The sequence below is a fragment of the Mastigoproctus giganteus genome, chromosome 12, assembly GCF_048544385.1.
Source record: "Mastigoproctus giganteus isolate SK-2022 chromosome 12, ASM4854438v1, whole genome shotgun sequence".
NCBI classification, from domain to species: Eukaryota; Metazoa; Arthropoda; class Arachnida; order Uropygi; family Thelyphonidae; genus Mastigoproctus; species Mastigoproctus giganteus.
Genome location: NC_143586.1, coordinates 4,567,839 through 4,639,927, shown reverse-complemented (window position 1 = coordinate 4,639,927; position 72,089 = coordinate 4,567,839). Strand labels below are relative to the sequence as shown.

The window sequence follows — 72,089 nt, the reverse complement described above, 5'->3', positions numbered from 1 at the left end:
CAAAATTGCGTTTAAACTTAATTTTGAGGCATCTTTGAATAAACGCCATTCATCTGACTTATGCACAACACCTTTTTCAGAAGTCCAATGATGTCTTTGCAAAAACACATACTGTCCTCCGTAGCAAAATATTTCGAAAACTTTTCATGTCTTTTTCGAAACACTGAAATCCTTATTCCTGCTGCGAGTATATTCCACTGCTGTAACCTAGAACCTACTTGGAAAACCTTGGCTTCGCACAGCCTACAAAAATCCTCACAAAAAACGTTGCGTGCTCTCTTCAAATTGTAAATTGTTCCCTCAGAATTTGAACCTAAGAACAACAGGTAGAAGTCTGATTATGTTTATCGCAAGAAAACAGAGGCCACAATCGATTTCTAAAATTAAGAGAATTAGCTGATATCTGTTAAAATAAATCAGATGTCATCAGATTACTGGCTGGATTATGCGCATATTTTGGTAAAACTAACGCTCTCACTATTTAATAACTGTGACGTGATGTGAGACTATTTTATAAATCTACGCATACAAATAGGTTACAATCAGCAGTCTCGATAATGCCCATAAATGCCTAGAAAGAACAGTACCATATTTTCTTTTTGATGTGAAAAACATCTTTGGTGGCACCTACTAAATTTTTTCGGACTGAAGTAAAACCAATTGGTAGCGAAAATGCGAGACGGAAATAACGTCACTTCTTAAATTACGCTAACTCAGTCACTAACGTTGATTCGGTAGAGTGAATAGCGCGCGTGAGCATAAAACGTTACATCATTCATACTAAATATTTCGGTTTTTTTTTTTTTTTTTTTATGTAAACCCCAAACACGAGAGGTATTAGAACCTGTAGTACTTAGTGCCGTTCTTGGGTTGGAGGTTGAGAAGACGAAAGAAGATATTTGTTGACATTGGACTTGAACTTCTGTAGACTGTAATTCTCAGGAAATACGTATGAAGGTTGTTCCAAATGAATGAATAAAAGAGGAAGATGAAAAGTTGGCTCTGTGGGTTTGAAGTTGGACAGTAAATGGATGTTGGCTGGTGGCGGCACGTGTTCGTACTGTTTTGAAAGAGAGAGCGGGAATTATAGAAGCCAATTCAGAAGAACAGTGCCCATGGAAGTATCTGTAGAAGAGGCATGCAGCAGAAACAGTGCGTCTATGAGAAAGCGAATGGAGAGACTCTGTTAGTGATGAATCATTAATTAACCTAACTACCCTTTTCTAAATGGCATCAAGAAGCCTGAGAGAGGTTTTGGGGGCACCACCCCAGATGTGGGAACAATATTCCATGGCAGGGCGGATTTGCGATTTATACAGAGTGAGCAGCTGTTTGGGAGAAAAGTAACGCCGAGAGCGAAAGAGAAAACCAAGTTTTTTAGATGCAGAGGAAGAAATATTTGTAATGTGCTTGTGCCAAGAGAGAGAGAGAGAGAGAGAGAGAGAGAGAGAGAGAGAGAGAGAGAGAGAGAGAGAGAGAGAGATTAGAAGTCAGGGTAACCCCCAAAAGAGATATATCATTTTGCCTAGAAATCGGAGTGTCACCAAAGATAAACATAGGAGCAGAAGAACCCTTTTTGCGAGATATAAAGACAGGACTGAGTTTTAGAAGGATTGAAATCAACTAAGTTGTCTTTGCACCACTGGAGAATTACATGGAGATCGGCATTTAAGGAATTGGTAGCGGACACTCGAGAAGTTGAAACTCATTGAGCAGGACAAGGTTACTCAAAATGGAAATAGGAATGCAATGTGCTATCATCGGCAAAACTATGGATAGGATTTCCAGTCAATGGGAGAAGGTCACTGATATACAAGAGGAAAAGAGTGGGGGAAAGAACTGAACCTTGGGGGGACACCGGCATTAGTGGAGAGGTTAGAAGACAGAGAGCCATCTACCATCACCCTCAGTGAGCGATCAGAGAGAAAACTGGATAACCAAGTACAAAAAACAGTTGGCAAACCATAAGATGGACTGAAGTAAAACCAATTGATAACGAAAATGAGAGACGGAAATGACGCTAACTTAGTAACTAACTTTGATTCAGTAGAGTAAGTATCGGGCGTGACCATAAAAAGTTACATCGTTCATAACTTTGGTTCTAGCTGTTCGATATTAAAAATTTAAACTGTTTTGATGTTTTCACACAAAATAAAACATCTTTCGTGACTATAGGGTATATACGCCGGTATTTTGTAATCAATGGCAAGACAGAAGGCTGGGAAATTAATTATGTTAACTATACCCGGTATGTACAGTAATCTTTAACAATAATTTATTTCACAATGGACGTAAACATGACTTTTTTTTAGCATGTATCTAATAGAGATCGAATTTTTTGTGCATACTCCGATATTTCGCCTTTGCATAAAATTTAAATGAACGCTTCATGGCTACGGTAGTTGGTGCTGATTTCCCACCGGGTGGAAAAGGCCCAGGTTCGAATCCCGTCTATGACGCGAGGAATCTATTATTTTGTCTTTTTCTGATTTCAATAACTTAAAGTATATATGCGCATAGCCCCATGCTTTCGGAGATATCTGGGACAAATTATTTCTTGTATTCCTACGCTTTTCTAAGAAACAGTCACAATCCGAATGAATCAGAAATACGCATTTCGTCTGCTTTCTATTCTTCTGTTCATGGATATGTCGTCTGCTACAGCGATAATGTCAAATTGTAAAAAGACCACGTATCAGAAATATATCTCCTTATCAAAGTCCAATGTCATTTTTCGCGCTCAGACGATTTTGTTTATACTTGTGTTTTAAAATATTGTCGAACTCGGCTTATCATAAAACTCATCTTTAATGCGTTATATTTAATGGCAAAGATTTCTTAGTTTTATCGAATATCGATGTTCGCTGCAGAACATCGACCTTTATATCCTGAGACTTTCTCTTCCCTCAGTTCTCTCAAGTACGAGCTGCAAAAGGCAGAAAATTCCAATAATTCTTAGACACTGACGAGAGAATATGGGCTTCACGCATTAATGCGGATAGTTGGATGAGACGCTAAGCGTTCCATGGGCTAATGGTGCCGAACATTAGATGACACCACCAGCCACATAATTATAGCGCTGAGTCATCACAATTGATCGCACAACCAAAGAATTTAGTTGCGTGGTCCTCTATTCTTTCTGGTGAGTTTTGATCATAAAGTCATCATAAGTGGAATGGGATTTTCGAAATTTCTATAATGGGTTTGAAAATTACGATACCATCTCGCACCTTTTAGACATCCATATTAACTGGAACGGTCCAATATTCTGATTGTCTATAAATGGGCAGCTTAGTGGTACTGTTAATAGAATTATTAAAATGTTACTTCGATACCGACAGAGTTATATATACACTGAGTGATCATTAAATTACGACCACCTACCTAACACCGTGTTAGGCTACCATTCTCACAAACAAACAGGCACTCACTCGGACTGTTGTATACGTGCTGTTCTGGAGACAGAGCAGCGATTGTTCCAGGATGATTGGGTTCAGGTGTTTCGGGAATATATAACATCTAAGATGTTAATGGAATCTTGCCATGTTTTGGTGTATTCCCATTGTGGCGTCCTGGTTGCAGGGATGACTTCACCTCTTGGGAATTTGTTCGTAGTCATCCAATAGACCACTATGATCCAATAGAGAAGTCATCCAATAGAGCACGTGAAAATACAGTTATGCATCATATACCTCCCACCTGAGCACACAAAGGAGACAAGAAACGAACTCTATGCTTGGCTTGCTGCAAATCTAAAGCCATCAGTCGACACAATAATAGCGGGAGATTTTAATTTGCCTTTTCCGAAACACAGGGAGGCCAAGAAAGAGCTGGATGCGACATTGGGTGCATTGCACTTAACGCAGCTCCCAACACCAGTGACAAGGGGAATCCAGCAACTTGACCTGTTGTATCATAGTTCCTTAGACATAAGGCTAGCGCAAAACTGCATAAAATTTAAGTCGGACCACAATCCCATTGAAATAGAAGCAGCACTAAAGATACACAAATGCATGCAGGGTAACCACACGAACTGGGAAAAGCAAAGTAAGTATCTTTTCTCCGTGAAGTATATTAATGCAGAGGTCATTCTCAGTCACCTGACTAGTTACAACTGGAATGACCTGCAAGAAAAGCCAGTAGATGAAGCTTTAGAAATGATCACTAAAAAGCTATACCAAACAGCATTGGAAGGAGCAGCAAAAGAAATCAAAATATCTGAGAGAACAAAAGAATGGTTAAACCCACAACTGAAAGAAAGTTTCCTCAGGAAGCAAAAACTGTATAGAAAATGGCAAAGAACGGGTCATCCTGCCGATCACATTCGTTATAAGAAAGAAAGAGCACACTTCATCAAAGCAAAACGACAGGCACACTGCAGTGTTGTTCATAATAAACTAAAAAGAGCAAAAAGAATTACTAGCAATAGAAATAGCACAGAGAATATGACCGAATGCATTTTCAAGGAATGGGCTAATAACACTTTTAGTAACCTGCATGGACTGAATCAAATTGAGAACACTGATAATGGTAACAAAATTTTTGAATTCCTGAAAGATTTAAACAAGCGAAACTATTCGGCAATAGAGGAACCAACAAGACCTCCTTTGAGTGAAATACAAATCACCAAAGAGAGCGTAATGAAAGCAATCAACGATCTGCCCAATAAGGCCACTGTTGGACCAGACAAATTTCCAATGTTCATCCTTAAGATAAGTAGCCCATTTATAATAGATCTATTACTGCACATCTATCAGGAAATCATTAGGTCAGGAGCTTTCCCGCAAGCCTGGAAAAATTACATTGTAACCCCAATACCAAAGATTAAACACCCAAAATTGGCTAAGGATTACAGACCAATTTCTGTTAGTTGCACCCTACAGAAGGTATTCGAAAAAGCACTGCTTCCCACCATCAATCAACACTGCTTCAGCCATAGACCACCACATTTGCACTCAGTTATTTCGGGTAGATCAACAATAACAAACTTACTGGAAACCCTTTTTCGCGTGCAGAAAGCACTAAATGAGAAAAAGCAAATTGATATTATTTTTTTGGATATCTCCGCAGCCTACGACAACGTCTCAATTCCAGCGCTCATTGCGATTTTAAGGAATTGTTTTAATGTAAGAGGAAATTTGTTAACTATAATAACCAGCCTGCTAGAACATAGAAAACTTACTGTTAAGCACCAAAAGCTACAATCTTGCTTTACCATCTCGCGAGGAGTGCCACAAGGGGGAGTTCTTTCGGCTACTCTCTTCGCGGCCGCCCTGGAGCCGTTTCTTGCACGGTACTACAATTTTATAACATATGCTGACGATGTAAAATTCTTCATCACTTCCAAAGACCATGAATCAGCAGAAGGTATTTGTCAGATGGCAAATAGCACAATCCGAGAATTTGAGAGCTACCTGGATTGCATCGGGCTCCGTATTAATGCGCAGAAGTCTGCCCAAATGACCATAACTTGCAAGCAGAATAAAAATGACATCTCGATCTCTGTGAACGGGTCTAATGTGGTAAAAGTGCACTCTCACCTGGACCTGGGTCTTAAGTGGGATGACAGACTCAACTTTGCTCAACACTTCGCCCATATGAAGACAAAAATATTCGCCGCTTTATGGGCTACCAGACAGGAACTGGTAGGAATTAGGGATCCTCAGCTAGCGACCAAGTACATTTTAATGTGTGTCCTGCCAATTACAATGTATGCCTCGCAAATCTGGTCTTCAGCTCCAGATTCACATTATAAGTCCGTCCTTGGGATCGAGTACTGGTTCTTGCGATGGCTTAACAGAGTTGCTGGCCACCCTTTTACTATCTCAAGGGCCATTCTCTACTCAAACCTTAACATCACACCCTGGATGCAGCGAACAATTAACAGGAACATACACACTCTCGCACAAATGCTCACAGGCAGAGTGGATGCTCCAGTCCTGGATAATATTCTAGTCAAACCGCGTGCCACTGCTAGACGTTGCGGAGAAGTAAATAATCCACTGTGTTCAGTCCTGAACAATCTTAGTAGCCTGCAAAGATTCTTCCCATCAAATGCAGCTAAAATATTTAACTCACTACACATAGATGCCGAAAAACTGTGTGAGGATGCAACATACCGGAAAGAGATCTTCCAGGATTCGTACAGACTTACCAAAATATGAATCGGCTGCAAAGTACCAAAGAATTTAGAGTAAAAGAGAAACTTTCTGCTTTAAGAACAATAATAATTTGTTGACTGTAAAAATATACCTTCTGTAACAGTTATGTTAATTTGTAATTTATAGATGGAATTATTAGTGAATTGTAAATATATCAGTTGTAGAATGTATGTACAGAATCATTAATGTGTAAATACTGTATATATTAAACATAAAATGTGTATATAATATTTCGGGACGAGACTACGTGTTCAGTATATGTAACCCACTGCACGTAGTATCTCGTACCCTGATATGTACTTAACACCCTCCTGGCACTTTGCCGTCCCGGGGTGGTTCCTTATGGAAATAAACGGATAATAATAATAATAATAATAATAATAATAATGATCACCCGATAGATCATAATAATAAATAAATAAATTTTCTGTTTATACTCCGGCACGACAACCAAGTCAGTAGAGTTTACAATAAATCGTCAATACAAATATTTATTTATCGTATTTAGTAGTCACGGGCTTGAACCCCGGTCTACTCAAGGAACGCGTGCTATGCACTCTCGCTCCTGACAACTGGGCTACGTCAGGCCTAATTTTCGGCCATAGAGACCAAATGCTCTCAGGATCGTTGTTTCCGTTCGCGAATCCTAGCCGTTTATTGGTTTCTGGCCACATGGTATTGTCTGTCTAGCTGCGTCTGGCGAGCTGGAAATTTTTCCGGCAGGTGTTTGCTTCCCGTCTGAGTTGCTACAGCTCCGGACACCACCAGGGTACAACTACTTGACACGGTTTTTAATTCCTGATAGATTTGTTAGCCGCTTCTGTAATGAGCTTTACTATTTCAGCTTGATGCCGATCTGGGTTTAGTCCCTCCTTGTCGAGTGTATAGGCGGTCGCACTCAGTGTCTCCTGGAAGAGAGGCAAGTCAGCCTTTTCAACAGCCTATCTGGGCTGTATTTGTCTGGATATTATTTGCCTGGTTATGGATCGGTTGAGTTGAAAGGTGATCGTTCGGTGGTCAGATGTGGTCCAGTTTTCAGTGACAGTCCTGGATGTGATAAGGTCCGCGAGAGATATGGTGGCCAGTATGATATCTATCGTGGCCTCCCACATCGTGCTGGAGAATGTCAGCAAGTTATTTCGCAGGTTTACAATTGTGTAACAGCACATTGCTGCCACCTAGGCATATGGCGATCTGGGCTGGTAACCTTGACCAGCCTGCTTTCACTTCTATTCCTTGGTAGAGGGGGGGGGAGATGGCTCGCTGTCTTCTCCTCCTCCTCCTGCCATCCCCCTTTCCCTCTGGTGGGACATGGGCATGCCCCACTGACTGCAGGGGCCATCTACCCTATCGGCCCCTTACTTCTCTTTCTTCCCCCCAGCCTTCAGTCTCCCTACCCTTCTCTTTGACTACACACCGCGAAAGCCCCAAATTTAAATTAGCACCAAAATTATTGCCCGCCCCATTAGGCCTCTAGAACTTGTCATTTTAGCGTACAATCCCATGGTAATTTCGGGGAACAAACCCCACAGACTATCTCGTAATAGCGATTTTGCAATTATGCCACCGCGATTATCTTTTTTTTTTTTTTTTTTTATAGGGCCCAGCCGCTGAAATCCCAGGAAATTAGGCGGCGGGACCTGCCAGAGTATAATAAATTTCAAGGTACACCTGGCCAGCCTCCTCGTTGACATAGTACGGACAACGCCGGGTCCCATCAGGGGCTCGACGGCCAATAGGCCAGAAGAACAATGGGCACAACATACTACACAACACATGATCCACACACTATTGCTCCGGGGATATGCGGTGGTCATTCCCTGACTTTTCCGCATCCTTCGTATTTGGTGGCTTACGGGCTCGAACCCCGGTCTAATCAAGAAGCATGTGCTACGCACTGCTGCTCCTGCCCACCTGGCTACGGAGGCGACTCCTGGGCGTTCAGAAGGAAGCAGATTGTCCAAGATAGTGTTGATGGAGTCCTTCCAGGTAAGAGTTTCGGTGCCGTTTGCGGGTGCCGACCAATAAACAGCAGGGGAACAGGATTTGTTCCTGGTAAGGCGATAAACAACGCCCCATGGGTCCCGGTTGCTAGTAGAAGTAACCAAGTTCTGCCAACATTTTATTTTACAGGTGTTGATGGTTTTCACATATTGTCTTTTGAGAACTGATATTCTGTTTTAAGACTTTCGACATCAGGAGGTAGCCAGCTCCTGCGATGTCGTTGGTAGGTACGCCTAGCCCGATGCACTTGCTGACGAAGTAAAGTAAGTTCTCGGTTACACCATGGTGTGGGATGAGAAGACTGAATTTTCTTTTTGGCTGCTTTATAACAGGCGTAGCTGAGAGCATCATTAACATAGGAAGCTGTAAAGTGATGAATGAAGTTTATGGTTTCAATTGGGAGATCAGTGTTGATTGAGTCATTAAACCGGTTCCACATGATGCGTCGCAAAGAAAATCTTCTAAGGTCCTGCAGTGGAAGATTATATGATTGTGCAGAGCAAGTCACGGAGAAGGTGATCGCACGATGGTCACTTGAGCAAATGTTAGTATTTACTGTCCAGTCATTAATGTTTGAAGAAATGGTGTAAGAAGTAGCAGTGATGTCTATATTTGATTCGCGATTTAGAGAGCTGAAGGTATAAGGTGAGCCGGGTTTATTTAGAACCGTCAGCTCATGTGAAAGGAGGAAGTCTTCTATGAGTGAACCCTTGTTATCGTATGGTCGGAATGCCATAGACTTGATTTGGCATTAACGTCTGACATTATAATAAGTTTGGCAGTGCCTACCAAAGAAATAACTTGATCGAGGTAGGCAAGATGAAGTGTAATGTCGGATGTTGGTGGGCAGTATAGTGAAACTAGAAAGTAAGAGCCATGAGGAGTAGACACACTTATGCAGACAGCGTGTTGATTGGTAAGACTAATTATCTTGACTACGCCCAGTTGTAGGATTGACTATGACGAAGGCCGTACGTGGTTCAGCATGTTCTGGCTGAATAACCCTAAAAGAGATAGGGTATCCGGTTATTTTACTGCGGAAATGGTAGGGTTCTTGTAAGGCTATAATATCGTATTTAATTTCGTCGGTTACATTTCGAACTTCATCGCCCACGAATCGTGACCGCTGAGCATTCAGTTGAAGCAGGCTAAGTTCAGAGACTGATTCATCTGCAGATGAAGAACTGGTAAAAGACAATGTATCCAATTCAGTGCCAGTATACCTCTCCAGTAAAACGTTGGTCCATACGCACAACAGGTCCTAGTTCTTTCCAGAAAAGCATGCCCCATATTAAACTATCACCGCCACCTGCCTGGATAGTGCGCACTATGCACGTTGGGTCCATGGACTCGTGTTGCTTGTGCCATACACGAAGACGTCGTCAGCTTGTTACTCCAAGTATATGAACTCATCCGACAAGCACACTCGTTTCCAGTCTTCCAGTGTCCAACCAGCGTGTTGTTGACACCACAACATTCGCCATCGATGATGATCAGCGAGGACAGGGTGTATCTTGGGAAATCTTCTGTGGAATCCCATATGTCTGAGTATGCGGTGCATCATCATTTGAGATATTGTTCTTGCATTCCCCATATTATATTGTGATGTCAACTGTCGCACAGTGACCTGCTGTTGAGCAGGTGCAACGTACTGCACCCTTCGCCCACCACGAACATCAGAAGAGCCATCAGAAGATTGTGAGAACGCGTGCGACGCACGAGTTCTCACAATCATGCCCTTTTGAAACTCTGTGATATCTTTACTACGTCCCATAACTGCTACCTCATCACTTTGACTTGCACGACCAGATGCAAATTACCACTGCTCTTGTGTACACAGCTCTTCGGGCTTTTATGGAGCGAGCTATGGGATTAGTCCATTACGGATGAGGTGGTCATAATTCAGTGAGCACTGAGTATATATATATATATATGGAGAGAGAGAAAAAAACAAATAAGATACATACGAGTTGCAGGGCCAGCCAGTAGAGGGAAAGTAAAAATAAACCATACATAATAAAACCAAACAAAAGAGAGAAGGAGGAGAAGAAAGAGAAAGAGTATAAGAACGCTCTAAAATAATTTATAAAAGCCAAAATATACGATACCAAAATAATAAAAATAATTTAGAAAAAGCCGCTAAATATCATGTAATTGGCTTTTCCTAAAATATTTTTATTATTTGGTATCGTATATCTTGGCTTTTCTAAATTATTTCTTTCTGCAATACTCTTTCTCTTCCTCCCTCCCCCTCTCTTTTGTGTGGTTTTATTATTTATTTTCACTTTGTCTTATTTATTTTCACTTTCGCTCTAGTGGTTCGCCATGCTACTGGCAGTGGCGTAACTACCGTGTAGGCAGGCAAGGCAATTGCCTCCGCGCCCGGACCCTTTTAGGGGCCCGGCGTCTTTGGCTGTCTCCTGTTTTTGCAATTTTCATTAATTAAGTAAGGGCCCGAAATTGTTCTTTGCCTCCGGGCCCGAAAAAGGGTAGCTACTCTACTGACATGTATTTTATTTGTTTTTATCCTTGTTAGGATAAAAACAAATAATTTTTATCCTTATTAGCAGCATGCAGTGGAATATGGATGAATGCAGCCACTGGTGATTGCAATTCTAATTGGCTTTTTCTTTTTATGATAATTAGTTAAAGTTTTCATTCTCTATACAGTATATGAATTTAAGGTTAAAGTAATTAAGTGAGAATAATAGCTAACAGATGGAAGTGTAAAGAACACAAGGTCCCAAAACTAGTAATGAAAGAATAGAAAGAAAGAGAAGTGCAACAGGTGGACGATGGGGAAAGAAACCTAAATGATATATTGAATTATAAGAAATTAAAGGCTGAATTAGGAAGCCAATTTAGAAGGAATGAACAAAGGAAATATAAATGATTAAAATAATTGCAAAGAAATAGCGAGCATCAAATAGAAAGTGGAAAAATATTTTGATGCTATAAAAATCAAAATATAAGGGAAAGAAAAATAAAAATGCATATATTTGACGCATGTTATAAAAGATTGATATATAATGCAGGTACTTCATCGGGGAACTACACCTGATTATTTACCAATAAACTGTGTTTCTATGCCTAAGTATAATTATGGAAGAAAAATATTAAAAAGGAGAATCTAAATAGAGTGCGTGCAAAAAATACCCAAAAATAAACTGTTCCAGTGCGTTTCCTGGAGAGGAAACATTCAGAAGAGCTATATAATAACGGTAGAATATATATATATAACTGTAAAAAAATAATAAGTTAGGAGAAAGAATGAAAGAAGGAAAAGAAAAAAGATGACCACGAACGTAAGTGGCTGCGCAAGCAATATCCAACAACATCTCGTGTTGTTGGATATTGCTTCCATTTCTACTTCTGTCTTCGTTATTTGTTTCTTCGCTCATTTTCCGCTCATATATATATATAAAATCTTCTATATATATTCGATTTAGAGAAATTCGACTTTTATCCTATTTAAGATTGGATTTAAATAACGCAGCAATCCTTGCAATATGCCAATCGCAGAAATTCGTGTGTGTGAACAAATAAACTACATAGAAATATTCACCAGCACAGAGCTCCATAGCCGAGGGATTGTCTCCTGGGCCACTGAGTGATTCTGCCGAAGCTGCAGTGCAACAAAATCACAGGGTGGTCCAGTAGTGGCGGTTTTGTTCGTCAACGTGAGTGGTCGTTTTGAACACTTTCTGTCGCAAGTCGCAGATGGCTTTCGGAGATTCAGAATCTCCGAAAGCCAGATGTGATATTTATTTTAAATAATCCTTGTATAAGTATACGGAAGTGAAAGGAATATTTGAAACGGCAACTTTAATGTCCGAAATCCATATTGAGCCTTACAATGTGGCACCCTCAACTACTTGCCCCTGTTCGAACTGAATTTTCTTTTCTGTGTGGCATTTCTTTTGAAACTATATAAGATGCATTCTTCAGTAAAAAAAATTTTAAAAATTTCAGCCTGTACAAAATTCAATTCGGCTTGTTAACTTAAACTTGCATTACCACTGCAAATGAGCCTAAATTATTATTATTATTATTATCAGTTATTTCTCTGTTCAGGAGACAACCCTGGGACAGCCATTGGCTAGAAGCGTGTGAGTTACATTCTAAGGTGTAAAGCGGACCCATGAGCAAAAGGTCCATGGGACGTTCACCCTGAAAGGTTGAATACAGAATTTTGAAATACATGAGTAATTATGATTTTATAACAGAATATTTAAAATTTTGACATCTTAGGTTGACATCTAGAATACTGAGAATACATTATATAGTTAAATGGGGTCAAAATTAAATACCGTTTTTGAGCCGAGTGGCTATGCACTACAGTTGCACAAGACGATGACAGATGAAACAAATCGTCAATACCGGGAGCGTCTAATCTTCCTGTTAGCAGTTGAGTTAATGTGAAATGTTTCTTGTGCTAATTGCCTGTTTCCAGTGAGGAATACTGAGATTGGAAAGTAGGATGGCTTGTAGAATTACGAGGCAAGTAACTGTTGCTTGAGTAGTCAAAGAAGAAACTTAATGCGATTACTGGAAGCCATCATAATTGAGGCACGTACGGTGTTCCGATATATTTGACAGCATATAGATATATTTAGAATACAGAATATACGTTATTTTAGACGTGTAGTATAGTTCAATTCACGTGGATTTTATTTAGCTTCTAGTACTATCAGGGGATTCGAACAGCTTAATTCGTCCCTTTTTCGCGTCTAATTCAATAGTCCTAATCGAATCAATATTTATCTTTAAGCATCACTGCTTCTTGTGGTAAACCATAAAAGAATTGGAGCGGCTTGGTTGAAATGGAAGACGGAATGCAATATAGAACTTCTAGAAAACAATTCTGTTCATCTTTGACATTATCACGACCACCTTGTCTCTATGAAAAGAACTTGGCTTGATAAAGTATTCCTTGGGGAACGCTGTTGGAGTTGTGACGTCTACGAGATGCCTAGAGGGTTCGTCATGCGAGTAATGAGGTAATGGGCAAATACAATTATGCGGCGTACATGCACTAATCGACACAGTCTGCTATTAAGACCAACGCAAATGCTACCTGAAGAGTTTTGTGCAACGTACTAATTACTCGAGATGCTTGGCATTTCTTTTTTGTTTTTTCTTTCAACAATGTAAGATTTCTGAAAGTAGGTGGAGTTTTTGCCAAAGAAAACTTTCAAACATTTTTTTCTTTCTTCTTTCTAAATCCTCCTTCGTGACAAAGACAAAGAATATCGCGCGAAAGAGAGACAGAGAAAATAAATATTTAACAACTGAGCACCCTTCAACAAGTCTAAACAAAAAAGCCAGATATAAAAACTGATGCCCAGAGACGTGTCGCTAATAGCAAGTTTAAGAAGATATTCAGCGGTCCTGCATAAAATACAGTTTATTGTTATGAGCCACAGCTTTGACATTATGACATTAATACTGTACCACTAAAACTTTAAAAAACCTGCAATACAATGCAACGTTATCAAATATATCGCAAAACACTTTTCAATAATGCCATTAAAACAAAACCCAGTTTGAAAAACAACAAAAAAGTTTACTGAAAACGAATAAAAAATTTAATTAAAACTCATATAGAATGTGATGGAAGTGCCCATCCTACTTGTATAGACGTGCATTAAATCTTTTTAGAGTTTCGTGCACCATTTAATGTGTTTCGTGATATATTAATCAATAGCGCGAATGAGAAGAATGTCTTACGCCTTTGGATATTCATTACCAAATGCATTTTGGCATAAACAAAAACACAAAACATTCTCAGAAGAAACCTACACTGCTCGACAAAGTTAAGAGAACACAGAAAACGTGGTGTAACTCGTGCAGCTTGTAATGAAGTGCATAAAATTTGGTATGGTGGTGTATCGTGGAAAAACAATGAAATGAGGATAAGCCACTTTGAACAGATATAAGGGACATTTATAAGCTTCTATAAGAATTATCGAAAAGGTAACGTTACAAAAGTCCGTACAAGATGCTCTAAAATATGGTCACATGACATCAGTACAGCGTATGATCCCTTCCAATGGCTAAACAGGTCTCACAGCGGCAAACCATGCTCGATATAAGGATGCCTATAAGATTCAATGGCAACAAATCCCATTCTCCCACCAGCATAGACCTTAGCTCATGAAGTGACAGAGGCGTTGATGTCGGTGTACAACGTGACGCCCTAGACCATCCCACACGTGTTCAATCATATAAATCCAGAAGCTCACATCTGGCAAGTATGGGCTTGGCACACCCAGGATCCTGAGCTGGATATCATCATTCTTCTCTTTTTGGTGATTCCCTTCTGATTAATGGTTTTTTTCTCTCTCTCTCTCTCTCTCTCTCTCTCTTTATTTTTCAGGGCAATTCAGAAATTTTTTTTAGCTGGTGCAACATAAGCCTTAGGCTTCCTTGCACCATATGCTAATAATAATACCCATGGCAGACACTACAATGATCTCCATCAAAATCACATAGAAAAAACCGCTTCCAATGCATGGCTCACGTATGAGGTATGAGGTATGAGGTATTGAGGGTCTAGCGGCTCCTGGGATTTCTCCCATCTCCGCGAATGTTCTATGTACCGGTGACAGTACCCTGTCAAAGCCAGAGATTTAGAAATGTGTGGGTCATGAGTAGTGTTATATGTTGTGCCCATTGTTTATCCGGCTTATTGGCCGCCAGGCTCCTAATGGGACCAGACGTTGCCCACACCTCGCCACGTGGAGGCTAGCCGGGTGTTACCATTGAGTCAATTGTACTCTGGCAGGTCCTGCCACTTACTTTCCTGGGATTTTAGTGGCTAGGACCTAAAAATAAAATTGGAACGACCGCGGTTGATTTTAAATCACTTACATTAAAGTACTAATATGGGGTTTGACGCTGAAAGCCTGTTTCTAAAGTGCCTAAAAGGTTGGGCGAAATTTTTTGGTGTATTTTAAATTTGGACGTGCAGGGCTATACGCTGTGCAAGAAAAAGTGCTGGGAGGGGAGAGTGAAGGCTGGGGGGTGAAATAGGAAGAAGAGGGTCGATAGGGTAGGTGACCCCCAATTTTTCAGTGAGGCATGCCCATGCCCCACCAGAGGGAAGAAATGGTGTGGCAGGGAAGAGAGGCGACAGCAAGCCGTCACCTCTCTCCCCTGCCGGGAGTGGGAGTAAAATAATTGCACTGCACAAGAGAGTGCAGAGCATAGAGCCAATATTGCTTCGTTGAGGCAGCAACTTGGAGTTTCTCTATCTTCGTTGGTCTTCTCTGTCACGTGCGGGATGCTTCCCCTAGACTGAAGGATTCATGCTCGCCATCCAAGACCAGGTAATCAATACCAGGAACTATAGAAAATACATCGCCAAGGAGCCCGGCGTGTTCGATGACACATGTCGACGATGCGACTTGGCCTCAGAAACGACCCAACAAATCACCCCAGGATGCAAGGTGATCGCCCAGACTGAGTACACTGATTCTGATCGCACAGACTGATTCTGGTGGGGCATGGGCATGCCTCACTGCAAGCTGGAGCTACCTTCCCTATCAGCTCCTTTTTCTGACTATATCCCCCAATCTTCAGCCTCCTTCCCCCCACTCTAACTATACGCAAGCGACAGTCCCACACAATCCAAATTTAACCATCAAAATAAATTTCGCCCAAAACTCTCGGCTTCTCATTCTAGCGCCTTCACCACGGGAACTAACCTATACCAATTGATGTGTATGTATATGCATTTTTGTATGTATGTATATGTGCATTTTTTTTTTTTTAGGTCCTACCCACTGAAAGCTAAGGAAATTAGGTGGCAGGACCTGCCAGAGTAAATAATTATAATACTGGTGTACGTGGTCTGCCTCCACGGGGCGAAAGTGGGACAACGTTGGACCTCAGTAGGGGTCCAGCGGCTAAATGACCAGATGAACAACAGTACACGACACTACACATGTACAATATCCATACACTTTTAAATCTCTGGCATTTCCAGCAAACTGGCATACCCATCACAACGTAAACAACGCGGAGATGGGGGGAACCCCTGGTGCCGTATGACCCTAAATACACTTTACACTTTACTGAGTACGCTCATAGACACGACCAGGTAGCCAGGATAATACATCAGAAACTAACAAGGAAATAGCAGTTGATCGAAGAAAGTTTACCGTACTACAAGTACGAATCCCAGCCAGTACTTGAGACCCCAACCCACAAGCTGTACTGGGACCGCGCTATAATAAAGGATAAGACAATCCCGCACAACAAACCGGACATAACCCTTGTTGTTGTTGTTGTTGTTGTTATTTGGTTTTTAGGAGCATTAGCAACTAAAGCCATATTGCTCCGGGGATATGCGGTGGTCATTTCCTGACCTTTCCGCATCCTCCGTATTTAGTGGTCGCGGGTTCGATCCCGTGTCTAATCAAGAAGCGTGTGCTACTCACTGCTGCTCCTGCCCACCTGGCTACAGAGGCGCCATAACCCTTGTGGACAAAAAGGAAAAGGCTAGCTATCTGATTGACACAGCGGTACACAACACTCGCAACCTGCAGAAAACCCATGGGGAAAAATCGGGAAGTACACGAACTTAAGACAGCAGATCAAGGAGATGTGGCATATGCAACGAGTAACCACAATCCCGATCATCGTGTCAACCACAGACCCTACATAACAGCCTAGCAGCAATAGGTCTCCCAGTGAACACCTACAAGGAACTCAAGAAAGTCGCAATCTTGAACACCTATAGGATAGTCAGAGAGTTCCTCGACCAACAGTAACACCAGACATAACAACAACCACCCTGTGTACTTAATAGTAATACCCGTCACGAGGTGGAACCCCCAATCAGGAAGAAATAATATAACAGCAATAATAATAGAAGAAGAAGAAGTAAAAGTCGATCAGGAACACCCACAACTAGCGAACCCCAGGAATTGATAACATCTACAACTACTAGTACAAGAAACTCACCTGCACACACAAGCACCTGGCAGAGCAGTTCACTCGAATGATAATGAACCAGACACAATACAAAAGATTGTGACTGAAGGATCACATACCTGAAGCCTAAAGACGAAGATATAAGAAACCCGGCGAAATACTGGCCAATCACCTGCCTCCCAACGATGTACAAGATCCTGACCGCCGACCGGGTTAGCCGAGTGGGTAAAGTACCTGCCCGGCAACCCAAAGGTCGCGGGTTCGATTCCCGCCTCGGGCTTGGATCAAAGTACTGCAAAAACCTTGGGAGGTGCAATATGGCCACAGAAGCCGATGCGCCAACAACTACCAAATCAAAAAAAAAAAAAAAAAATCAGATCCTGACCAGCTGCATAACCAAGAAGAAATCAGACGACTTAGAGAGTCAGATTTGATTGATTTGATTTGGTAGTTGTTGGCGCATCGGCTTCTGTGGCCATATTGCACCTCCCAAGGTTTTTGCAGTACTTTGATCCGAGGCGGGAATAGAACCCGCGACCTTTGGGTTGCCGGGCAGGTACTTTACCCACTCGGCTAGAGAGTCAGAACATAATGACCGAACAGCAGAAAGGATGCAAGCGGAGGAGCAAAGGATGCAATGAGCAATTAACCATAGATGCCACGGTTATGGAGCAAGCTTACAAGAAGCACCGCAACCTATACACGGCCTACATCGATTACCGCAAGGCCTTTGACTCCGTACCTCATAGCTAGTTAATAGAGACCCCGAAGATCTACAAGGTCAATCCGATAGTGACAAACTTCCTAGGAGCAACAATGGCGAAACGGAGTACCGCCATTAAGGTCGAGAACATCACAACCAGACCAATCCCCATCAAAAGAGGAATCTTTCAGGGAGATGCTCTGAGTCCACTGTGGTTCTGTCTAGCACTCAACCCGCTATCCACCATGCTTAATAGCAGCAAGTATGGATATAACCCAAAAGAAGGAAGAAAGAACCTGTACACCCTCACCCACCTGATGTACATGGATGACATCTAGCTCTACGCGGCAAACGAAAAGCAACTCCAGCAACTACTCCGGATCACCGAAGAATTCAGCAAGGACATCAGGATGGAATTTGGTCTAGAAAAATGCAAGACCCACGCACTGCACCAGGGAAAATTAGTCCGCCGAAACTACCAGCTGCTGACTGGTAAAGAGATCGCAGCTATGACAGAAGGAGAGACCTACAAATACTTGGGGATGATGCAGGCTCAGCAGTTAGAGCACAAAGAAATCAACAAGTGCCTGACCGAAAAATACCATCAGAGACTTTCTGGAAATTTCTGGAGTTATAATTTTTTTTTTTTTTTTTTTGTGTGTGTTTATTATGTTGTACAATTTCTTTTATGTAAACCCCTGGCTTGTAGCCGTGAAGGGAGTTGTATACAGCAATGTGCCTTCTGTATATAATAAAGAGTTCTTATTCTTATAAGCAATTACATCCCTCCGACTCATAGTCAACAACGATACTGAACAACACGTGTATAACATATGGTCTTTCTTTCTTTCTCTGCGCAGTTAAGAGCGACTCAATTTCTAAATTCCGTGTCTTTCAAAGTACTCATCTGCCTTCCTAAATTCCGTGTCTGTCAAAGGACAGCTTTTTTATATTTCGATCTGGATTAACTGTAACTGGATTAGCGAGGTATTACTGTATATATGTACACACACACACACTGAGTAATCAGACAATTATGGCCACCCCTATGAAAACTGAATGCAACCCGTTCACCACGTGAGGTACGTGAGTGCAGAGTTAGTCGACCTACACAGCATAGATAAGGTGTCATTGGTTCAGCAGGTAGTAAAATTCAGAGAACGAGTCAAAGGAAGGAGTTATCGGACTTTGATAAAGGACAGATTGTGGGTGCTCGACAAACTGGTGCCTCGATTTACCAAACGGCTGAACTGCTGGGGTGTTCGAAAGCTGCCGTAGTTAAAGTGTGCCAGGACTGGGGTAAAAATGGTCAAACAACGACCCGAGGGCAAAACTGCAAAGGTCAGCGAAAGGTTGACGTTAGAGGTGAGCGCCGTGTCCGACGACACCAACAGGCGCAACACTCTTGAAGAGTTGACTACCCAATACATGGGCCAACCCCGAACAATATCGGGCATGACCATGCGTCGTATGCTCGCACGTATGGGATATACCAGAAGACGACCCCTACGGCATCCTTTCCTAACCAAGGTTAATCGGTGTAAAAGACTCGCATGGTCGTGTACCGATTTGGCAACAACAACACGAGGCTCTTCATTCATCATGCTTGGTATCAAAAGTGCAGGCCGGTTGAGCCGGTTGTATGATGTGGGGCACGTATCACTGGCAGGAACTTGGACCCCTGGTGCATGTGGAACAACGTATCACTGGTCTCTGCTAACATCAACTGCTTGCTGACTGTGTACACCCAGCTATGTTACACTTTTTCCGGAATGGCGATGGTATCTTCAAAGATGACAATGCGCCGATCATCGGGCATTTGTGCAGGAATGATTTGAAAAACACAGTTCTGACTTTTTAGCATTAGCATTAGTAGAGGCATACAATGCAAGAAAGCGAGCGTATGCAGCATCAGCCAAAAAAAAAAAAAACTGCTCCCATTTCACCCCTCCGTTTGTTCCAAATACCTGTCCAGCTGAGCCTTAAATTTATTTAGGCTATCAACTTCCACAACAAAAGATGGAAGTCTGTTCCAACAACCAACTACCCGCTGGCTAAAGGCAAATTTCCGCACGTCTATCCTACATCTGTCTTTCGTCAATTTGAACTTATGCCCTCTCGGGTAATTGTTCTGAGCAAGAAGAAAAATGTCATCGGCATTGAGCATGCTCAAACCATTCAAGGCTTTATACACCTCAATCAGATCACCTTGCAGGTGCCTAGTCTCCAGACACCGCAATTTGCAAAACTTAAGCCTTTCTTCGTAAGAGCAACAATTTGTTCCATTCACCAATCTTGTTGCCCTTCTCTGTACCCGTTCCAGCAGCTCTACATTCTTCCTAAAATGATGCCTCTAGACCGGTATACAATACTCAACGTGTGGATCGATCATTGCCTTATACAAGGGGATAATCACCTTCTTATTCCTGCTAGAAAAATTCCTGTATATCATTGACAAGACACCATGGGCTACTCTTGCAACTGTCTGCACTGCTCAGAAAACTTCATATCTGCCTGCACAATTACCCCGAGGTCCTTTTCACTCTCTACCTCTGTCAGTGTAGTACCACATAGTTGATACGTTGCTCTGGGGTTACTGCTTCCCATAGGTAGTACTTTGCATTTGTCAATGTTAAATTTCATTTGTTCAGTTTTTAGACTTGTTAGACTTCAGTGCTAGACTGTTAAACTTCAGGTGTTAGACTTCCAGCATATCGATTGGCCTCTCCCCCGATATCAATCCCATACATCACTTGTGGGACACTATGGAAAGGCATATCAGGATACACCAATCTGACTACACCATTCACTTACATACCTGCACTGCTGACTGCATTACACACAGTTTGGTTGGCCATACCTCCCGAACGCTTCCGACACCTTGTTGAATCAATGTCACGTCGGATAGCTGCTGTACTAAGGGCAAAAGGACCTAAGAAGTATTAGGTAGGTGGCCATAATTCAGTGATCACTCAGTGTGTGTATATATATATATATATATATATATATATATATATATATATGTTTGAATAATGACATTAAGAAAATAAAATAAAAATAAAACTATCATTAGAGGCAGCAAAAATACACATCCCCCCACATGATGCCCATTATATAACCGATAATAAATATAAAATTAAAATCAAATTTAAACATATGCCAGTAGTATGGCAAAACTGTAGAGTGAAAATTTAACAAAAATTAAATCAACAGGGAGGGGGAATTAAAGGTAACAAGACAGAAACTGTAGCTGCAATTCTCCAAATAATTTAGAAATTCAATTAAATCCCATTAATAGAAAATCCATATTAAAATTTTAAATATAAGGCCAATTATACAGAAATTTAGCGTCACACCCCTGCTAAGGTACCGGTTCCGAGAGACTGAAATATCACTAAAAAGGGACTAAACGAACCACTAAAATAAAACAAAGTAACAAAATAATAGACTGACCATTATGCCCCATATCGACGGAGGACCACGAGGTCAATAATGGTCATGTAATCGCTGCATTTCAATCGCTGGATAAGACGCTAGACGATTTGTCGAAAAGGCGAACCGATCGAAGGACTAAACCACCCCTCCATCCCTCGATCGAACCACAATTGCAGATGATTTGTATAGCGGTGGTCCTTATGCAGCGAGAAATAAAGTATAGAACAGACCAGCATTCCAGAGCAGAGCCACCCACCGAATAATGTAAGCTTAACCAGCTTGTATAGACAGAAAAAGGAAAATAAAAATATATTGATGTCGGTATATTTTGTTTTGTTTTATTTTAGAAGTTCGTTTAGTCCCTTTTTGGTGATATTTCAAGTCTCTTCGAACTGGTACTTACTAGGGGGGAGCCGCTATATTTCTATATAATTGGCCTTATATTTTAAATTTTAATATGGATTTACTATTAATGGGATTTAATTGAATTTCTAAATTATTTGGAGACTTACAGCTACAGTTTCTGTCTTGTTACCTTTCTTCCCTCTTCCTGTTGATTTAATTTTTATGTTAAATTTTCGCTCTACAGTTTTGCCATTCTACTGGCATATGTTTAAATTTGATTTTATATTTATTATCGGTTATATATACAGGGTGATTCACTACCAGTGCCACAAACTTGCAGGAGGTGTAGGGGGCACAAAGACGAATCGGAATCACATAGCATTGCAGGGTCCGAAATTTTTTATTTTTATTTTATTTTATTTTATTAATAGCAAGATACACAACAGGTAACCATGAAGAGTGTATCTGAGATCAGATCAATAAACATAATAACAATAATATGAAATCCAACAGGAAGATAAACATTGATATAGATTCAAACATTAAAAGCATATGTACAAAAGAGGATTGTATTAAGTTGTTACCGGTAAAACAAGTAATAATTAATCCGTTAGATAACAGAAAAATAATATAACAAATAATAATAAACTACAATAATTAGATGTGAGCTAGTCACTTTGCAGTTTAAGAGAAGAGGCAAACTTGTGGATGGAGTTCATCAGTGATTGGGAGTTGTCAAAGAAGTCAATGAGAGAATCATTTGCTGATTCTGTTCAGTGGACTGAACTTCATAAAGTCCGTGTTGGCAGAGTCAAGGCGAAACGGTGTAAGGTTCCTGACTTGTCTACAGGGAGCATTGAAGTTTATTTTACTCAGGATTTCAGATGCTTCATAAATTCCAGTGATTACTTTGGCTAGAAGGGCGATGTCAGCAGTAACTCTTCTGGTGCACAGAGGCCTCAGATTAAAGTAATCACACAGCGATTCATAATACACTGAGTGATAGAATAGAGGATTGCGGTACGTAAGGTAACGGACAAAATTTTTTTGGACTGCTTCAATTTTGTTAGTTAAAGTCTTTGTGTGAGGATTCCAGATGGGATCCTCACACAAAGACTTTAACGATGAACTGAATTCAAGGATTGGCAGAACAATAGTTTTATAAAGGATAACCGCATATCTGTAGTTTTTGAACTTGTATGTGTTCCGTTTGATGAATCCCAGTGTTTTGAAAGCTGTGCTGGTGATTTTAAGGACATGGGCATCGAATTTAGCACTGCTGGAAAAGAGAATCCCCAAGTCGTTAACTTGGTCACACCTTTCGATAATCACAGAGTTAACAGTGTACTCCGTATTCATTAGTTGTGGAGATCTGCAAGATGAGAAAGAGATTACTTTGCACTTCGAGGGGTTAGCAGACAAGGCATTCAGAGATAGCCACAGAGAGAATTTATTGAGAGCACACTGAAGCTGTTGAGAATCGGTAATCTCCTTCACTGCCGAGTAGATATTAAGATCATCTGCATAGAGAGCAACTTGAACATTGGAGATGCAGATGAAAAAAGGAAGATCATTTACGAAAACAATGAAGAGAAGAGGACCTAAGGGAGAGCCTTGTGGTACTCCGCTTAGTGGTATAAAACAGTCTGAGTTCACTTGATCGATGATAACTCTCAAGAAACGATGCGTAATATTAGCATTAGCATTAGTAGAGGCATTTGATGCAAGAAAGCAAGCTTATGCAGCATCAGCCAAAAAAAAAGAAAAAAAAAAAAAAAACCGCTTCCACTTCCCTCTGTTCCCTCTGTTCGTTCAAAATACCTGTCCAGCTGAGCCTTAAACTTATTTAGGCTATCAACCTCCACCACAAGGGATGGAAGTCTGTTCCACCAACCAACCACCCGCTGGCTAAAGGCAAATTTCCGCACGTCTATCCTACATCTGTCTTTCCTCAATTTGAATTTATGCCCTCTCAGGTGATTTTTCTGAGCTAGAGGAAGAATCCCATCAGCATTGAGCATGCTTAAACCATTCAAGCCTTTATACACCTCTATCAGATCACCTCGCTGGTGCCTAGTCTCCAGACACTGTAATTTGCAAAACTTAAGCCTTTCTTCGTAAGAGCACCTCTTTGTTCCATTCACTAATCTTGTTGCCCTTCTCTGTACTCGTTCCAGCAGCTCTACATCCTTCTTGAAATGGGGCCTCCAAACCTGTATACAGTACTCAAGGTGTGGACTGACCATTGCCTTATACTAGGGAATAATCACCTCCTTAACCCTGCGGGAAAAATTCCTGTATATCATTGACAATACTACATGAGCTACTCTTGCAGCCCGTCTGCACTGCTCAGAGAACTTCATATCTGCCTGCACAACCACCCCCAAGTCCCTTTCATTCTCTACCACTGTCAGTGTAGTACCACAGAGTTGATACGTTGCTCTGGGGTTGCTGCTTCCCATGTGTAGTACTTTACATTTGTCAATGTTAAACTTCATTTGCCACCTCTCAGCCCATCTGCTCAACCTTTCCAGATCCTGTTGCAGCAGCATAGTGTCAGTAGTGTCCTTGACAACCCTGCCAACCTTTGTATCGTCTGCAAACTTGGACATTAAGCTTGATATACCATCATCAATATCATTTATAAATACAGAAAACAATAATGGACCTAACACTGAGCCCTGAGGGACTCCACTAATAACATTAGTCCACGATGAGCAGTGTCCATTGATTACCACTCTCTGTCTTCTCCCCCTCAACCACCCCTTTATCCATAGCAGCAATTTGCATCCAATGTCACACTGCTCCAATTTGTGTAGCAGTCTTCCATGTGCAACAGTATCAAAAGCCTTTCTAAGATCCAAGTATATAATATCAAAGTTATTCCCTGCATCCAGTTCTTTTGTGACTGCATCATAGTATCCAATCAAGTTGGTCAGGCAAGAACTTCCCCTTAACAAAACCATGCTGTGTCTGAGCTATAACTGAAGTCTTGTCTAAATGATCCTGCAGTGCTTCTTTAACCAGTGCCTCCATTAATTTTCCTGGAACAGAAGTTAAGCTCACAGGTCTATAATTACTTGTGTCAGCCTTTGATCCTCCTTTGTGAATTGGGGTCACATTTGCACATTTCCAGTCTATGGGTACCTCCCCTGAGTCCAAGGAAGCTCTCATAATTATGGCTAAGGGTTTGCTTACTTCCTTTGCTGCCTCCTTTAATATAACTGGATAGATCCCATCCACCCCGGGTGCCTTTCTTGTGTTTATCTTCAACAGTTTCTCCTCCACTTTACTCTCAGTTATTTCAAGATTCTGTAGCTTACTGCTAGAGTTGAATACACCTCTGGCATTCCCCTTGCTGAATAACTCCTCATGTGTGAATGTCGATGCAAAATATTCATTTAGTTTGTTAGCTACCTGAGCAGGATCATCAACAGTTTACCCATCAATATGAAGTGGACCAATCTGATTCATCCCCTTCCTTCTAGAGTTTACATAAGTAAAGAACTCTTTGCTCTTTTTCTTTGCCTCCCTTGCCAAGGATTTCTCGTAATCTGCCTTCGCCTGCCTAACCTCCTTTGTAACTTGGTTGCATATCAACATTTTATATCATAGAGATAACACAGAAGCCTATATATCATAGGCTTCTGTGTCATGTGTTAATTTCTAAGTATCCCATGCATTTTTCTTCTCTGCCATATGCCTCATTAGTTCATCTGACATCCATTTTGGCCTAAACCTTGAACAATATTTCTTAGTTGGTATGTAAAGCCTAGTAGCTTCCAAGATAAGTTCTTTGAATGCTTCCCATTTTGAATTTGCTGTTGGTAACATCATCAGTTGGTCCCACTGTATAGAATTTAAATACTGTCTCAGTCCATCGTAGTCGCCTTTACGGAAGCAATAACCCTTCCCTTTACCCCTAATGGTAGTTACCTCTTTGAGTAAATCCCACTTCAGCACTGTGATCACTGCCACCTAGTGGTTCGTTTATCTGCAGATTCTTAATGCATGAAGAATCACTGCTGATAATCAAATCAAGGGTATTACTCCCTCTAGTTGCCTCCCGAACATGCTGATGTGGAAAACAATCATCCAATAAATCCTCAAAAGCCCTGCTAGTGCGTGAGTAACCAGCCCCAAACAATTCCAGTCAATATCTGGGAAATTAAAATCTCCCATTATAAGACTCTCTGATTTACTGGCCCACTCTATTTCCCTGTACAGTTCCTTATTCCTACTCTCAATTTTGATCTCCCAATGCTTATGTCACACCAAACTGACTCAACATATAGCTGAGTAGCCATGAGAGCAAAGGGTCACGGATACCATATAGCTTAAGTTTTTCCAGAAGTTGTTCGTGCGGGGCTTTATCAAATGCCTTGGATATGTCTCTGTAGACTGCATCAACTTGTAGGTGGTTATCAAGAGCTTCCGAGGTGTATTGCCAGAAAAAGGAAGTAAATTTGTGACTACTGACTTCCCACTGCAGAAACCATGTTGATTCTGATCGACGAAAGGCCTGAAGAATTCGAAGAGATGTTTGTGTACTGCTGTGTCGAAGAGTTTAGCCAGGCTGTTTTGCAAGGTTATGGGTCTGTAATCAGATACGTCATTTTTATCACCTTTTTTGAAAATAGGAACTATATTGACCTGCTTAAAGTGCTTAGGATACTTCCCCAGCCTTAGAGACAAGTTGAAGATCCGCGGTATGAGGGGGTTTTAATGTAGTGACAGTCATGCCTTCGTCAAGCGGTAGAGGACGTTCAACGGGAGGTCGCGTGAACAGCGATACCGATGGAAGTCAGCATTTGCGAACCGCTTCCCGAGGCAGTACGATGGACGAGTATTCAAACGTTGAACTGGCCGACATGCACCTCGCGTATGGAGCTGAGGACTGTAACGGGCGCGCCGCTCTGCGCTTGTACCAGAAACGTTTCCCGCACAGGCGTGCTCCTCATCATACGATTTTCGCACGTGGCACAGAAGGTTACGTGAGACTGGTTGTTTCACGAGAGGTACCATGAATCGAGAGCGAACGACGAGGACGCCAGACAATGAGGAGAATGTCCTACGTCTTGCAGAAGGCAATCCGGGTACGAGTACTCGAGCGATAGGCCAACTATTGGGTATTTCCCAATTCACTGTATGGAGGATACTGTCAACAAACCAAATGAGTTCATGCCATCTGCAATGCGTCCAATCATTGGAGCCTGCAGATTATCCACTCTGGAGTACTTTTGCTACTTGGTTTCTTCAACAGAGTGTGGCAGACAGCGTATTTGCTGCGTCCATATTGTTCACCGATGAGGCAAGTTTCACAAGAGAGGGAACCTTCAATCAACATAACGCCCATTTGTGGGCTTTGGAAAACCCCCATGGTACGCGAACACGTGCAACTCGACGCCGTTTCTCTGTCAATGTTTGGGCCAGCATTGTTGGCGACCACCTCATTGGACCGTACCTTCTGCCCCCTCGTCTGTACGGTAGGGCATACTTGATCTTTCTACAGCAAGTCCTGCCCGAACTTATTGAAGAAGACCATGTTCCTCAGTCATTGTGTTGCTCAATGTGGTTCCAGTTTGATGGGGCTCCCCCACATTACACCAATGACGTCCGCCAACACCTAAACGTTACATTTGAACAGCATTGGGTAGGTAGTGGTGCTCCGGTTCATTGGCCTGCTAGATCGCCGGACCTATAATGCCTGGATTTCTTCTGCTGGGGTCAAATGAAGACATTGGTGTACAAGACCCTCGTTGATTCAGTTGAAGACCTCGTCGCTCGCATCTCTGTAGATGCCTGGGAGATTCGAGACACGCCAGGAATATTCCAGAAAGTTAGGGATTCCATGCGGCGACACTGTGAAGCCTGTGTGATTGCTTCTGGTCGCCCTGGAAAGATTGTGCAAGGCTCAAGGGGTAGAATTTTTTTCAGCCTGGACTGTACTTTTTTAAAGGAGAGACTGCTTCTACAGGAATGGGATACACTTAAATAGAAATGGTGCAAGAATATTTGCTGATGCTATCGAGGCAGTGTTAAGTGGGTCGGAAAACTGCTAGCTTGGGGGGCAGACAAAGACAAATAGATTAACAGTAGTCACTGGCAGAGATGAAAGAGATTCCTGCACTGCTTCTATTGGAATGAACAGAAGCCTGGAAAACAAGATGCAGGATATTTCAGAGACTGCTGGAAGTCATTGGGGTACAAGTAAACACATGGGTTGTGTTAGGGTAGCTAAAAATAGAAACAGGTGCATGTATACTTGCGTGTACACCAATGCTCGGAGTTTAGTAAATAAACTTGATGAATTTGAGGTATTGCTCAAAACATCAGAGGCAGATATTGTGGGGATTTCAGAGACGTAGTGTCACACAGATATAAGGAATGCAGAACTGGAATTTGGGGAGTACAACGTCCACAGAAAGGATAGACAGAATAGTAAGGGAGGAGGGGTTATGCTATTAGTTAAGAAAGACATAAAATCCAAGGAAGTGAAGCCAGTCGACATCGCTGGACAGTGCTTTGTCGAGTCAGTTTGGTGTGACATAAGCATTGGGAGATCAAAATTGAGAGTAGGATTGTGCTATAGGCCTAATGACTCTGATGAGTATAATAAGAAACTGTACAGGGAAATAGAGTGGGCCAGTAAATCAGAGAGTCTTATAATGGGGGATATTTCCCAGATATTGACTGGAATTTTGGGGCTGGTCACTCACACACTAGCAAGGTTTTTGTGGATTTATTGGATGATTGTTTTCTACATCAGCATGTTAGGGAGGCAACTATAAGGAGTAATACTCTTGATTTGATTATCAGTAGTGATTCTTCATGCATTAAGAATCTGCAGATAAATGAACCACTAGGTGGAAGTGATCACAGTGTGCTGAAGTAGGATTTACTCAAAGAGGTAACTACCATTAAGGGTAAAGGGAAGGGTTACTGCTTTCGTAAAAGGCGACAACGATGGACTGAGAGAGTATTTAAATTCTATACGGTGGGACCAACTGATGATGTTACCAACAGCAAATTAAAAATTGGAAGCATTCAAAGAACTTATCTTGGAAGCTACTAGGCTTTACATACCAACTAAGAAATATTGTTCAAAGTTTAGGCCTAAATGGATGTCAGATGAACTAATGAGACATATGGCAGAGAAGAAAAATGCATGGGATACATACAAATTAACACGTGACACAGAAGCCTATGATAGATACAAGTTGATCTATAACCAAGTTACAAAGGAGGTTAGGCAGGCGAAAGCAGATTACGAGAAATCTTTGGCAAGGGATGCAAAGAAAAACAGCAAAGAGTTCTTTACTTATGTAAACTCTAGAAGGAAGGGGATGAATCAGATTGGTCCACTTGATATCGATGGTTCAACTGTTGATGATTCTGCTCGGCTAGCTAACAAACTAAATGAATATTTTGCATCGACATTCACACATTCAGGGAGGGGAATGCGAGAGGTGAAGTAAACTCTGGCAGTAAGCTAGAGAATCTTGCAATAACTGAGAGTAAAGTGGAGGAGAAATTGTTGAAGATAAAGACAAGAAAGGCACTTGGGGTAGATGGGATCTATCCAGTTATAGTAAAGGAGGCAGCAAAGGACGTAAGCGAACCCTTACCCATAATTATGAGAGCTTCCTTCGACTCAGGGGAGGTACCCACACACTGGAGATGTGCAAATGTGACCCCAATTCACAAAGGAGGATCAAAGGCTGACACAAGTAATTATAGACCTGTGAGTTTCACTTCTGTTCCAGGAACATTAATGGCAGCACTGGTTAAAAGAAGCACTGCAGGATCATCTAGACAAGACTTCAGTTATAGCTCGGACACAGCATGGTTTTGTTAAGGGGAAGTCTTGACTGACCAATTTGATTGGATACTATGATGCAGTCACAAAAGAAGTGGATGCAGGGAATAACTTTGATATTATATACTTGGATCTTAGAAAGGCTTTTGATACTGTTGCAGATGGAAGACTGTTGCACAGTTGGAGCAGTGTAGCATTGGAGGCAAATTGCTGCTATGGATAAAGGGGTGGTTGAGGGGGAGAACGCAGAGAGTGGTAATCAATGGACACTGCTCATCGTGGACTAATGTTATCAGTGGAGTCTCTCAGGGTTCAGTGTCGGTTCCATTATTTCTTTCTGTATTTATAAATGATATTGATGATGGTATATCAATGATGGTATATCAGAAAAATGGCAGCTGTGCTTTAATCCAACAAAGTGTAAGGTATTACACCTGGGAAACAGTAATCGCAAAAAAACTTATTCACTTGGTGGAGTTCAACTAAACCCAGTACTGGAGGAAAGGGACTTGGGTGTTACGATACGGTCAGACATGAAATTCTCTGAGCATTGTAAACAGGTTGCAAGGAAGGCCCATGGTGTCCTATCGATGATCTATCGAACTTTTGCAAGTAGAGATAGGGACGTGATAATCCCATTATATAAGGCTTATGTTAGACCACACTTGGAATACTGTGTTCAAGTATGGAGACCGCACCTGAAGAAAGACATCGAGCTTCTTGAAAGGGTGCAAAGAAGGGTAACTCGCCTGGTGAGATCGGCAAAAGGGCGTCCTTATGAAGAAAGACTTCGAATATGTGGGTTGCAGAGTTTGGAAACTAGACACCTTAGAGGAGATTTGATTGAGGTGTTTAAGGCTCTGAGAGGCATCAGTAAAATGAATGAGGACGAAATTTTCAAGATTATAAATGATGCTAGAACTAGGGGACATAAATTCAAGTTACGGGGGGAAATGTTTAGATTGGACTGCAGGAAGTTCTATTTTAGCCAGCGAGTTATAAATTACTGGAATAAGTTGCCTTCATGGGTGGTAGAGGCCGACAGTTTGGGGAAATTCAAAGGTCATCTGGATAGTACTTTCGGTTAAGGGAAGCGCATAGGATGATAGGTTTAATTTCCTTTTTATTTATTTTTTATTTTATTATTATTTTTTTTATTTATTAATTATTATTATTTAGTTATTTATTTATTTATTTATTTTTTTATTTTTTTTTTTTTGTTTTTATCATTGTTTTGTTCGGATTTTTTTTTTTTTTTTTTTTTTTTGGCTGGTGCAGCATAAGCCATAGGCTTTCTTGCACCATGCGGCCGTTACTAATACTAATATCAAGCTTAATGTCCAAGTTTGCAGATGATGCGAAGGTTGGCAGGGTTGTCAAGGACACTACTGACACTATGCTGCTGCAGCAGGATCTGGAAAGGTTGAGCAGATGGGCTGAGAGGTGGCAAATGAAGTTTAGCATTGACAAATGTAAAGTACTACACATGGGAAACAGCAACCCCAGAGCAACGTATCAACTCTGTGGTACTACACTGACAGTGGTAGAGAATGAAAGGGACCTGGGGGTGGTTGTGCAGGCAGATATGAAGTTCTCTGAGCAGTGCAGATGGGCTGCAAGGGTAGCTCATGGTGTATTGTCAATGATATATAGGAACTTTTCTAGCAGGGATAAGGAGGTGATTATTCCCTTGTATAAGGGAATGGTCAGGCAATGGTCAGGCCACACCTAGAGTATACAGGTCTGGAGGCCTCATTTCAAGAAGGACGTAGAGCTGCTGGAACGAGTACAGAGAAGGGCAAAAAAATTTGTGAATGCAACAAAGGGGTGCTCTTACGAAGAAAAACTTAAATTTTGCAAATGACAGTGTCTGGAGACTAAGCACCAGCGAGGTGATCTGATAGAGGTGTATAAAGCCTTGAATGGTTTAGGCATGCTCAATGCTGATGGGATTCTTCCTCTTGCTCAGAATAATCACCTGAGCGGGCATAAATTCAAATTGAGGAAAGAGAGATATAGGATTGACGTGCGGAAATTTGCCTTTAGCCAGCGGGTGGTTGTTTGGTGGAACAGACTTCCATTCCTGGTTGTGGAAGTTGATAGCCTAAATAAGTTTAAGGCTCAGCTGGATAGGTATTTCGAACGAACGGAGGGGTGAAAAGGGAGCAGGTTTTTTTTTTTTTTTTTTTTTTTCTTGGCTGATGCTGTATAAGCTTGCTTTCTTGCATCAAATGCCTCTACTAATGCTAATGCTAATGCTAATGCTAAATATTTGGGTCTTAGAAAGGCTTTCGATACTGTTGCACATGGAAGACTGCTGCACAAATTGGAGCAGTGTGACATTGGTGGCAAATTGTTGCTGTGGATAAAGGGGTGGCTGTGGGGGAGAAGACAGAGAGTGGTAATCAATGGACACTGCCCGTCGTGGACTAATGTTATTAGTGGAGTCCCTCAGGGCTCAGTGTTGGGTCCCTTATTGTTTTCTGTATTTTTAAATGATATTGATGATGGTATATCAAGCTTAATGTCCAAATTTGCAGACGATACAAAGGTTGGCAGGGTTGTCAAGGACACTACTGACACTATGCTGCTGCAACAGGATCTGGAAAGGTTGAGCAGATGGGCTGAGAGGTGGCAAATGAAGTTTAACATTGACAAATGTAAAGTACTACACATGGGAAACAGCAACCCTAGAGCAACGTATCAACTCTGTGGTACTACACTGACAGTGGTAGAGAATGAAAGGGACTTGGGGGTGGTTGTGCAGGCAGATATGAAGTTCTCTGGACAGTGCAGACAGGTTCGCAAGAGTAGCTCATGTAGTATTGTCAATGATATACAGGAATTTTTCCAGCAGGGATAAGGAGGTGATTATTCTCTTGTATAAGGCAATGGTCAGGCCACACCTAGAGTATTGTATACAGGTCTGGAGGCCTCATTTCAAGAGCTGCTGGAACGAGTACAGAGAAGGGCAACAAGATTAGTGGATGGATCAAAGGGGTGCTCTTACGAAGAGAGGCTTAAGTTTTGCAAATTACAGTGTCTGGAGACTAGGCACCAGCGAGGTGATCTGATAGAGGTTTATAAAGGCTTGAATGGTTTAAGCATGCTCAATGCTGATGGATTCTTCCTGTAGCTCAGAAAAATCACCTGAGAGGGCATAAATTCAAATTGAGGAAAGACAGATGTATAATAGACGTGCGGAAATTTGCCTTTAGCCAGCGGGTGGTTGGTTGGTGGAACAGACTTCCATCCCTTGTGGTGGAGGTTGATATCCTAAATAAGTTTAAGGCTCAGCTGGATAAGAACGAACAGAGGGGTGAAGCGGAAGTGTTTTTTTTTTTTTTTTTTTTTTTTTGGCTGATGCTGCATAAGCTTGCTTTCTTGCATCAAATGCCTCTACTAATGCTAATGCTGATGCTAATAATCACCTCCTTTTCCCTGCTAGCAAAATTCCTATATATCATTGACAAAACCCCATGACCTGCCCTGGCTGCCTGTCTGCATTGCTCAGAAAACTTAATATCTGACTGCACAATTACTCCCAGGTCTTTTTCATTTTCTACCACCTTAAGTGTAGTATCACACAGTTGGTACGTTTCTCTGGGGTTACTTTTACCCATATGCAGTACTTTGCATTTGTCAAGGTTAAACTTCAGTTGCCACTTCTCAGCCCATCTGCCCATCCGCCAGTTCTCTGATGATCGCGTTAGGCGTAACTACAAGGAAACAAAAAGGCGCAAATAACTATCATTGTCTAAAATCAACTCATGGCAGGAACATTTTAACACCTTGAGTAATTAGAATTCGGAATTGATTATCAGCTAACCTGGAACAAGCTACATTCACTTACTGTCTATAGATATGCTACTGGCTCTAATGAAACCACTGCTTCTCATGACATCGTGATTCTATATTACATGTTCTCTTGCAACAGATAATCCAGATAATGACCTTTCTGGGCAATGCTCAGGAAGGTCAATATCAAATAATCAATATCAAAGTAGTTGACTTATTTAATTGAACTACTTTGGTAGATAACTATGTTAAAATGATGCTTTTGCACTAACCAACAAGATAGTCATTCAACATCATAGCATGAGGCCTCTGGCATTAACTAACTCAATTTCTTCCAACGGTATTGTTTTTGACTTCTTCGTGAAAATAACCGAATGGCTTTAATTGTGCGATTTTTCATACATTTTTGTAGCAGTTTGTGATAGCACCACCTAGCGATATATTCATTGATTAGTTGGCATTACTACCACGAAGTTCTCTGCGTTTCTTGCTTCGTTCGATACTTATTGTTGAAGATGGGGCGGCGACCAGCTAGGTGGTATGTAGTATAATCCAATGCAATCGTCGTCTGAACTGCATATAATATTTATCAAAATTAAATTAATTATTCTTTGATTGTATTTGATGTTTGTATTTTGTGTTGCAAACTATGAGCGCTTTATTACATGCCATTACTACAAAAGAAAAATCGCGCTGCAATTTTTACCTGTTTTCGTTATCTTTTATTTCATTATGTATAGTTATTTTTTTTCAGAAATTTAAAATAATGTGCGATGTGTACTGAATATATTAGATTGTTTATGAACTGTTGTTTTTATTAACGATATGCCGTGATTTCAAAGCTAATACTATTAGCATTAGTATCAATAGAAGCAAATGATGCAACAAAGCATGCACAACGTAACTTTAAAAAAACTTAAATCTCTCAGGCCCCTCTAATTTTCTTTCTAATATTTCTTAAATTTATTCAGCCTATACATTTTACAATACCAGTTGGAAGCTTATTCTATTAATTAATACTTTTGCTGAGACCACATTTTGGCACATTTTGGGTTACTTAGAATGGCTATTATTTTCAGCAGAACATTTTGAAGAAATGGGCAGCACGGAGCTCTTAGTTTGAACGTTCTTCTAATGGTATTGTTTTTGACTTCCACGCGAAATTGAACGAAGGGTTTAATTGCGATTTGTACACACGTTTCTGGCAGTTTGCGAAAGGCGACACAACTCATGCCCTTCAAAGAGGGGCTAACTGCTGCAGTAGCAAATGGAGATTATATACTCACAAAATGTGATTGAGGTGTTTAAAGCTTTAAATTTATTGAGTAAACTTCATGATGAAGATAACCTGACTTTCTCAGACAATATGCACAAGGACATAAATTGAAAAAGGATGGCTACAGAGGGCACTGTTAACTTCTGTTTTTTTGGTCTAAGAAGTGGCAACTAAAGTTTAACCTTGACAAATGCAAAGTACTGCATATGGGTAGAAGTAACCCCAGAGAAACGTACCAAATGTGTGGTACTACACTTAAGGTGGTAGAAAATGAAAAAGACCTGGCAGTAATTGTGCAGTCAGATATGAAGTTTTCTGAGCAATGCAGACAGGCTGCCAGGGCAGGTCATGGGGTTTTGTCAATGATATATAGGAATTTTGCTAGCAGGGAAAAGGAGGTGATTATCCCTCTGTATAAGGCAATGGTCAGGCCACGCCTTGAGTACTGCGTACAGGTCTGGAGGCCTCATTTTAGGAAGGATGTAGATTTACTTGAGCATGTACAGAGAAGGGCAACAAGATTTGTGAGGGGAATGAAGGGATCCTCTTACCAAGAGAGGCTTAAGTTCTGCAAATTGCAGTGGCTGAAGACTAGGCACCTGCGCGGTGATCTGATTGCGGTATATAAGGCCTTGAATGGGTTGAGCATGCTGAATTCTGATGGGATCCTTCCACTTGTTCAGATTACGAACCTAAGGGGGCATAAATTCAAATTAAGAAAAGACAGATGTAGAATAGATGTGCGGAAATTTGCCTTTAGCCAGAGGGTGGTTAATTGCTGGAACAAACTTCCATCTGTCGTGGAAGTTGATAGGTTGAATAAATTGGAGGAACTGGACAGGCATTTGGAGGGAATGGTGTGATTTTTTTTTTTTTTTTTTTTTGGCTATCACTTGCTTTCTTGCATCACATGCTACTACTACAACAGGACAGAAATGTGCTTTCCACTAGAGTAATTGATTATTTGAGCAAACTTATCATTTGATATTGTGAAGCTGAAGGGGGCTAATGAGAATTAATTTAAGGAAAATTTAGATATGATTAGAGAATGGATTTTTTTTTTTTTTGACCGAGCTGTATAAGCTTCCTTCTTTGTATCATTTCCCACTACTATTAATAATAATAATAATTACAATTATGAGGGGAGTTTAAAGGTTTAAACAAACTTCTAATGAATATGATTATGAAGTATTTTTTCAGCAGGTAGTACATCACTATTAATATCTCATTTTAATAGATCCAGTCTTTTTTTTTTTGCAGGTGATTTTATGACCCAAGGAAAATAAATTTTCAAAATAGAGAAAAAAGAACTATAGATAATGATAAAATACCTGTCTTTCAGAGGAACATCCTCACAGGAGTGTATAGCATTAGTAGAGGCATATCTTGCAAGAAAGCAAGCTTGTGCAGCATCGGCCAAAAAAAAAAAAAACCACTTCTATTTCACCCCTCCGTTCGTTCGAAATGTGTCCAGTTGAGCCTTAAATTTATTTAGGCTGTCAACTTCCACAACAAGGAATGGAAGTCTGTTCCACCAACCAACTACCTGCTGGCTAAAGGCAAATTTCCACACATTTATCCTACATCTGTCTTTCCTCAATCTGAATGTATGCACATGCCTAGTCTACAGACACTGTAATTTTCAAAACTGAAGCCTTTCTTTGTAAGAGCAGTCCTTTGTTCCATTCCCTAATCTTGTTGCCCTTCTCTGTACTCGTTCCAGCAGCTCTACATCCTTCTTGAAATGGGGCCTCCAAACCTGTATACAGTACTCAAGGTGTGGCCTGACCATTGCCTTATACTAGGGAATAATCACCTCCTTAACCCTGCTAGAAAAATTCCTGTATATCATTGACAAGACACCATGAGTTACTCTTGCAACCTGTCTGCACTGCTCAGAGAACTTCATATCTGCCTGCACAATTACCCCCTGGTCCTTTCCATTCTCTACCACTGTCAGTGTAGTACCACAGAGATGATACGTTGGTCTGGGGTTGTTGTTTCCCCTTATGTAGTACTTTACATTTGTCAATGTCAAACCTCATTTGCCACCCCTCAGCTCATCTGCTCAACCTTTCCAGATCCTGCAGCAGCATAGTGTCAGTAGTGTCCTTGACAACCCTGCCAACCTTCGTATTGTCTGCAAACTTGGACATTAAGCTTGATATACCATCATCAATATCATTTATAAATACAGAAAACAGTGTTGGGTCCATTACTTTGGGACTCCACTAATAACATTAGTCCATGATGAGCAGAGTCCATTGATTACCACTCTGTCTTCTCCCTCTCAACCATCCCTTTATCAATAGCAGCCTCCAGTGCCACACTGCTCCAATTTGTGCAGCAGCCTTCTGTGTGCAACAATATCAAAAGCCTTTCTAAGATCCAAAAATATAATATCAAAGTTATTCCCTGCATCCAGATCTTTTGTCACTGCATCATAGTATCCAATCAAATTGGTCAGGCAAGACTTTCCCTTAACAAAACCATGCTGTGACTGAAGTATTGTCTAGATGATCCTGCAGTGCTTCTTTAACCAGTGCCTCCATTAATTTTCTTGGAACAGAAGTTAAACTCACAGGTCTATAATTACTTGTGTCAGCCTTTGATCCTCCTTTGTGAATTGGGGTCACATTTGAACATCTCCAGTCTATGGGTACCTTCCCTGAGTCCAAGGAAGCTCTCATAACTATGTCTAAGGGTTTGCTTACTTCCTTTGCTGCCTCCTTTAATATAACTGGATAGATCCCATCTACCCTAGGTGCCTTTCTTGTGTTTATCTTCAACAATTTCTACTCCACTTTACTCTCAGTTTTTACAAGATTATCTAACTTACTGCCAGAGTTGAATACAGCTCTGGCATTCCTCTCACTGAATAACTCCTCTGTGTGAATGTCAATGCAAAATATTCATTAATTTTTTTTTATTTTTTGTTAGCTACCTGAGCGGGATCATTAACAGTTGAACTATCAATATCAAGTGGACCAATCTGATTCATCCCCTTCCTTCTAGAGTTTACATAAGTAAAGAACTCTTTGCTGTTCTTCTTTGCATCCTTTGCCAAAGATTTCTCGTAATCTGCCTTCGCCTGCCTAACCTCCTTTGTAACTTGGTCACAGACCATCTATCGTAGGGTTCTGTGTCACACGTTAATTTATATGTATCCCATGCATTTTCTTTCTCTGCCATATGTCTCATTAGTTCATCTAACATCCATTTAGGCCTAAACCTTGAACAATATTTCTTAGTTGGTATGTAAAGCTTAGTAGCTTCCAAGATAAGTTCTTTGAATGCTTCCCATTTTGAACTGGCTGTTAGTAACATCATCAGTTGGTCTCACTGTATGAAATTTAAATACTGTTTCAGACCATTGTAGTCGCCTTTACGAAAGCAAAAACCCTTTCCTTTACCCCTGATGGTAGTTACCGCTTTGAGTAAATCCCACTTCAGCACACTGTGATCACTGCCACCTAGTGGTTCCTTTATCTGCAGTTTCATAATGCATGAAGAGAATCACTACTGATAATCAGATCAAGAGTATTACTCCCTCTAGTTGCCTCCCAAACATGCTGATGTAGAAAACAGTCATCCAATAAATCCACAATAGCCTTGCTAGTGTGTGAGCGACCAACCCACAAATTCAAGTCAATATCTGGGAAATTAAAATCCCCCATTATAAGACTGATTTACTGGCTCACTCTATTTGCCTGTACAGTTTCTTATTATACTCAGTCATTAGGCCTATCATCATTATCATCAGCCATTTTCAATCCACTGCAGGATGAAAGCCTCTCCAGCAACTTTCCAGTTCCTTCTGTTTTGAGCACTGGCCATCCATTTACTACCCAAAAACTCATGAATTTCAACTATCCATCTCTGCCATTGTCTGCCAGGTTTTCTTCTTGCTCCTCTTGGGTACCATTCTTGGAAGTGGTTTTTTTTTTTTTTTTTTTATGGCTGATGCTGCATAAGCTTGCTTTCTTGCATCAAATGCCTCTACTAATGCTAATGCTAATTCTGTTATTTTCTTAGTGCATCTGTCATGTTTTCGAGCTGTGTGTCCTGCCCAAGGCCATTTTAGTTCTTTAGTTTTGATAAGAATGTCCTTTTCTTGAGTTTGCTGCCTAATCCATGTGTTTCTCTTATCTAACAGTCTGATTCCCAATATAATTCGTTCCATTCTTCGCTGTGTAGTTCTCAGCTTCTCTTCCATTCTTTTGGTGAGTTCCCAAGTTTCACTTCCATAAATCATGGTGGGGAGTATACATTGGTTCATTATTTTACGTTTCAAACAAACTGGGATATTGCTCTTCAGTATGTGACTATATTTCCTGAATGCTATCCATCCAAAATTTATTCTTCTCTTGACTTCCAGCCATTTATCATTATTACAGCTAATAACTTGTCCCAGATAAGTATATGACTCCACCTTTTCAATTACTGCTCCTTCAATCATTGTTTCCTTTTCTGTGGCATACTTGTTCATCTTTACTTTTGTTTTAGCCATATTCATCTTTAGTCCAAAATCCTTACTTGTTCATAACTGATTAAGATTTTCCTCTAATTCTTTGGGATTGTGGCTTATGACCACAATGTCATCTGCAAATTGTAACTGGTTTAGGTACACACCGTTCACATTGACTCCTTTCTGCGACCAGTCTAATCTTCTGAAAGCTTCCTCAAGGGCAGCAGTAAACAGCTTTGGAGATATTGTGTCCTTGTTGACCTCCTTTCACGATTTTAAATTTCCTACTGTCTTTGTCTAGTCTAATAAAGGAGGTAGCACTCTCATATTTTCTTCAAAATCATAATATATGGGGTATCTACGCCTTGTCTTTCTAGTGCCCAAAACATTGCCTTATGCTGTATGGAGTCAAATGCCTTTTCATAATCCACAAATGCCAGGCATAATGGTGTTTTATATTCATTTGCTTTCTCCATTATCTGTGATATTACTTGAAGCTGATCCATAGTCGAGAATCCTGTCCTAAAGCCAGCTTGCTCTTTCGGTTGATTCTCATCAAGTATTTTTTCTAATCTGTTAGTAATGACCCTTGTGAACAACTTGTAGATGTGGGATAACAAGCTAATTGGTCTATAATTTCTGATTTATCTCCTTTCTTATGCAGCAAAACTATGATTGCATTATTCCACTGCTTAGGCATCACACCTTTTCTAATGCACTTTGTGAAGAGCCTTGCCAGTTTTTGTGTTATGTCTCTTCCTCCCAATTTTAACAACTCTACAGTAACTTCATCTTCCCCCGGAGCTTTCCGATTCTTCATTTTCTTCAATGCATGTTCTACCTCATCAGGAAGAATGTCGGGTATGTTATATGTGTTGCTACTTTGCAATCCATCTTCCCCACTGCTGGCATCATTCCCTCGCTCCTTGTTATAATTCTCTATAGTAGTCTTCTGCTATTTGAATTATGCCTTCTCTGCTGTTTATAAGTACACCATCGCTATTCTTCAGTATCATTTGTCTTTCTGTATTACTGCTCATGGCTGCTGATTTAAATCCTTTGTTTTGCCTTAATGCTTGTTCTACTTTTCTTGTTAAATCTTCTTATGTCCTCTCTGAGTCTCTTTCTAATGGCTTTGCATAACTCAGTATACTCAAGTCGATTTCATTAGTTGCTAATCCATTTGGACTCTTCCATGTCCACTTTCTGTTCACCCTTTTCTTGAAAAAAGTGTTCATTACTGACAGTCCTTGAGATTCTGCAAATTCCACAAGTTTTTCACCTCTTTTATTTCTTTCACCAATTCCAAAATTTCCTATAGTTCCTCTTTCTGCACTGTTTTGCCTTTTTCCAACCTTAGCATTGAAGTTCCCCATAATAATAGTGTAGTGGGTTTTCTGCTCATCTAGAAGACTCAATTTTGGTGTACATTTCTTCAACCTCTTCATCATCATGGCTCGATGTTGGTGCACAAATCATTATAATCTTTAGCTTGTACCTCTTAGAAAGCTTGAGTATTAGTCTTGACACCCTTTGTGATGTACTTTTGAATTCCGAAATGTTTTTAAAATCTTTATGGACCAGAAACCCAACTCCACCTTCACTCCTTTCACTGTTTCCATTGGTGTACAGCAGATTTCCACTTGTTAAACTTTTATAAGTGATTCATTTCTTCTTCTTGTTTCAGCCCAACCGATGATATTCCAATTCACATTTTCTAATTCCTTTTCCAGCTGTAATATCCTGTCTTCACCGATGATTAGGACTATAGCACACTCCTACTCTCAATTTTGATCTCCCAATGCTTATGTCACACCAAACTGACTCGACACTGCACTGTCTAGCGATGTCGACTGGCTTCACTTCCTTGGATTTTGTGTTTCTTAACTAATAGCATCACCCCTCCTCCTTCCTATCCTTTCTGTACACATTGTACTCCCCAAATTCCAGTTCTGCATTCCTAATATCTCTGTGACACCATGTCTCTGATATCCCAACAATATCTGCCTTTGATGTTTTGAGCAATACCTCAAATTCATCAAATTTATTTACCAAACTCCTGTTTAGTAAATAAATTTGATTTATTTGGTGTACACGCAAATATACAGGCGTACACCTGTATATTTGGTGTACACGCAAATATACATGCACCTGTTCCTATTCTTAGCTACCCTAACACAACCCATGTGTTTACTTGTACCGCATTGACTCTCAGCAGTCTCTGAAATATCCTGCATCTTGTTTTCCAGGCTTCTGCTCATTCCAATAGAAGTAGTGCAAAAATCACTTTCACCTCTGCCAGTGGCTACTGTTAATCTATTAGTCCTTGTATCCTCCCCCAAGCTAGCAGTTTTAATGTATCCCATCTCTGTAGAAGCAGTCTCTCCTGTTAACAATGTATATAATGCAGACATTCCACAGTTGTGAAGTGGCACAGAATTTTGTTAAATTCTGTGCCACTTCATAGAATTTTTTGGCAGGGAATCTTGCAGTGATGCAGATTGTTCTGGATGACCATTAACACATTTACTCTTGAGGAAAACAACTGTGCATGGCCCAGTGATGTAAAACAAATGAATAACTTACATGTATAGTTCAGTCCACAGGCATCTTAATCGAATGAAAACTTTGAAAACGAAATAGGTCTGTGCTTGATGTCTCCTGTAAACGTTGACAGATGAGCAAAGACATGCTGCAAATGATTGTGCATCACCAACTTCAACATGCTTCACAAGGATACATTAAATTTCTGGTCCCAGATTATTGAAATCAATTTTTACTCTGAGACTAAAAAACAAATCTAATGTGTGAAGAATCTGTCCTCTGCCTCCAAGAAGTTCTGTGTTGCTCTGTCAGCTGGCAGGGTGACAGCATCAGTTTCTGGGATGCAGAAGGCATTGTCATGATTGACTATCTGGAAATGGGCATCACTGTCACTGTGGCATAGTTAGAGCAGGTGGTTATTGATGATTATCAAATATTTAATGTTGATGAGACAGGTGTTTTCTGGAAGGCAACTCCATCAAGCACTTTAACGAAAGATGTAGGATCGCAAAGTGACCATGAAGGAATTAAAGATAGATTAACTCTTTTTTTTAGAAGGCAACGCAGAGGGTGACTTTAAATTAAAACCTGTGCTTATCTATCAGTCGGAGAATCCCAGAGCATTAAAAAATCATAAAGCATCTCTACCAGTCATTTGGCATGCAAATAAAAGGTCATTGGTTATAATAACATTGTTTCAAGACTGGTTTTAATTGTATTTTTGTCCAGCGGTAGAGAGATACTATAGGCAAAATAATTTAACTTTTAAAGCACTACTGCTATTGGATAATGCTCCAGGTCACCCTTTTTATATTGGGGACTTGAATTAAAATGTGAATTTGCTTTTTACCACGAAACAACTTCATTAATCCAGCCAATGGGCCAAGGAGTTCACCTTTTAAAGCATATTATCTTAGACTTTCGGGCAGGCTATTGATGCTATAACTGGAGATCATGCAGTTCCTTTAGCTGAGTTTTGGAAGCAGTAGCATGTGATCGAAAACATTCAACATCATGGCAGGAAGTAACAACAAGTAATATGCATGAGTATGGCAGAAACTTTTACCGCACTGTGCAAATAACTTTGCAGGATTCGAATTGAACGTAAATGGAGTTATAGAAGAAATAGCTGTAGCTAGCCGTAGGAATGTTGACACTGCCACTGTTCAAGAGACTAGATATGCAGCCAGAGGAACTTAGTGAAGGTGTATATTTTAATAAGAAAATTAAATATTTAAAACTAGTTTTTTCCACATTTAAAAAAAAAAATCTTCATATTTCCATTACAGGTAACATTAAGAGCGAAATTTCAATTTTGCACATTGTGCATATTTCTGCTTATATATTATGTAATGTAGAAATGCTTTTATTAATTGTACTTAAAATTAAGGAAAAATATTGCAATCATCGAAAATATAAAGATTAAAAAGTATTAGGCACTTCAGTTGGAAAGTTGATAAAATCATTAGCATGCAAAAAATTCAAATTTATACATGTACACATTTCTGTCTTGTAATTATGCTTGCAGTTTTTTCCCACTTAGCATTGTTTGGAAGGTATTATCTCTAATATATGTTTTATGAAATAAATGAATACAAAACTAGATCTTATGTATAGCTTAGCTTAATTTTCAGCACTCACCTCTGAAAATTAAGCTAAGCTATACATAAGATCTAGTTATTACATTACAGCACATAAAGACTTCTTAAAACAATCAAGAATGAATACAAAATTAGAATCTGACTTATTGAATAAAATGATTCAGTACTGTTATATAAAAAGAACACTGAAAAACTTAATTCTTTTTCATCAAATGAAGTGCTCATTACAAAAATAATTACAAGAATGGTGGTGGCAAAAGAATGAAATTTTCCATAGTTCTCATATGTTTTTTTCTGATCCATATGCTTATAAGGTATGTTTATTCTGGAAAAGAGATGAACATAACTTGTGAATTTCCTTTGACTACAACAGAATGGACTTGCTTTTTCTCAATCGATTAAGTTTTATTTGTTGTTACTTATAGAAAACAGAACAGATTAAACTAATAATTCTGCTTCTTTCCAGGAGAATGACAATTATTTGTATCAGTAAAAAAATGGGAGCATCACCTCTCAGGAGGATACATGTGAGAAAACAAAGTTGAAAAAAAATAAATAAAAATTGGCGCACAGTACTGTATAAGATAGTTGCCTCTGTAGCTGAGTGGTCAGGAGCGGGAGTGCAGTAGCACACGCTCTTTGAGTAGACAGGGGTTCAACCCCTGACTGCTGAATACGGTTGATCTGCCAACCCGCACTGGACCAGCGTGGCAGATTATGGTCCATTTCCCTCAGTATGAATTGTTGAGGAGGCTTCCATCCTGCAGTGGGTTGATAATGCGTGCACTTTACCTTTTTTTTTTTTACTGTAAGATAATTTACAAGTGGTCAGGACCAGGAATGCAGTAACGCACACTCTTTGAATAGACTGGAGTTCAAGTCCGTGACTGCTAAATATGGTTGGTCTGCCATGGTGTAATATAACCTTGTTGTTTTTGCGCCATAAAAAACTAAAAACCAAGCCATCTGCCAACCTGCACTGGACCGGCCTGGCAGATTATCGTCTATTTCCCTCAACATGAACCATCACGAAATTGACAACATATTCAAATACAGTGGATTTCTGTTATTTGGGTCACTGGTTAATGAGGACAGCCGTTTATTTGGGGCAAATGTTAAAAAACAGAACCTGATCCAGAAAATAGCCAGGGTTTACTTCGCTTAATTGGGACAACATGCCGTTTAATTGGGGCAGGAGACCACAGCACTGGAGATTATCCTACGATTGTCTCTGAAAAACAATTAGCAGTCACCTGTTGGGCTTTTCTGTTAGTGCAATCTATCATAAATGGATAGTAAACTCGAACTTATTGAATTTGCAATAATACCGACTGTTTGGAATTCTGTGGGCTGTTATGGTGAAATGTGTTTAAACTTTCATGAAATCCTCAATAATATAAAAAAAAAAATTAATTTTCAGAACCTTCTCTTCATTTCTATTTTTAAAACTTCCTAACTTGTTACTCTGTTCTCACTTGCACGTATCATGTTACTTGAAATTTGTGTATGCCGTGTTCTTTGTTATTGATTGCTTATATTTTTACAGTTTTTTAAATTTTAACCCCCACAAATGTCAGTGAACAGAAATGTCAACTAGTTAGTATGTACGTATTAATTATTCCGATTTTCACATATTTAATTTTTTAATTGGTAAGGTAATAAAGGGTAAATTTGTGTTTAATATATCTTTACTTTTATAGCCTGTGGATATTTCTCCTATCTATTTTTGCTAATTAGAATCACTTTAATAGAATTCAAATTTAATTCACAAACGTGACCAAAATGACCGGCGCTTACTACACATTGTACTTTACTGTGAGTCCATCGTAACGTGATTTGATTGTACAGTGAACCAATTGTAAAGCAGGGATCCGTTGTTTTTTTAACTATTTACGTGAAACTTTGGGTAATTGGGGCAGCCACTTAATCAGGCCAAATTGCACTAGTCCCAATATGTCCCAAATAACCGGAATAGACTGTATTTTACAAGGATGAAATCTGTTGAGTCACAGGATATTGTGTATTATATTAAATATTGTTGGACAACATATTTAATTTATGAAGACGTGAATTCTGTTAATGGATTTCATTATATATAGCTGAATGGACAACATATTCAAGTGAGAAGACAGATTCTATTAATGTCATAGTTTGGTTTCGGGATCTTATCTGTACATCCACGTTTAATTTTCAGTTATGATTTTTTGGAGGCTTCCATCTTGCAGTGTATTGATAATTCTGGGTTCTTTTATGCAATTACTGTGTGAAAAATGTAAAATATCACTTCAAAACAAACCTGAGTAAAGTAGGTGTATATTTAGAAAGGTAAAGAAAGTTTCAGTCATTAATCTTTAATCAAAAAAAAAAACATGTGAATACGTTTTGCACAAGTCTCCTGACTGGTCTAGTGTGAATATTGCCTTGCAGCAGCTGATTGCATCGATCACAATTTATGCAATGTCATGTCATTTATTTTATTCTTTAGTTTATATCAAAATTAACTTCTAAAATTAAGCTCCTATGCATACGCAGTCAGCTTTATTTTAATAAATTAGTAATTTGTGATGCAGAGCAGTGTTTTTTTTTCCTACGCATTTTTGCTTCATTAAAAAATATTTTTATGGTTGTCTGTAGTAAGGCAAAAAATTTGTCCATTTATAATCTCATGTGATTCTATTAAAAACCCTTACTACAATTCCCAGAAAACAGTAATGATGGTTTACAGAGAATTCTTTCTCTAATATTTTTATAATTAATTTTCCAGGTATACAGTTAATTGAGTTACTGATTTGTAGTAGATTTTCTAGTAGATTTATTAATAAGATTTTCTTTTTTTAGTTATCGTTATTGCAAGAACAAGCCCTATCCAAAATCAAGATTTTGTCGTGGTGTTCCAGGTAATAACTTTTTTTTACAGTAGATGTTGAGGATTATTTGGTAATGTGGTTGATGCTTTTTCACTATTTTCATTTGGCATTCCTTGCCATGTGTAAGCTTTCTGTATTGCTTGCTCTATAACATGTGGTCAAACATTACTGTGGTTCTTTGACACTTGAATGGCAACTCCTAGTGAAATATGGACTGGGAAAATTCATGTCTCAGAATAGTTAACTTTTTATGCATTCAAAAATAAATATAAAATTAATTGTAATTCAGTGCTTTTTTTTTTTCCTATCATTTTATTTTTATTTAATGAGTATACTAAATGTAGTTAAAACAAAGGTATTGGCCAGTTTTGAGATTGCTCATTCTGGAAATTAAATTTTTAGTGCCAGTGTGAATTTTATTTTTAAGTCATGTACCTCAGAGGCTTGTGTTTTTATTTGCTTGACTTACACAAATTTTGTGAAGCTCTCAGGGTTAATAATTTGGCCACCCTTGCTCTGTAATGCTAATAATGGTTAAGTTCTCAATGAATTCTGAAACTGAATATCTAGTGGTGAGTTGGTCAGTTTCTGGTGTTTTTCAGTTCCATCTTCCTTGATTAACTAAGCAACTTATTGGCGGGTTCCTCTTCAGATGTGAGACATCAGCTTCAGGTGGTTTGTCATTACAAACAGTTTGTTCTTGCTCATCTGTTGTGTAGGTAGGTGGTAGATGACTTTCATCAACCGGTGAAATACCACCACTTTGCTTATTGGGGGCTTGAAGTGGTGAAACCCATGTTTAGTCTCTAGAGCAAAGTTTTTGGCACCCCCCCCCATACTTCTCCTTCAACCCATGCACAGTACTAAGTACTATAGGTTTTGATACCTTTCGTGTTTGGGGTTTTCATATAAAAAAAAAGCAAATGTGTGTACCTTCTTGTCTGTCTGTTTACAATAGTGGAAATTATTTTATTGGGTTGTCCTGAAACCTTTACAAATCATGATTATAAAGTTCTAGCAACTTTCTCAATAAATTTTTAAAAAATTGTGTTCTCATTTTCTTTTCAGTTTTCCCAGTCCTCAATTTTATTCCATGTAAGATTGATAGTCTTTAAAAAGTTTAGTGTAGGACATTCAGCTAAACTGATCTAATGGAAATTATGAGTATTGTATACAGAGAAAGGCTTAGGCAGTGTAATTCCACTGTAGAATATGATGTGATGATTTTTATCCATTATCTTCAAATGTACAGGTATTGGTTATATATAACCACCCTGATATTAGCCAAATCAGATAAGGTTACCAGATAGTGAATTTTATGTACTAGTCATACATTTTTGAGTGATTTAAAATTGTCACCAGTGGTGGTGCTATCTATGAACTGCTGTGGCTAATTCTAGAAGCTTCTTGATGTTGTTTATAAAGGGTGCAACTACATTCTAAACTAATTTGTTCAAAGCAGATTGAGTTTGTTTATAATTAATTTTTGCAGGAACAGTATTTTATAAAGGTACTATGAATAAACAATAATAGTTTTTTGGATTACAATGTTTATATAGTTTTCATCTCAAGATACTGGTGAATCAGCAGCTGACTTTATATGAAGATTTTTGCCAATGCATCATTTGTGCTCCAGTTTATCCATATGTAATGTATGAGGCTAAGTTTACCGTAGATCATATATTGATATTTACAGGAAAAAATAACTATTGAGGAGAAATGTGATTTAAGCTGGAAAGCGTGCAACTAGTGACATTAAAATTTTAAAGTAGGTGGTGTTATTTGCTGTTAAGTCAACATGTCTAATAAATGGACCATTCATTGTTTGTTTAAATCAACTAGATCAGCATTTCCCAAACTGGGGTCAGTGGCTGACCCCTAGGGGTCCATATACCAGTTCCAGGGGGTCTACAAAACTGGTTGACCATATGTAACTTTTTTGATTTTTGAAAGGATCTGTAGATCTCAGTAGTTTGGGAACCACTGAACTAATGATTGTTATTTGTATCAGTATGATAGGAAATGTACTAGGGAAAAAAAATATTATTTATCTGATCATCTCCTACAAACCAGATGACTACATTGGGCTGACCATATACAGGAACTATCAGCTGGTATTGACCACAGACTCTTTTGTTAGAGTTAAAAATAATAGCAGTTAAAGGCAAAGGAATGTATTTCAATTTCATGAAAGTAGATTGGGAAAACTTAGGCTGCTAAGTGGCCTCTTTTAGCTGGGAGATAGCTCCATTTTTACAGGAAGAATATTTTACAAAGGTACTATAAATAAACAGTTTTTGGATTACAACGTTTTTAGTTTTCATCATAATACTGGTGAATCGCTAGCTGACTTAGTTTACTTGAACATTTTTTCAGACACATTGCTTCATATTCACAATGTATCCATCTGGTAAGGTATAAGGCTGAGTTTACCATACCATTGGTCTGATTAGTCACCTTCTCAACTTATTGAGCATCTCTGGGATGTTCCCAACAGGAATGTGCCACTGGGATGCAGTAGCCAGTATCTCTGTGGAACACTTTATACTCTTAAAGTCTATGCAGTGATACCATTAGAATTATGATATAACTTTTAAGCTTGAAAGCATATAGATACATTTAACAAATTATGTAGTATGAACCAGAGCTGTAATGCTCTACGTTCTACATTGATATCAATATTTGTAAAATAATAAAAGAAGTTTACCTCAATATAATAGGTAGAACACTTCCGTATGGTACTCTCTGCAATTAAAACGAAAAAATCGAAAATCTTACATTACAGTAAAAAATAATCAAAAATCAATCTAATGCAATTAAATTAATTAAAAGAAATTAACGAAAAGAATTGCAAATTAAGTTTCATGCTCACATTCAGTAATTTTCGTTCCTGTGATCACGACACGGTCAAAGTGTTGTCAGCTTCAGGGAGGAAAATCGTTTTGCAAATTTTTTTTCGTTAAATTTCTTGATTAATTTATTTTTAATTGCATTAGATTTGATTTTTAATTATGTTTTACTGTAGTGTAAATTTTTTTTCTTTTTAATTGCTGGAGAGTATCATACAGAAGTGTTCTACATATTATATTGAGGTAAACATCTCTTATTATTTTACAAATATTAATAAATTATAGCACAAGAAGATTTCCAAGATGGGTGAATAATAACCTAGGCAGGTTAAGAGAGCAGAAAAAGGTGACATGGAAAAGTTAGTGTAAAAAGTGCTGTAGTCTGACAACTGCAAATTTATTTGTAATAATTCTGGCAAAGGCAAATTATCAGAAATCACTGACTAAGAAGCCTGTGATTTCTCTTCATGGCCGACTTCGGGTAGTGTTGGCAGCTCTTGATCATCATTGTCCTTGTCTTTCTCATGATATCCTCTAGCTCAGTGTTGATCCAGTCTATGATCCTGAAGGAGTATGTTAGTACTGTGATTGCATAGGTGTTTATGGCTTGTGTTCCCTCCATTCAGCTTTGCTTTGAGCAGGCTTTGCAGGCCTTGATCTCCTTGCGCTCTAACTGCTGAGCCTGCATCATCCCGGTATTTGCAGGTCTCTCCCCGTGATGGCTTCGATCTCTTTACCAGTTTGCAGTTGGTAGTTTTGGCTGACTAATTTTTCCTGATGTAATCCATGGGTCTTGCATTTGTCTAGACCTAATTCCATCCTGATATCATTACTAAATTCTTCAGTGATCTGGAGTTGTTTCTCAGTTGCCACGTGGAGCTTGATGTCATCCGCTTACATTGGATGGGAGAGGTGTGTACAGGTTTCTCCTTCCTTTGAGGTTATATCCATACTTGCTGTTGTTGAGCATGATGGATAGCAGGTTGAGTGCTAGACAGAACCACAGTGGGCTCAGAGAGCATCTCCCTGAAAGATTCCTCTACAATAGGGATAGGTCTGCTTGTGATTTTCTTAACCTTGATAGTGGTACTACATTTTACCATGGTTGTTTCTAGGAAGTATGTAACTGCTATAAGGCAGATTCGAAGGCCTTGCAGTAATCGATATAGTTCATGTTCCGGTTGCGACACTTGTTGGGCTTGCTCTATAACTGTGGCATCAGTAGTTAATTGCTCTTTACATCCTTTTTGTAGTTCAGCCATGATTTTCTGGCTCTCCAGGTGGGGTGATATCTTCTTGGTTATGCAGCTGGTCAGCATCTTGTACATTGTTGGGAGACAGGTGATTGGCCTTTATTTCACTTGTATCTTGGTCTTTAGCCTTCAGATATAAGATTCCTTGAGTAAGAAACTCGGGGATTGTCTCTGGGTGACTTACCATTCGGGTGAACTGCTCTGCTAAATGCTTCTGTGTGCAAGTGAGCTTCTTGTACAGGCAGTTGTGAACGTTGTCTATTCCTGGAGTTCACTAGTTGTGGGACTTTGATCGACTTGTACTTCCTCCTGAATCTCCCATTCTCTCCTCTCTTTTACATCCTTGGTTTTCTTCTGTTCTAGTTCTATCTGGATGGCTTGGCTGTTATGTTATGCTGCCCCAGACCTCAGTCTTCTGCTCGGGTGGTCCATTTCCATCTTTCTTATTCCTGGGGTTCACCAGTTGTGGGTCTTCCTGATTGACTTGTATTTCTTCCTGAATCTCCCATTCTCTCCTCTTGTACATCCTTGGTTTTCTTCTGTTCTAGTTCTATCTAGACGGCTTGGCTATTATGTTGTGTTGCCCTAGACCTCATTGTCTTCTGCTCGGGTGGTCCATTTCCGTCATAACTACTTGGATTCTGCAATGAATCATGCTCAGTGTCGAGTCCTCTATACCATACATTGGTAGTAGCAGAATTTGTTGTTGTATCATTTGACTTTCCTTCTTTTACAGTTACTCTCATGTGCTACACAACTAACAGACATCAGGATTGGCCCTGCTTCTAAAAGTGTCATAGAATGATTTTTTTTTTTTTTTTTTTATGCTTTTCTCTAGACCAGGTGTGTCAAACTCATTTTTGTCGCTGGCCATTTAATGTGATGGTGTGATTTTTGCGGGCCACATAAAATTTTCTTAAATATATATTGATTCAGGATTCAGTAGCATAATCAGGATAATTAAAACTCATGTGTAATTAACATTTGAATTTTTATTCAGATCTACAGAATACAAGTAATTTAGAATTTAGTATGTATAGTGAAGAAATGGGAGTAAAGTGGCTGTTGATGAACTGGTAACCAAAGGAGCACAAGGCAGCCAAAGTAACACACCTCTATTAGTTATAATTTATTAGGAAACGTTTCGGAAATTGTTGTTACAAAATCCATATTCAGTCTTTGTAGCAATTTCCGAAACATTTCCTAATAAATTGTAACTAATAGAGGTGTGTGTGTTACTTTGGCTGCCTTGTGCTCCTTTGGTTTTAGTATATATAATTGTTATATTATTATTTTTATTTAAAAATTAAATATTCAATATATTTATGAAAATAATTAATTTGTTTTCCCGGAAACCTGCCAGCGTTTTAACCCCCTACTAGTTTTTCAACATGAGGAGTCAAAGACTGGGAACATACAATTTTCAGTATGTCGGAAAGATGTTTCCGATATAATGAAAATTGCCGTTTTATTTAATTTCATACATGAAAATAATTGCTCGCATAAGTATGTACTCCCAAAGTAGCACATAATTTGCACAGCAAACTTTAATTTCCGGGTATTTTTCACCTAAGTAAGAATATATTTTTGCTATTCCTACTTCTCGACATTTGTCTTTCAAAAATGAATCATTTTAAAAATCTATTAATTCCAGTTGAATCAAAGTGGGAGCTTTTTTGATTTCAAATGAAAAAGGTCCAACAAAAAGAGAAAACATATCTTGTAACTCTTTAAAATCATTAAAATGCTTATCGAATTCGTTTTTGATTTCCTCAATTTTGTGAGAAAGAGCAATTTTGATTTTTGTGTTTTTAACTGCTCACAAGTAAGAAAATGGGTCAAAATGTCTGTTTTTTAAATGATTTTTAAACAACATTAGTTTTTGTACAAAAACTAATGTTTAAAAATGCCAAATCCTTAATCCACAAAGGATTTTTTATAACTGATACATTTTCATTTCAAGAAAAACTGTTATTTCCTCCAAAAGCATATAAAATCTCTTTAAAACTCTGTGGCATGATAACCATCGAACTTCTGTATAATAAGGAAGATCGTCGAACTCAGATTCTAAATCTTTAAGAAGAGAAGTAAATTGCCGATGGTTGAGTGCTCCCGCTCGAATCAAGTTTATTGTTTTTGTTACTGTTTTCAATACATCGTACATTTTTAAACGCAGAACTTGTTGATGAATAAGGCAGTGGACAGCCATGGTTTTCAGTTTATCTGGGTACTCAGCTTGTAATTTTCTAATCAATTGACACGAATCCTTGATTTTCACCTGTCATTGATTTAGCACCGTCGGTTGTTACAGACAAGTCTCAAGTGGAAGCTTACGCTTTTCTAAAATGCTCCACACAGCAGCAAAAATATCTTTGCCAGTCATAGTTCCAAGAAGAGGGATAACTTCCAAAAATTCTTCAGTGATCCTTATGTTATTATCGCAACCATAAAAAAAAATACAGCAGCTTGAGCAACATCTCGTATATCTGTACTTTCATCGGTTGCAATTGAAAAGAACAAGACTTCTGTAGATATATCCTGTAGTTGTGAACTGATGTTATCTGCCATTTCGCTAATTCTCTCTACCACTGTATTTCTTGATAATGAAATATCGTGAAATGATTGCACTTTTTTCAGGACAGACTATTTCAGCTGGTTTTATCATACATTCTTTAATTAACGAACCATCAGTGAACGATTTTGAACGTTTTGCCAACAAATAGCTTATTTTGTAACTTGCTCTTACTACTGATTCATTAGTTTTCATGAATTTTGTTGACTATGAAGTGTTTTCTTCATTGTTTTTAATATATTCTCTTATTTTTCCTTTGAAGCCCAAATATTGTTCCTTATGATTAGAGTTATAATGCCGCTTAATGTTGTATTCTTTAGCAACACTAATATTTTCCTTACAAATTAAGCGTGTAATTTTACTGTTCACTTCCATACAAAAATAGTTCAGCTCCCACTTTTCTTGAAATTTTCTCACTCGTTATCAATTTTTCTTTTCTTGACTGGTGTTGAAAGCGATATTTTCTATATAAATTCTATAGTTGAAATTAAAATTATAAAATTTAAAAAACGATTACTTAGGTATTTGTTAAATTATAGATAGCAAACACAATGCATACAACACAACAGATCCCGACAAAGAAACTAGTACGAATGAAGTATCTTTTCGATAAAATGCTGCATTTGCAATATTGTAATATTAGTTTAAGTGTAAAAGAAATTTAGATTAAGATTTCTCCATTTAAAAAAATAAAATGTAACTCTTATTTTTAACTAAAAAGTTACAATGTCATTTAAAGATATTTTCATTAATTTGAAGTTACTATTTATATTTTTAGTTCTTTCTAATCAAGGCTCCATCGATCCAGTCTTTTTTTTTTTAATTATTATCAATTAAAATGATTATTTTTATATTTATTACAGAGGTTTTTTAATCCTTATATTCTAGAATTATAAATAGGTACTTGAATTGTTTACTTTAACATTATATTTTTGGGCATCGCGGGCCACAAAAATTTTGTTGCGGGCCGCCAGTTTGACACCCTAGCTCTAGACAGTTTTCTTCTGACCATACCTTATATTTCAGCACTAAATCAAAGTAATTAATTTTTGCATACCAGATGACCACCTTTAATGATAACGTGGCATTTGTAATTTTATTGGCTAACAAGAATTTTGACAAAACTTTGCTTGCGCAAAATGAATAATCCCAGAAGTGTCTCATATATGAAGCAGTTTGGAATTATATATTGCATTATGATTTCAATTTATGTAGGTTTTAAGAATATTAATTTTATTCTTTTTAGATCCAAAGATTCGAATTTTTGATTTGGGACGTAAAAAAGCCAAGGTAGATGAATTTCCATTATGTGTTCACTTAGTATCAGATGAATTTGAGCAAATATCTTCTGAAGCACTTGAAGCAGGGAGAATCTGTGCTAATAAATATCTTGTGAAAACCTGTGGTAAGGATGCCTTCCATTTACGGATGCGACTACATCCATTTCACGTTATTCGTATCAACAAGATGTTGTCATGTGCTGGTGCTGATAGGTATGTTTACTTTTTCAAACTGACATGCATTTTGAAATTTGAATTCGTAATAATTTTTAGAATGAAGCAAATTTAAATTTTATCAACTTTATTGTAACTTGTCAGAAATGGAGAGAAGGTAAAGGACATGAACCAGTGTTTGTGAATGCTAAAGTGGGCATTTATTTAATTGAATAAAAAACCTTGATAGAAGGAATTTATTGGAAAATTTTTGATAAGACTGTGCTGAACAAACAAAAAATATAATATAACTCAATTTTTACTCAATGTATGGGGCAAGAAGAAAGAGTACAGCTTCCTTCTTAGCTGCTTTTTTTTTTATTTATTTATCTTTTTATTGCAACTGATTGATCAATGCAACAGCTAACAGTGAGCCATGTCACTTTTTGTGACAGCATGTAGGCTCTATCTCACATGTGGATAACATTGTTCTTTTCTATTTGCTATTTTATTTATTATTTTTTTGTTTTGAATGCATTTACCCAAAGCAATTTTGAAGGTAAGTGATGCAATAACTGGGTCTCTTTCATATTATGATCAATGGCCCAAAGCATTATAAGAATAAATAATATAATTGATAAAAAAAAGTAAGTTAATTGTTAGTTAACTTATTTATTATTTAACATTTTTTAGATTGTATTGACCAAAAACTAGAAGAATCCAAAATTTGGAACTCCACTTTGTGTTAAATAGGTTCTCTTATTATTTAATTGGGTATTATTTTCACAGAAACATATTACAGGTTATGAAAAACTATCCAATATCATAGCAAGAAAAGTTGTGGCAAAGCTTTTTCATTCAAAAAAAGTCCTTGGGTTTATGTGATTGGCAGAAATATTTACATTGCCTTTTTTTGTCAGTGCTAAATTTGCATAATAAGGACACAAGCATTTTTGTTTATATCCTTTCAAATTCTTGGTATGATATTGGATGACTTGTTCATAAACTGATATTTCTTGAAAATAATACCCAGTTAAACTGCAACAGAACCTGTTTAATGCGAAGCAGAAAGTTCTAAGTTTTGGATTCTTCAGTTTTTGGACAATACATCTAAACATGTAGTATGATTTAATATTCCCTGTTAGAGACTTAGTTATTTTCAATCTCCTCTTTTTGATCTTCTCTGGCTTGAAATCTCTCTATCACATTTTGTAAAATTCATCTGTTGCCTCTATCATTCCCCCAACTGCACTAATCTCTTAGAACTCTTTCACTTTCACTCTTTGAAACTTGACTTTCCCCAATCCAAATCTTCCTTGGTGATTTTAATGTTCACAATTCCAGCTGGTTGGGATCCTAAGACTTTTGCAAGGACCTTGCACAGATTGTTCATTTACCTACCAGAATACCAGACAATCCTAACCATGCAGCCAACAAACTTCTTTTTTCTCACAAAGAACCATTCTTAAGTACGTGGTGGGGTTGTGGTCCTTTAGGCGCCTCACATCACAACTTGGTGATGGTTGCTTCTCCAGTGGAGCCTTTCTCTCCTGGCCATTCTCAACCTCATGTTCTAGAAACCTTCCATTTGATCAACATTTGCATTGTGGATTCAGTCAGTGTTGATCCACTGGTGATATTTCTGATTTATGTTACCCATCTATGGAGAAATTTAATGGAAAAGTTTGGTGAGACTCAAGCAGTTGCTCTTGACATTTACTGGAAATCCTATCCATAGTTTTGCTGATGATAGATAGCCCATTGCATTCTGCCTTCTAGTTTGAGAAACCTTGCCTTGCACGAACATCTTTAACTTCTTGAATATCCATTACCAATTCTTTGAATGCTGATATCCAGGTGGGGCAAAGATAACGTAGTTGATTTCAGTCCTAAAACTCAGTCGTGCCTTATATCTTGCAAAAAGAATTCTGCTATGCTTACCTTTGATGACACTGATTTGTAGGCTAAATCATATACCTATGACTTCTAAGCTCTCTTGGCATAAGCACACTACAAATTTCTTCTGCATTTAAAATATTGGGTTTTCTCTTTTTCTGTCAGCATTACTTTTGTTCCAAACAGCTGCTCACTCTGTGCAATTTGCAAATCTGCTTTACCATGGAATATTATTCCCACATCTGCGGCAGTGCCCCCAAAACCTCTCGGGCATTCCATTCAAAAGAGGATAGTTAGGTTAATTAATGACTCATCTCTAACAGTCTCTCCACTCTGTCTCATAGACGTTCTGTTTCTGCTGCATGTCTTTTCTATACAAGAAGAAAGCCACACTAGTCCCCCCCCCCCCAAAAAAAAAAAAACTTGGTGAAAAAATGTACAATATTTCTGCCCATCTTCAAGCTCTCACACCATTTAATGATTTTGAGAGATGTGATAATTAACAGAATGGCAAATACTTGTAAATATATATAAAATATTCTATAATTTTAAAGTAAGTTTCCTGCATTTTCTTGAACCATAATTTGTTTATATTTATAGGTTTAAATATTTCTGCTACATTTAATATTGTTGCATAGGAAATGTCTTAAAGATGGCTAGAAATGCTTGTATGCCAACTACAAATTGTTTACATTAATTCCTTTGGACAAATCTTCCTCACTCAGTGTGGATTTAACATGGCATTCTTATGTCTCCAATTTAGAGTGTGCTAAGTGCCCCCACTTAGCACTCTCGATTGGGGCCCCGAGTGCCAAGCGATTTCCTCTGAGATATATAGTGTGCTATTTCTAAGTGACAAAGTTTAATTTTATTTCTAGTGTCGTTTTCTCTTTTGTTTAGCTAAAGTGGTTCTGTGCTTCAAGCGTTAAAGTAAGAACCAAGAAAGGAAAACTACCTTTCTTTTTTCAGAGTATATATATTAATTACTAACAAGCTACTAAACTTTACAACCGCTTGGTCACTGGTGGCACCGCTCCTGCCTCCACATGGCGGGGCCGGTTACCTGGGAGAAGAAAGCCACTCCCCCGGGGCGAAAAGGAGCAAACACGGAATTTGACAATTTCCCTCCAATTGAGCCTCAGCACTCATGTCCTAAATCAAATGATAATGACCATGAAACATCACGGTCGAAAAGACTGAGGACTGACACAGAGCAAAAGGAATGTCCATCTTTCCTTATCTTCCACTCCTTGTCAAACAAATGCATGAGTACACTCTCCCCGTTTCTGATACAGAAATGTTTGGAAAATACAGCAGGTTCACCTAAAATGGTGAAAAGACTTAGATCGGGTGATTTACTAATTGAAAGTGTGAGCCGTCAGCAATCAGAGACTCTGCTGAACCTCTCAGCCTTTGGTGGTATTCCCGTGCAAGTTACCCCACATGCGACACTAAATGCCTCTAGGGTTTGATTAATGTCACAGAAGACGAATTAGTCCAAGAATTAAAAGAACAAAAAGTCACATATGCTAAGCGCACATGATCAAAAAAGATGGCCAGCTGGTTCCAACGCGGAACATCATCCTTACGTTTGGCACACCAAATTTACCATCTAGTGTTAAAGCCGGCTATCTCAATTGCCGTATAAGACCCTACATTCCTAATCCCATCAGATGTTATAAGTGCCAAAAGTTTGGACACTCTCAGACCGTCTGTCGAGGGGATGCTGTGTGTCCAAACTGTGGTTCAAAATCCCATGCACAAACGGAATGTGATGCGGAAACACCACATTGTTCAAACTGTCAAGGCCAACACCCTGCCTACTCAAAGTCCTGTGAACTGTGGAAAACAGGAAAAAAGATCCAACAATATAAAGTAGAGCGGAAAGTCACTTATCAAGAAGCAAAGAAGCAGATTATGCTTACTACAACTAAACACACCTACGCAGCAGCAACAAAGAAATATCAGTCAGCAGCCACTCAAACTGACGTGTCAGTTCCCCCATCCATGTCTATTGCAGACTGGGCTAGAGAAATACTCTCAAAATCACAGCAATCTACTATGGAACAGCATGTGAATGATAGTGCCAATAACACACCAATTACAGTACTGCCAACTGCTTTGCAGTCTTCCTCAGAAACTATAAAAACTAAAACAGCAGTCCCAAGGCAGAAAAGTCAGCAAAATGGAACAAATATGGATACTAATGAAAACATCAGCCTGGATGAGCCACTCTTAGATCTGTACACAGATGATGACATGGACACAGCGCGTCTTATCTTTTCGAAAAAAGAAAGAATAAAATTTGAGAGACAAAAACAGACTGAATCAAACACAATTGCCAAAAACAAATAATGGATCACATCATACAGTGGGACTGTAGAGGTCTACGTAGTAATATCGATGATATCCGTGACCTAATCCAACAGTATAGTCCGGTAAGCATATGTTTGCAAGAAACTAATTTACCTCCGCAAGTAATTCCAAAAATCAAGAACTATACTATATATCAGCATAATAGAAATAATAATACCACCGTGCGTGGAGTTGTGGCCATTCTAGTAAACTCAAGAGTCCCTACTAAACACATTCCACCTCAAACTTCCTTAGAAGCAGTAGCAGTCAGTGTCTCCTTAGGAATCATGTTAACAGTAGTTTTAATCTACCTATCATCAAACAAAGAATATACTTATAATGACCTAGAAGTACTTCTACTACAGATCCCTCCTTCATTTTGTTTATTTGGAGATTTTAATGCACACCACCCGATCTGGGGCTCCCCACATACAGACAGACGAGGTAAAGTTCTGGAGTCGCTGCTTGATAAACACAATCTAACACTGTTGAATACTGGTGCTGATACTTACATCCATTTCTCTACTAAAACAACTACAGCTATAGACTTGACAATCTGCTCTCCAACATTGTATCCACTCATCAGCTGGACAATCCGCTAAACAGTGACCATTTTCCAAATAACTAGAATCCCTCAGGTAAATAATTCCCGCTTAAAATGGAAATTTTCCAAGGCCGATTGGAAGTTATTTGCTCTCAGTATCTCATTCAATGATGAAATTATCAATTTCCAATCCATTGATGCCACACAGCACATCACATCTCAGATTCTGAATGCCGCAACCAAGGCCATAACAAAAATGTGTACTGGTTCTTTTAAACATGCCAATATTTGGTGGAGTGAAGCGTGCCAACTTGCAAAAAAAAGAGAAAAACAGGGCATGGAACCTGTTTCGTAAACACCCAACTACCGAGAACCTTATAGATTTCAAAAAACTGAAAGCAAAGCGCGATTCGTAAGGAAAAAGGCAAAAAAAGATTCTTGGATCCAGTTTGCCTCTACTATAACGAAGAACACAAACAGCAGAATAATCTGGAATAAAATAAAAAAACTAAATGGTAGATTTCTCCCAGCATCCTCTCCAATACTGAGATGGAATGGACAAGATTTATCATCTCCAGTTGAAATAGCTAATGCTCTAGCAGAAAACTTTGCCAATATCTCAGATACTGCTGCATATGAACCATCTTTTCAGCAACTTAAAAGAAGGACTGAGCAAAGCAAATTAAATTTCAGTACAAGAATAGCACTCCCATATAATCAACCCTTTACAATGTTGGAGCTGCAGGTTGCTCTAAACAAATCAAGAAATGGGGCATCAGGACCTGATGGTCTTTATTACGTCATGTTACAACACCTAGACAAAAAGGCTCTAAATTCCCTATTGCTTTTTCTGAATCGGGTCTTCTCCGAAAGCTATTATCCTCGCTCATGGTGTCATTCAACAGTGCTAGCTTTTCCCAAACCTGGGAAAGATCAGACTAATCCATGCAACTATAGACCGATATCCCTTACCAGCTGCTTGGGCAAGACATTGGAAAAGGTGGTACACGATAGACTGTATGGTACATAGAATCCCACTCAGTCATCAGTAGTAATCAATACGGCTTTCGCAAAAACCGATCCACATTAGACCTTTGGTGAAAGCTGAGTGTAACATATGGAACGCCTTTATTCGGAAAGAACATCTTGTCATGGTGTGCCTGGATATTGAAAAAGCCTTTGACACCACCTGGCGCTATGGTATTCTGCAAGACCTATATGCTATAGGACTCAGAGGTCGACTCCCAATGATCATAGAGAGTTACCTTAAAAATAGAACTTTTCAAGTGAGTTATTGTAATGCTGTTTCGCAAGCTCTTATCCAAAGAGAAGGTGTACCACAGGGATCGGTACTCAGCGCTACCCTCTTTGCTCTTAGGATAAACAATTTAGCGCAGAACATCTTGAGTAACGTAGAAATCTATCTTTATGCTGATGATCTTGCGATATCTTGCCATTCACAGAATATGCATTCCATTGAACGACATTTGCAGCTTACAATAAACAAAATAGTGTCATGGACTTCAAGTAATGGTTACCGTCTATCAGCAACCAAAACTGCAGCCATTCACTTTTGTAAAAAAACACCAACTACATCCAGAACCTGAATTATCACTGGAAAAACAACCGATACCAATTACCAGCAATATCCAATTCTTGGGCATAACTCTTGACACTAAACTGACATTCCAGAAACACATACTACAAACGCGAACTGTCTGTATGAAAAAGCTGAATATACTTAAAGTCATCTCATCTATGACATGGGGAGCTGATCGCTATACTCTACTCCACCTACACCGGGCCTTAATTAGATCTCGATTAGATTATGGTGCTCCTGTTTATGACTCTGCCCGAAAGACTCTGTTAGCCTGTCTTAACACAATACGACAGTGCGCTCAGGATTGCTCTTGGGGTGTTCAGGACTTTGCCAGTGCAAAGCTTATATATAGAGGCCAATGAACCTCCACTCCACCTTTGGAGAAAGATGCTGCTCCTCAATTATGCAGTTAAAATATATAGCCTTCCATCTCATCCTATCTGTCATACCTCTATGATCCACGATGGGTAAACCTTTTCAGAAATAAGCCTCTTGAAAACAAACCTACAGGAATCCATCTACGAGAACTGATTCAGCAGTGGAATATGCAGTTGACCAATTTACATCAAGGCAGAGAAATTGTACAGTCTCCATGGAAAGTGTGTATACCTTTGTGTGATGACTGTTTCTGACGTTGGGGGAAACACTCCCTGAACAATCCAACCATTCAGAAACTACATGCAGCTCACTCTTTGGCAAATGCAGACACTTTGCAAATTTATACTGATGGCTCTAAAAATGACACAGCTGTGGGAGCTGCTGTGGTGCTACCAACATCAACAGTGTCTGTTTCATTACCACAAGAATGCAGCATTTTCACTGCAGAATTCTATGCCATTAATATGGGTTTGACCTTACTTGCTCATGTTTTCACTCCGAAGACTTATCTATACAGACTGCTTAAGTGCAGTGACAGCCCTCCAAGGCAATTCTCGCTCTCCACATCCACTAATAAATCAAATAAGAACTCAAATATCCGAATTTCATAACAATAGGCAGACTGTCACATTCTGTTGGATTCCAGGGCACACTGGAATACCAGGAAATGAGAGTGCAGATAAAGCAGCAAGAAACTCCACTGATAATAACCACATCCGGATTCCTTACACAGACTACAAATCAATCATATGCCGAATTTGCAATGAAAAATGGCGAGAAATTTGGCATAATCAGGTAAATAACAAGTTACGAAATATAAAACAGAATCCACAGCTATGGAAATCTACCCCCATCTTACACATCACTATTTATTGCGAGGAAATAATCAACCAGTGTGCTTCCACTGTAATTCGACGCTAACTGTAAAACATTCTTATAGAGTGCACCCACTATCAGTATGCCAGAAACACATCATTCCGATCACTATCAAATTTAAATGAACCTCTTCAAATTAGACATATGATTGGAGACAACTCCAATTTACCTGAGTTTTTCCACTATCTAAAACAGATTAATATATTTATGCTCCTATAAACACTTTTATTAATCCTTACTGTGTCTCTCGACAAGAACAGGCGCAATATGGCCAAAGTAGCTCTTGCGCCAAAAAAACCCAACAACAACTCTCAATTGGAGACATGAGTGCCAAATAAAATAAAAATGTCCATATACATTTTTATTTTTTTTTATTTATTTATTTATTATTTATTATTATTATTTATTTATTTATTTATTTTTTTTTTTTTTTCATTTTTTGTGAAATCTCGCACATTGGTTTTTGTCACATTTATAGCTTCATTATTTTGTTTTTTTAGGCTTCAGACAGGAATGCGTGGAGCCTTTGGAAAGCCACAAGGCACAGTAGCAAGAGTTGATATTGGTCAAATTATAATGTCTGTAAGAGCAAAAGAACAGCACAAGGAAAATGTTATTGAAGCTCTTCGTAGAGCTAAGTTCAAATTTCCTGGTCGTCAGAAGGTAAGTTCATTATTGAATTTATCAGTAAGTAGACCCTACTTTAAAAATCATCCCATTGTGTTTCATATGATGTAGTGATAACCTAGTTGATGTCTAGATTCTTATGCTCATGTATGTTTAAATTAATTAATTTGAGAAATCGTTGGATTAATCCAATCATGGCGATTAAAAGATGAAAAGTTGGTTCTGTGAGTTTGAAGTTGGACATTAAATGGATGTTGGCGGCATGGGGTTTAGACTGTTTTGAAAGAGTGGGAATTATAGAAGCCAATTCAGAAGAACAGTGCCGATGGAAGTATCTGTAGAAGAGGAGTGCACAAGAAAAGTACGTCTATGAGACAGCGAGTGGAGAGAGACTGTTAGAGATGAATCATTAATTAACTTAACTGCCCTCTTCTAAATGGAATCAAGAAGCCTGAGAGAGGTTTTGGGAGCACCACCCCAGATGTGGAAACAATATTCCATGGTAGGCCATATTTGCAATTTCTACAGAGTGAGCAGCTGTTTGGAAGAAAAGTAATGCCGAGAACAAAAGAGAAAGTTTTGTTTTTTAGGTGCAGAGGAAGCAATATTTGTAATGTGCTTGTGCTTGTGCCAAGAGACTAGAAGTCAGGGTAATCCCCAAAAGAGATATATCTTTTTGCGAGATATAAGACGAGACTGAGTTTTAGAAGGGTTGAAATCAACTAAGTTGTCTTTGCCCCACTGGAGAATTACCTGGAGATCGGCATTTAAGGAATTGGTAGAGGATATTCGAGAAGTTTAAACTCATTGAGCAGAGCAAGGTTTCTCAAAATGGAAAGTGGAATGCAATGTGCTATCATCGGCAAAACTATGGATAGGATTTCCAGTCAATGGAAGGAGGTCATTAATATACAAGAGGAAAAGAGTGGGAGAACCTTGGGGGACACTGGCATTAGTGGAAAAGTTAGAAGACAGAGCCATCTAACATCGCGATCAGAGAGAAAACTGGATAACCAATTACTAAAAACAGTTGGCAAACCATAAGATGGAAGCTTGTTTAGAAGACCTTTATGCCAAACATGATCGAAAGCCTTTGAGATGTCAAGAGTAACTACTTGTGTTTCACCGAACCTTTCCATTGAATTAGTCCATAAATGGGTAACATAACCCAGAACATCACCAGTGGATCGACACTGATGGAATCCATACTGGCGATCGTTGATGAGACGGAAGGTTTCTAGATAGCTTGAGTTGGCGGTTAATTGATTTTTCCATTACTTTAGAAAGAGTAGAAGTAATTGCAATGGGACGATAATTGGATGGGAGGGATTTGTCACCCTTTTTAGGAACTGGCTGGATATGAGCAAATTTCCAAGCAGAAGGAAAAACACCTTTAGAATAAGAAAGTGAAAAAAGGCGGCAAAGAATAGGAGTAAGTTCAGGAGCATGGGTTTTGACAACAAGTGGAGAAATACCATCGGGACTTGGAGCTTTCTTAGCATCAAGATTTATCAAAATCCTTCTGATATCCTTTTGACGGAAGACCACAGGAGGCATTGAATGGAGCATGTTGGGAATGGTGGGAGGAGTTTTACCAAGATCATTAATACATGAGCTGAAAAAAAATGGGATGCTAGCAGGTCGGCTTTATCCTTGGCTGAAGTGACAACAGAACCATCTGGTTTGGACAGAGGTGGGAGCAGAGATGGGCAAAAGTTGCAGCCAATAGCTTTGGCAAGGGACCAGAATGCTCAGCTACCAGAAGGGCAAGAAGCAAGTTTTCTGCTCTTAGCCTGTTCAAACTCTAGTTTGGACTGATTAACAACTGCTTTACAATTGTTGCGAGCTTTGGTGTAGGCAGAAAATGAAACTGAAGAATTAGAAACAAGCCAATTACGATATGCAACATTCTTCTCTTGAACAGCCTTAGCACATTTATTGGAAAACCAAGGTTTAGATAAAGGACGAGACTTTAAAGTGGAGTGGGATAAAGGATTCCATTCATGCAAGAATAATTTCATTGACATCAGAAATTTTGAAACAGTAATCCGACTAAGGAAAAGAAGAAAAGAAATCTCGCAGGTCATCCCATTTTGCATTCTTGTAATGCCAAACAACACGAGGTTGGGAATACCCATAAGGTAAAGGCTCCATTGGAGAAGAGACAATCACCAAGTTGTGATCTGAAGTGTCTAAAGGACCTATCACTTTGACTGTGTACTTAGAAGGGTTGTTTGTGAGAAAAAGATCAAGTGTGTTGGCTTTGGTTAGGATTATCCAGTATTCTTGTAGGTAAATGAACAATCTGTGCGAGGTCATGAGTAATTGCAAAAGCCTCAGAATCTCGACCAGTTGGGTCGGTGTGACTAGAAAACGGAAGCCAGCTGGAGTTGTGAACATTAAAATCACCAAGGAAAATTACCTCACTGTTAGGAAAGTTGGACTGGAGAAAGTCAAGTTGTAAAGAGAGGAAGTCAAAAAGCTCCAAGTGATTGGTGGAGTTGGGAGAACAGTAGAGACAACAGATGAATTTTACACAATGAGGTAGAGAGATTTTAAGGCAGGGAAGATCAAGAGAGTAGATTCCAAATTGCCAAGTCTCTGACAGGGAATATCAGAACGGACATATGCACAAGTACCACCTTTGAGGCAAAATGAATCATACAGCGAATAATTTGGGCATCTGAGATGAGCAGTAGTTGAATCAACCGATAACTGAGATTCTGTCAGAAAAAGTACATGGGGTTTGGCAGACTGCAAGTGGAAATGGACATCATTAAGATTAGATTTCAGACCACATACATTTGTGAAATGAATTAGAAGTGCTTGTGAGGTTTAGATCTTTTTGCAGATAAGCTTGCTCTATTAGTTTCACAATTCATGGTGTATTCAACAGTAAGAAAAAGTGGGTGTGACTTGCTGTATGAAGTAATGAAATTTTTGGATATGGCGTACACGTGATAAGAATATACCCAGATCCTTGACATAACGTGACCTCCACAATGCTCCCCGCATACACACAACTCAGACTTCCTCCAGTCACTATCTGGCAGAGCAGAGGTAGCAAGATTATACACTAGCTGATCCAGAAACTTCCTAGAGAGTTACCAATAGGTTCGGTTCGGTGTACTAACCAGCGGCCAGACTGCGAACACCATTTTAGAGCTGTACCCTCGAAATGTAAGGAATATTGGATCTCACCACGATGTTCATCATAACCTCAAAAGTCATCAATCAACACTGCATGATGGAAGAGATAGGGAAGGGTTGACCAGAACTTATCTCTCGAGACTAAACGTGGGTTTCACCACTTCAAGCTTCCTATAAGCAAAGTGGTGGTATTGCACCGGTTGATGAGAGTCATCTACCACCTAGTACTGCCTGGTAACATAGAGGGCCGGCATTCCTCCATGTTGTGTGGGTGCCATACCTCGACCCCTGCTTACTGTTGGTTCACACCTGGGTGGTCACCCACAATGTACTTGTGCATGGAGGCTATACCTAAGATTACTAATAGTCCCACCATCGTGAAGGTGCAAGTAGTCAAAATTCAATTAGAACTCAATTAGTTCCTCTAATATCCCAACTTCCTCAGTATCTAAAAATGGATTAGTCACCCAATTTGAAATTTCTTTCAAAAGAAGATCCTTAAATTGTTCAGACATGTCTTTATGTAGCATATCCAAATGGTCACAAAACATGTGCAGATCATCCTGTATCCCACCAATCTTTTCTAGCTCAGACAGAGAGGGAAATTGATATAGCTTGTTGTGGCCTATATTGCTTTTGAATAAAATTAACTTTGAAATAAAAGTGGATACTACAGATTTGGCCTTAATGAAGTTGATAACATTTGCTTGCAACTGTAAATTAATTTCATTGAACTTTGCAAATAGTTCAGACAAATATTGAGGTAATGGTTTAAATACAAAATGCAAATATTCATTTCTTTTTTTCCAAGGAGGAATACAGTTACGCCTTGCACGGTTCCTTATCTATATAATTGTCACAGTAAAATATTTCTTTCTATTTATGGTTATTTATCGTTGTTGTTTTTCATTAAATATGCTTAATCTTGGCATACAGACAAAAGTAAAAGAAACTTTTACACTTGAAATAAAAATTACTGCAGAAACCATTGTTCCTATGGATGATAGTTCCTGAAAATGCTGTACTCATATGAGGGTGTGTGATATTTACTTATAATTTCAGAATGGAATCTTGTCAGTTCTGCACGCCATTTGCGTGACACTGTGTAATTAACAGTAAAACCCCGTATCCACGTGGGATACATTTCAAGACCTGGATGGCCGAAACTGAAGATATAAACGAATACCTGCTGACTCCATATATGTGATTTTCTTGTACATACATACATATAATAAAAGTTTAATTGATAAATTAAACACACAATAAGGCATTACCAACATTAAATGTGGTAATAATAAAGTACAGCAGACTCTTCATTTATTGGGATTGGATTAACTGGGACACTTCAAGACTCCAAATTAAAAAAATCAGCCACAAATCAAAATTCAAGTAATAACTAGAATAGGTATAAACAGATATTTTGCAAGTTGTAAATAAGGAACAAGAACCAGCATTATAAGTCATCATTGGGAGATTAGTGTACCTATTATCTTGAACCCCCCCCCCCCCCATTGTCTTCACACCTACCACTCAAAACAAAAGAGAAAAGACCAAACGTTTAGTGTCACATCGATTGTTGTGTTCATTCACACTGCAAAAGGCAAATTGTTTCATTATTTATGTCAGGGATGTTGGATTTTTTTTTTTTTGTTTGTTTGTTTGTTTGTTTAGAAATTGCGAAAATGATGATGAAAATAAAAAAAAATGACAAAAATGAAAGCAAGAGCTGTGCTTTCAAATTGAACAAAATCTTGAAATTATTCAAAAGTTTGAAAATGGTGCTTCTGCTAAATCTCTAAAGAACCATTATAATTTTGGTGATGAAACCGTACGTGTCATTGTAAAAAATAAAGGGAAGCATTGTATTGAATACGCGAGTAGTACATGTTAAGTTTTTATTTCCCTGGTTAACCATGGGTAACTGAATCAGCGGATACAGGGGCACAACTGTACTTAACAAATATGCTTAAAAATAAGCTATCAGCACACTTTGGAAGGTCCAGCCTCCAGTGCCACCCTGCCATCCCCTTGCTTTTTTGCACCCCTAAGCAAACCCACTGCCACCAGGGGCCAGTACCACCCACTTTGGGAACCACTGGTATATGGTGATACAAAGGGTACTAGGAAAGTTTTGCAATATGACGCAACAATGAATCACAGGAAGCTGCTTGTTGCTGCATGTTCATACGTGCATAGTAGCCGCCCGCGCCAAGTCGATGGGCTAAGTTATTCATTAGTAGTGAGTGTAAAGTGCTTGCGATGGCATCGTGGTCACTAAATGAGATAAGGACAGTTTTGTGGTATAATTTCGTGCGTGGTTTAACCATAGACCAGTGCTTAGAAGAAATGACTCTTGCACTAGATGATGATTGTCCACATCGTACAACGATATTCAGGTGGTATAGAGAATTCCAAAGGGGAAATTTCACTCTGGAGGATTCTGAAAGGCCGGGAAGGCCACGAACGTCAGTTACGGAGGAAAACGTTACTGCTGTGAGGAAAATGCTTGACGAAAACAGGCGAGTGACCTACCAACAGATAGAGGATACTTTGGGCCTAAATGCACCAGCAATTCGTTCGATTCTGCAAGATCATTTGCACGTGAAGAAACTTTGTTCTCTCTGGGTGCCGCATCAACTGACTGAAGAGCAGATGACACGACGTGTGACTTGGTGCCGGGAGATGTTAAAAAAGTTTGATAAGGGACAATCTCGGTATGTGAACAGCATCGTGACAGGTGACGAGACTTGGCTGTACTATTACGATCTGCCGACCAAGGCTCAAAACAAAGTTTGGGTCTTTGATGATGACGACACACCCGTAATTGTCAGAAAATCCCGATCTGTAAAGAAGAAAATGATAGCTGTATTTTTCAAATCGAGTGGAATTGTGGAACGTGTCGTTTTGGACACGCAGAAGACAGTCACAGCTAAGTGGTATACTGAACAATGCCTGCCTAAAGTCATTGGATCTATGAAGAACCTGTGGCCAAAGTCAAGAATGGACACCTGGTACCTCCATCACGATAATGCTCCAGCTCACCGCGCCAAAGCCTGCACCGAATAATTGACCACGACAGGACTGAAACTTCTCGAGCACCCTCCCTACAGCCCAGACCTTGCTCCCTACCACTTTGCACTGTTCCCCCATGTGAAAATGAAGCTAAAAAGGAGGCGGTTTTCCAGTGATGAGGACCTTCTACGGGCTTGGGACAACGAGTGTGCTTTACTCCCTAGTGAAACTTGGCAGAACTGGTTTAAAGATTGGTTTCGGAGGATGGAGAGATGTATTGAATGTAGAGGAAATTACTTTGAAAAAATTAAATAAACAAAGCTGTACTGCAAAACTTTGTCCTAGTACCCTTTGTATATTAATATTATCCATGTGGTAAAAGGAAGCTACAAGCTGCAGCAGCAAAAAGAGTAAAAAAAAAAAAAAAAATTAGATAAAATGCAATTATGCACTTTCCTCCTCACAGAACTGTTCAGTTGACTTCAATTTCTTTGAAATATCAGCATCTCACTGGCTAAAAAATGTCATAGTCTAGTCTAAACCTCTTCCTCCTGGAATTCTTTATAACATGTGGTCTTCATACTCTGGAGAATTCCAAAGTATTCCAAATGCAGTATTACAATTGCCTTTGGAATTATCCTTAACAGGATATTGTTGATAAATCATTGATAGGACAACATGGACTTTCCTGGCCACTTGTTTATGCTGCTCAGAGAACTTCATATTAATACTCCCAGATTTTTTTTTTTTTTTACTTCTATTGTTTTTAATTCATTCCTACTATAAGTTATTTTGAGGTTACTATTCCTTGAATAAGGCCTTGCATTTTGATGATTAAAACATGTCTGCCATTTTTCTGACCATTCTTGGAGCCTGTTCAAGTGATCCTGAAGGAGTGCTGCTTGTCACTGATCATTGATGACACTCCTCATCTTTACATCTGCAAAAGTTTGAGATTGTGCCCTTTGTCAGTTTCATTTCTGAAAATCAGAAACAGTGGTTCAAGAACTAATCCTGGAATCCCACTTCTAACGTTATACCAATCTGAAGAATGTCTATTAATCACAACCCTCTGCTTTCTGCCCTGTAGCCAACTTATCTTTGTAATGGTATATATGCATTTATGGCTCCTGTGATTTTTTTATCTATTTAAAGCTATTCTGATGTATTCACCCTTTTTACAACCCTGGTGCATTCCTTAATAGTTGCTTAAAAATGAATTTTGTGGTGGTATGTGCCTGCTGTGTTTTGAACTTATTTGATTGTTTCTAGGCATAAGGTAGGTAATTACAAGTCACACACAAGGAGGATGAAAATGTGATTTTGGTCTATTTCACTAACCTGCATTATTGGCTTCCCTAGTCCTCTAACCTTTTTTAATGGCTTCAATGATGCTAACAACTCTAAACAAGTTTAACAACTCCTGTTAAAATGAATTTCTTCAATTAATTAAGGAAGGCTATTTGAGAGAAATCTTACCCCCTCCCCATAGTCTAAGATTAATCTACAAGGCTTTTCATCATATATTCCCTTCCTGTCTGGGAATTGCAGACACAATGACATTGCCTTTCTGACATTTTTATAGCATTATCTTATCTTATATTTCTAACCAATCCAACAGTTTGTTTCAAGTTGTTAGTGCCCACATGGATCACTGTACACTCCTTATTAACCTTAAGAGCTGATGACTGGACCTTCTGCTTTTATTACAGAATTACATTTGAATTTTGCAGTGAGAAGGCAGAGTATTCAACTGAAATATTCCGTGCTGAGTCCAGACTTGAGAGGCTCATTATAGAATCAGACATTTAGGTCTCTGCATCCCCTATTTTAATAGGTGCAATATGGTCTATGTAGCCCTTGTGCCAGAAATTCCTACAACTCTGCATCCCCAGTGAATGAGTTGTAATTTATGGTTGTCACACTTCCCATCTAGCATACAGAAATAATCACCATTGGCTAATGAAAGTTCTACATCTATGTGACATTGAGTACATAGTTAAAATCTATAACCCAAGTGAATTTTCAGTGAAAATTTCCCATCATTTAAATAAGAGTAAAAAGTAAGATTTAAAAAAATATCAAAATAAGCACTAGGGAGTTATCTTTTAAAAATTTTCCCCTTTAAAATTAAAGTAAAATTATCATAATATAATGAATAAAACTGAAATTTAATTGTGGTGCTTTATGAAAGTTAAGTACACTTGGTTTGCCAACTAGTGAGAGGCATGCTTTTGAAGTGGTCTAGTTGGACTCGAACATGTGATAATCATAGGGTATATGTTATTGTTTCTGTGAGTTGGCTAACCAGTTCTTTTGTGTTCTTATTGCTTTAGTAATTTTTTTTTTTTTTTCCCTGTAATATGAACTTGCAATTTTCTTGGAAAAAAATTTCCCATCTGAGATTAAAAATAACTAGAAAAAGTAATATGCTTAGTAATTAAAACAAATTTCACTACATAATATTTATATACTTAGTCAAACTTTTAAACTTATTTGAATGAAATATTTAATCATTACATATTTTACTTTTTGTTTTGTTTAGATTGCAGTATCAAAGAAATTTGGATTTACAAAGTGGGATTTGCCTCTTTATGAGAAAATGAGAGGTGATGGTCGCCTGAAACCTGATGGAGCTTATTGCCACTATAGAAATAATCATGGTCCATTCATTAACTGGGAAAAGATGCAAAGAGAACTACAACAGGCTTAGTTCTGTAAATCTGATCTGTATGCTTTAGCTACAAATAATGAAAAATAAATTGTGAAACTTGTTTTCTGACTCATTTTTGTAGTAAATGATAATTGATTAATCATAAACAGCTGGTGAATGCAGTCTCATGTCTTGATATGGAAAGGGTTCATTCAGAATATTTGAATGATACTGGCTTGGCTTTGTCAGTTTAGTTTATTAAAAAGTGAAATTGGTATTTCATTTATTTTGTGATAAAATGATGTACAGCCTACTTATGTACATAAAATCAGTGTCTCCTGATTATAATTAAGAACAACTGATCAGTTGTATGTAATTTTACATATATATCACATTCAGAGTGATAAGTTGTCAGTCTGTCTGGGAAGGAATAGATTCTAGATCCATTGTTCAGGGATGAGATTGCCTTTTTGGATTGCAGTGGTGATTAAATTGTTCACCAAAATTTGTATTCTAGCATAGTTTCCAGTAAAGTGAAATGAAAAGAGGAACTAAAATTATATGGTAAGTCATTTTGAACAGAATTTTGTGTGACCATATGAAATAAATGGTTGTTTACATTGACATATATTGACAGCTTTTATTAGCTTTTCTGTTTTGACTTATTGAAAAACTTTTTTTCTTTTTTTTTTTTAAATCCTTAAATAAAAACTGCTTAATTTTGTGATAGGGATGTTTGCAGTTTGGAGTGCTGTATACAGGTATGGAAGTCTCATTTTAGGAATAATGATCTACTAAAATTGCTAGACAGTTCTAACCAGACATCTAATGCCTGATCTTTTTATAACCAACTCTTCAAAACAATGTTAATTCCCTTTAGTAAATCTGATAATTTTCGTAGCGGTTACACAGAGGCCCATTTGGATCCCA

At 38.8% G+C, this 72,089-nt stretch overlaps 1 protein-coding gene across 1 annotated transcript; it reads left to right on the top strand.

Annotated features, from left to right (window-relative positions):
• Positions 1-33,647: 33,647 nt before the first annotated feature.
• On the top strand, positions 33,648-71,280 carry LOC150076643 (large ribosomal subunit protein uL16-like). Its single transcript, XM_090386792.1, has 5 exons — positions 33,648-33,743; positions 45,933-45,991; positions 53,882-54,128; positions 62,218-62,380; positions 71,052-71,280. Exons 1-5 carry the CDS (start codon positions 33,721-33,723, stop codon positions 71,217-71,219), a joined length of 660 nt encoding a protein of 219 aa, XP_090242918.1. The 5' UTR covers positions 33,648-33,720; the 3' UTR covers positions 71,220-71,280.
• Positions 71,281-72,089: the final 809 nt, after the last annotated feature.

Excerpts from the sequence above, each read along its gene's own strand:
- LOC150076643 (XM_090386792.1), top strand. The coding sequence starts at position 33,721 with ATGGGGCGGCGACCAGCTAGGTG. Across the intron at positions 33,744-45,932 it reads GGGCGGCGACCAGCTAGGTG|TTATCGTTATTGCAAGAACA; the intron begins GTATGTAGTATA and ends TTCTTTTTTTAG. Across the intron at positions 62,381-71,051 it reads AATTTCCTGGTCGTCAGAAG|ATTGCAGTATCAAAGAAATT; the intron begins GTAAGTTCATTA and ends TGTTTTGTTTAG.